General features: G+C 40.7%; 5 protein-coding genes, 2 long non-coding RNA genes and 1 pseudogene across 7 annotated transcripts; 2 read left to right on the top strand and 6 right to left on the bottom strand.

Moving 5' to 3' along the window:
* Nucleotides 1–483: 483 nt before the first annotated feature.
* LOC122644737 (ankyrin-3-like) lies at nt 484–5,815 on the bottom strand. The gene is made up of 3 exons (XM_043838129.1): nt 5,393–5,815; nt 1,652–1,823; nt 484–733 (listed from the first exon to the last, which is right to left on the bottom strand). Exons 1-3 carry the CDS (start codon nt 5,813–5,815, stop codon nt 516–518), a joined length of 813 nt encoding a protein of 270 aa, XP_043694064.1. The 3' UTR covers nt 484–515.
* Nucleotides 5,816–21,297: 15,482 nt separating this feature from the next.
* LOC122644736 (serpin-ZX-like) lies at nt 21,298–22,324 on the bottom strand. The gene is made up of 2 exons (XM_043838128.1): nt 22,013–22,324; nt 21,298–21,919 (listed from the first exon to the last, which is right to left on the bottom strand). Exons 1-2 carry the CDS (start codon nt 22,322–22,324, stop codon nt 21,332–21,334), a joined length of 900 nt encoding a protein of 299 aa, XP_043694063.1. The 3' UTR covers nt 21,298–21,331.
* A 2,067-nt stretch (nt 22,325–24,391) lies between these two features.
* LOC122646608 lies at nt 24,392–39,662 on the bottom strand. Its single transcript, XR_006330657.1, has 3 exons — nt 39,650–39,662; nt 31,142–31,146; nt 24,392–25,133 (listed from the first exon to the last, which is right to left on the bottom strand). It is a non-coding gene; the product is annotated as an uncharacterized LOC122646608 (long non-coding RNA).
* Nucleotides 39,663–44,838: 5,176 nt separating this feature from the next.
* LOC122646298 (trihelix transcription factor GT-3b-like) lies at nt 44,839–46,076 on the top strand. The gene is made up of 2 exons (XM_043839832.1): nt 44,839–45,273; nt 45,417–46,076. Exons 1-2 carry the CDS (start codon nt 44,956–44,958, stop codon nt 46,011–46,013), a joined length of 915 nt encoding a protein of 304 aa, XP_043695767.1. The 5' UTR covers nt 44,839–44,955; the 3' UTR covers nt 46,014–46,076.
* A 3,445-nt stretch (nt 46,077–49,521) lies between these two features.
* LOC122646301 lies at nt 49,522–60,681 on the bottom strand. Its single transcript, XR_006330587.1, has 2 exons — nt 60,405–60,681; nt 49,522–49,765 (listed from the first exon to the last, which is right to left on the bottom strand). It is a non-coding gene; the product is annotated as an uncharacterized LOC122646301 (long non-coding RNA).
* On the bottom strand, nt 57,999–60,246 carry LOC122646297 (pentatricopeptide repeat-containing protein At4g02750-like). The gene has a single exon (XM_043839831.1). The coding sequence runs from the start codon at nt 60,120–60,122 to the stop codon at nt 58,014–58,016; it is 2,109 nt and encodes a 702-aa protein (XP_043695766.1). The 5' UTR covers nt 60,123–60,246; the 3' UTR covers nt 57,999–58,013.
* Nucleotides 60,682–61,240: 559 nt separating the features above from the next.
* Nucleotides 61,241–61,900, top strand: LOC122644735. Its single transcript, XM_043838126.1, has one exon. It carries the CDS (start codon nt 61,241–61,243, stop codon nt 61,898–61,900), a length of 660 nt encoding a protein of 219 aa, XP_043694061.1.
* A 4,312-nt stretch (nt 61,901–66,212) lies between these two features.
* Nucleotides 66,213–66,776, bottom strand: LOC122644734 (annotated as a pseudogene).
* Nucleotides 66,777–71,889: the final 5,113 nt, after the last annotated feature.

Genomic DNA, 71,889 nt, shown 5'->3' with positions numbered 1-71,889 from the left:
AAAAAAGGTGAGAGAACTCGTGTCGTGTGATGGTATGTCTCCCCATGAGAAGAGAAAGTTCCAAAAAGGCTTTAATAATCCAACCCATTTTGGGCAAATATTAATAATCTTTTCACGCTTTAAAAGCAGGTACAGTGATTGGATTGTGTAGGTTTTGGATTGACCCAAAGGGAAAGATGATGAGTCTCTTTTGTGGCTGTGAGGGGGTGGAGGGCTAATGGCCGTGTGAAAGACAACAATGGTGGCGTGAACATAGAAAGTAGTAACTCAGATAATACTAATACAGAGTCTTTCTTAGCTATTAATAAAACATAAGTTTTGAGTAGCCAAGATGAGTTGAGCTATAACAGAAATAATAGTATACTGTACAAAGACCCAAAGAGACCCAACAAATTACAAATTATAAAGTACAGAGCCCAAAAGGAAGAAGTTTGAGATATACAGTTGAAATGGATGGAAGGAAAGTGTGATGGATCTTTTTGTTTTGGTGGGCATTGGATGGATACTTTAGAAGTTTAGCTTTCAGAGCTGTCCGTAATCTCGCCAGTAGATGAGAGATTTCCTTCTTGAAGCCGTTTCAGCTCCTCATATGCCCATTCGAGACCAGGGCAGTAATGGGCAGGGGGATTAAACCTGTTGTCATTGATGTCTGGTGGCAGAAATGCTCCATTCTCGACTAAAAATCTGATTGCCTCCCTCTTTCGCTCCTTAGCAGCATTGTGCAGAGGCGTCCCTGGTTTTCACAGAAACACGATAGCATAGTATATAATTAATAAGAAAGCAACATTAAGAATAATAGCAAAGAACTATAGAATGGCTTCCGAAATACTTTACTTTTGGTTAACCCGAAAGGAAAGATCATTTTCAAACGGGCACTTTGGTCATGGAAATAAATAAAATACAGCATTCCTGCTATAAACCAAAATGAATTTGGAGGGAAGAATCTTTCCTTGGAATCCAAAATAACTAAAGAATGGCTTTGGAAATACTTTTGGAAAACAAAGGAAAGATCAACTTCAAATGGGGCACTTTAGTCATTGAAATAAGTAAAATACTGGGGAAGCAAGACTAATATAAACGATCGATCGAAACACCAATCTTTATCGGAACAAATAAGAGAGAATCTTTTTATTATGCACCCTAAAGCTGTTTTGGAAATTTACACCTGGGTAAGGTAGGACAAGTCGGGGAAAAAAAATTTGTGGACGAGTGTATACCCCACAACATAGGGACCACTTTTGGTCCTTTGGACAGGTTTGGCCATATGGGTTTATATAGGTATGTCATCCATGTACGGACCATTCTGACACCAGCAACCATGATAGGTAGGTAATTTAGTCAACCTTCCAACAAAGCATACACCATTGAAGTTCAACTGTGCCCACAGCAGGGAGCTGGATGATGATACGAGTCCAATGCATATGTAAGACAATCAAAAATACTGTTAAACCGTCCAAATAACATGAAGATTAGTAAAATCTACAATATCAGATCAAATGGTCCTTTGCCAGCATACGTAGAACCACTTGTGCATCTCGTTGATATTTTTAGTTACTGAAGATGTGTTTTAAATCACAAGACAACCACTGAATAAAAGACCAGAACAATAAAGCCTATTAGGAGCTAGAACTACCATATCTGTGATACTTACAACCACATGCACCCTTCGTTCTTGCATCAATGTTTGCTCCGCGTTCAAGCAACTCATCCATCACTTTGAGGTGGCCACCGTGAGCGGCAAGGTGGAGAGGGGTAACCCCCTGTGATTTCGGGCCACATGCAGCCACATTAACATCCATGCCTTCATCCAGAAGTCGCTTCACCTGCGAAAGGAAAACCATGCTTTTAGAGACCAATCAATCATTGGACAATTATATAATGGGTGCCAATCAATATAATATATTAACAATTAGCAGGTAGCATGCAACAAAAGAAGAAAAAAAAAGGGCAAGGAGAAAAACACAATGCAACATCGGGCAATTGGACGCCTTAGAGCACAATACTGGACGAGTGAAAACAAGAACCTAATGCATGCATCCACAAATGCAAACTTCTATGTAACTCCTGTAGTGGAAAGTCTCAGGTCTTGGTATAAGATCTATGCACACACAGGTCCAGGGCACTTGTAATGTGCTACATGTCACACGTTGAAATGATCAGTTCCTACAACTTAGTTGAACCCACCTTGGAGATTATAAAATAAAAAACCCTTTAGAACATTCTCAAACCTTATTTTAAGTTTTAAAGTTTATTAACCATCGAAATTAATATATTACTGTACCTTTTCTAATCATTCACTCATGCTGAATCCCAAACCCCACCCCCAATTCTAATCTCCCAAATTAATATATTACTGTACCTTTTCTAATCATTCATTCATGCTGAATTCCTCCCCCTCCCCTCAAAATTCTAATCTCCTATACATTTGATAGGAAATCTTGAACTGGTTGGCCTTGTTTCCACATCTTGCTAGACATCAGGGCTCTAAGATCATGCTTCTCAGAACACTCATTCTTTTATGATCAGTGAACTCTGGTAGTCTGGTGAAAGCTTATCTGGTTTGCCCAATTGGTATTTATTTCTCTCTTTCTCAAAATATGGCGGCAGCATCCACCTCTTAATTTTATCTCCATTACAAGCTTCACCTGTTTGTGCTGAGCCCTTACAAAAATTAACAAATATATCACATTTTTGTTTCCAGAAAAACAAAATCTCCTAAATGGAACTTCACCTATAGTTTGGCCCCTGCTATATATATATATGGCCAAGTCAAAAAACATTTCTAAGATGTATAACTTGCATTCGTGACTACTGTTTGGAATATGCATCCATTCATTAGCATTTATGTTCATAAATAGTCTTTTGAGTTTTTCTTTTGACGTGCAGAACTATCAGAAGATGAACCCACCAAAGGCAGATATGGCATGCTGTGATCATTAGTGATCCTTGCTCTCTGCATAGCTGTCACCACTAAATACCTAATTATCTTTTAGTGGCTTCCACTGATACTTTTCGGCCATGCCAAGTTGCCAACAGGCTATGCTTCTTTCATTGCACTTGCAATCGGCTCTAGTAGAAATGCATAGCTTAATGGCGACATGGATAAATTTTCTAAAACAATTTTGAGAAAATTACTTGTACACCCCATATACTATGATTGTTTAATACCCCCAACTTTTCAAAATCTTACTTGAACACCCCCTGCATTTTACAATTTCCTACAAGTAGGCCCTGTCCGATAGTCAGTCACTGTTTAGTGATGATGTCATGGGTTACAAATTTTATAAATGCCTAAACTACCCTTTTAGGGTAGTGAAGTGACCCATTTACACTTTGGCCATAGTAAATGCCTAATTCTTTTCATCCTTGAGAAGCCCTCTGCCCTCTAGTCTGCTGCAGCCGCTGTGGCGATTTGCAATCGCCGGAGAAGACGAAGGACCCCTTGAATGGAACAAGCCGTCAACCCTTGTGATCATACCGCCGGCCATTAATTAACCCCCAACCTTTCCCACAAATCCTAGTTGAAACCTCTCTCTCCTATTTGAAACCCTCCACCGCAAGCATTACCGCCGCCCACCACCCCGCAACAGAAATCAGTGGTGCCCCAACTCTGCTAGCACATGCGACCTCCCCTTACCTCCGGCGACCAGTGTATAACAACCACACTCCAATCCGGCATTAATAGCCAAAATCTCGCAAATCCAATAGAAGCTTAAGTGATTCTTGGGTCCATTTGCATCGTGAAGGTAAGTTTTCCTTCCCTCTTGGATGGATCAATTTCAAGCTGATCCCATGCAATCTCATGGCTCACCCATATATGGATTAAGCTCTGTCCTTCCCCTTCTTCTTCCTCTTCACATGGGAATTGCTGGCACTGGATTTACATAGAAAGCAGAACACCTCCTTGTTTATGAGGTCAACAGACTCACCACGGCATGGATATCATGCTTGATGTTCCAACATCACTAATCGACTGAATCAGTCACAGATTTAATACAAATATATTTCTATGTAAATAATTGTTGTTCTCAAGGCTTGAATATGGCATGTGAATGGATGGATGGATTTACAAATTTCAGTATTATATGTATTTATGAATTGTATTATATGTATGAAAATGATGAGTATGCTTTTGAATCCTTGTTTAGTATCTCATTGAACTATATTATATGTAATGTGATGATTTTGAAAGGTGCTGAATATTTTTTTTTTTTTTGGTGAATAAATATATTACCAACCCCAAGGGGGGGAATATACAAGAGAAAGGGGAAAGAGGGAGGGGGGAACAAGAACCAACAACCCAACCTATGCAGAGGTGGTAGACTGTAAAAGAGACAAATCAAGACCCCAGGAGACAACAATATGCTTGTTCCTTGGAGAATCCAAAAGGTGACTGTAGCGAGTAATACTGAGCTTGGAAAAGACATTAAAGGAGATGGCTTTTCAAATCATATCAAAAGATCGAAAGTTGGAAGTCCATCTCTTAAGGTTCCGCTCTATCCAAATATGATAAATAGCAGCGCCAAAAACCAGCTTTCCAATAGTGTCACAAATAGATGTCCCGGAAAAGGTCATGTCCAACCAGAGCCATTCTCGATCAAAGGCCAGTGGCCTCCTACAGCGAGGCCAGATCGTGGAGAGGGCTTTTTTCCAGATGGGGGAGGTAAAAGGGCAAGCAAAGAAAAGGTGGGGTATGTCTTCAAGGCCATCCCAACAAAGGGCGCAAGAAGGGCAGACCAGGATGTTGCGATGGAGAAGGCAGGCTTGGGTAGGAAGGCAAAGTCTAAGAGTTCTCCAGGCTGTGAAGCTGTGGTGGGGGATATGACCTTTGAACCAGATTAATTTGTGCCAGAGGACGGTGAGGCAAGGGGCTCGAACAAATTCCAAGTAGAGATGGATAAAAATGCCAGTGGGGGAAGGGGGCTAGAGAACCTTATCCGCATGAGGGGGGGAGGGGTGAAGGGGGAAGGGACGGCCATATGTGGGAGAGAATAGAGGGATTAAGGAAGGGGTACAGGGTCCAAGAGCCAAGGGAAATGAGGGAAGAGAGAGGGGTATCTTTGGGAAGGCCAGAAGAATAAATCATTCTGGGCCCAAAGACATTGAAAAGAACCCCAAGCGGATGCCAACCAAGGATCAAGCCAAAGGGAAGTAGAGGAGGCATCAACAATGAAGGATGAGATAGCACAGAGGGCGAGAGGACGGAGAAGAAGTATCTTACGCCAAATCCATGAGGAGTCAAAAGGAACAGGGGCAGTCCAAATGGAATCCTTCTTGAGAAGATGGGAATAGACCCAATTGTTCCAGATGGAATCCTGACAGGAGGAGATTTTCCAAATGAGCTTAAGGATGCCAGCGATATTGGAGTCGCGAATGCAACGAATAGCAAGACCTCCTTCAGATTTGGGGAGGCAGATGGACTTCCAGCAAGTAAGGCGGAGGAATTTGGAAGAATCATTCTCTTTCTAGAGGAAAGCACAGAAAAGGCATTCCAACCCTCGCACAATTTCCGAGCAAAGGATAATGTTGTCCGCAATACTTCTTTTAGAAATAAAGGCAGATTGATTAGGGCTGACGAGAGAGGGATAACAGCCTTAATTATATTGGCAAGGATCTTGGCAATGAACTTGTAAAGAAGATTGCAAAGGGAGATAAGTCTAAAAATAGACAGGGAGGTAGCTCCATCTTTTTTAAGGATGAGGCAAATGATAGTCTGATTGACCTGAGCAAGCTGGCTGGGCTTGAAGAAGAAGCTGCGAATGGCTTTGAATACATCACTTTTAATCGTATCCCAACAGCTGAGAAAAAAACCCATGCTGAAACCGTCAAGACCAGGGGCTTTATTGGATTTGTGGGAGAGAATTGCCTTGGAGATCTCCTCATTAGAGGGGATGGCAAGAAGAGAATCAGATAAGAGAGGGGGAACAAGCTTGTCAATAAGGCTTGGAGGAAGGGGGGAGGGGGAAAAGGGGGGGGGGGTTTAATAGGGTAGAGAAGAAGGAAATGGTTGCCGACTTGATATCATAGACCGAGGAGAGGGGAGTCCCATCGGGAGACTGCAGTAAGGTGATGGAATTGCGAAGGTGAATATTTTCAATTAATATATTATGGGTTTTTCTGAATTATCTAGCAATGATTGTGGAGTATCTTATTGAATTCCACTGGAATGAGAGAATGAAAAGAAAATGGTTTGGCCATATAGATATGGACACTTGGACATAGTCTTTGACATCTATAATTTTGTCACTGAACATGTCTCTGTAGGACATAATGTCGTATTCAATGTCAAAAGTGTACCCCCGAGTCAATGTGATGTGAAAGTGACAGATGATAACAGTCGCTATGATTTGTTTGGTTGTCATGATATGGATGACATCAAATTGTATGTGTTTATGATCTTGAATCAAGGACCAAGAGTAGTACTGAACCAAGTGGAAGACCTACTAGTACAAGCATTGCAACAACTAGTCGATTAAGAAATACTGCTGGCATTTGTAGGAAAGCTACTAAGAGTGCTACCAGGAGTCTTACCAGGAGTGCTACCAGGTTAGATAATTCTTTGCATTCAGCTAACTCATCAAGTGATGACTTAGATTGGAAACATCTCCCTAATAAGGGTAGTGATGAGGAAAGTGAAGAAAATAAAAGGCAAGATAATGACATTGATGTTCCAAGTGAGAGGGATGTGAATAGATAGTGATGGGACCATGATTGAGACACCATGTGAATTATGGACTATGACTCCGAAGAGTTCATGGGTCTCAACAAGGTATTGGTGAAAGATAAAGTTTGTTGTTTGGTTATGTCTATAGTGATGTGTATGCATTTAAGAATGCCCTCAAAGAGTATGCAATACAAAAGGGTATTGAGGTTATGAAAAGGAAGAATGAGAAACATAGATTGTTTGCTTTGTGTAAAAGTCTTCGGTGCTCTTGGAGAAAATTATAACTCTGCTTAAGTTTGACCCGGAAATGAAAGTGAAACCTTTGATGGATTATTTAAATAGGCAATACAATCTTGAAATTTCATACATGAAGCTATGGAGGGCAAAAAAGATTGACCAAGCAATCAATGAAGGTAACCATGCAAAGTCTTATGCATGGTTACCACAATTTGGTCATATGCTTTTAGAGAAGAATCTTGAGAGCATGTTCATCCTCCGATTCGAGGAGAGGCAAGACATGTCCGAAAATCCACAGTTTAAGAGACTTTTTGTTTGTTGCTAAGCATGCAAGGAAGGGTTTCTGAGGTGATGTAGACCATTTATAGGACTTTATGTCTGTCACCTCAAGGGCAGATTTGGTGGGGTTCTATAGTCAGCAATTTCTGTTGATGGGAACAATGAGTTGCATATGAAATAGTAAAGGTTGAATGTAAATATAGCTAGTTGTTTTTTTTAGAGAATTTATCAGAGACTCTCTACAATGCTATAGATGATTTAACTTTTATGACAGATAGACAGAATGTAAATATATAAGTTAATATTAATGATTTAATCATTTTTTTGTCAAATTAATACTCTTAGATGATTGACTTTAAGTGGTGTATTTATATGTTGTAGGGACTATTTGATGTCATACTGCAACCTTCCCACATGCACAACAAAGGTGTTGCAGTAGGCATTTATACCAAAATTTCAAAAAAAATATCGTCGTTTGTTATTAAAGAATCCTTTCTAGTCAGCCTTAAGATCCTATACTCCTCCTGTGTTTGAAAAGGAAATGCATGCAATCAAGGAACTTGATAATGATACCTACCTATAGTTTATGAAAAACCACCCAAGCACGTGAGCTAGGCTTACTTTTGATAAGAGAGCAAGAAGTGATCCTATTACAAATAATATGAGTCCGTCCTTTAACAATTGGATTGCAAACTTGAGGAGCAAACTCATTCTCACATTGGTTGATCAATTAAGGAGCAAACTAATGGACAGATTTTACAAAATATATCCAAAGGTGTGCACCTATCAGGATACAGTTATCTTTGGCATATTCGAAGCCAAATCAACAAGATTCCTCCCCAAATGCTAGGCACTGAAGGGTCACTTCAAAGACGAAGGCTGAAATACAATGCTTTTGTGCTAAAGGTTATAATCACTTTTTGCTCAATGTCCTAACCGTTTGGTGGCATTTGTTGTTAAGAACACCCTCACAGTTAATACTACAGAAGAGAAACGGAAGAATGAGTAGGTCTATCTAAGAGCATAGCATGTGGTTAGTGAAGATGAAGGTGTCTAGGATAGCCATGGAGAAAGACAACCTTGCTACATTCCTCATCCTCTTTTAGCTACACAGAAGATCTCTGAAGATGATGATTGGCTCCACAATAGCATTTTCCAAACAACGATGAGGAGCAATGACCGATTAATGCACAATTGAGATTGGCAGTACTAGTTATACAAATGTGGTTTCCAAAGATGTCATTTGTAATCTCAGGTTGAAGACTAATATCCAATAATCAATAATCATCTGTTACAAAATATCTTAATTGCTCACAGGCCCAGAGAATAAAATTATATACGATGGCTCCAAAAAAAAAAAAGCTTAATAGAAATATATTTATGATGCAGATCCAAGCAACCGCAAGCTACCCTAACCATAGGGCTATAGTTGGAGCCTTATTTTAGTTTTATACTTAGTTTATTTTAGCTTTAGTTCATTCTATACTTAGTTTTTTTTTAGCTCTTAAATTGAACCGACCAATGGTCCAATTTAAGTGACTCTTTTCTATTGGCTAGTTTTGTTTTAATTCTATTGGCTCTTAGAGCATCTTTTAAGTAATTGTTTTAAAGCTATGTTTTGTCCCCCCCTCCACGATTTTTAGAGGGAGAGGTTTTAGATTTGTAATAGGGCCTTAGGCCATATTATTTATTAATGAAAACGTGGGAGGCTCCCCAACAATTTAGACTTTGAAAATTTCGATCTCTTTGCTGCTGCCATTGTTGCTGCTGGTTATCTCTTTTGAGAGTGAGTCTTGGGAGTCATATCAAGACAACTTTGTGAGTCATATCAAGGTGGAAAGATAGGTGGATCTCCTATGACTCCTTGCATTTCAGCATTCCCCTTTTATTTCTTAATCCTCTACACCCTACTCTACATCCTCCTTTCTATTTATTTGAATTCCCTAAACCCTAGTTTAACTACAGCCTTAACCAACCATCAAAACTCATCCATAATTCAACCACAGCCCCTTTACAACATTCCCTACACTCGACCTTAGCCTCTGCCCCATCCCAAAAGCTAAACTCTAGTTTCCCTCATCTCTGTAAAACCCCAAAATCCTAAACTTTCCATCCTGCCCTAACCAGCCACCCAAACCTCATCAAACTACAACCGAATCTCTCTCTCCCTACCATTAACACTTGACCAAAACCCCCTGCCGGAATTCCCATCCCAAACCCTAATTCCACCTATTTTATTCTTTCCCAAAACCCGAAATTCTAACCCTAAATTTTTTAATTTTAAATTTTCAGTTAAACATCATTCAAATTCACATAGTTAGCTTCCCCTAAACCTGCCTATTAATACCATATAAGACCCATCTCCATATTCATAAACCTAACCCTAGAATTGACCTAAAATACCCCAATCTGCCCCAATCGGCTAGCAGTTTCAGAACTTCTGTTCACCTGGCTCCTAGTAGGTCTCCTACCTATCTAGGACTACATTAATTTATGCTAAGCAATCAGAATAGAAACTATACCAGAAAGGAATAAATCTGAAATATGGAACAGAATATAGAACTGATTTTATTTTCAGATCTAGAAAATAGAGGAATTAATGTAAGAAAACAAGATAGTTGAGTAGTAGGATTATAACAAATCAGATGCTTGATTAACTATTAACAGAAAATAAATAACCAGGCTGATCTGCTATAGAGAAGACAAGTCTGCGGAAACGGATTTGCTTCAGCCCTTGCAACAGCCAACAGAGTAAGGGAAAACAGAAAATCGCAGGGAGAGAGAAAAAGAGAGAAATAAGGGGAATGAAGCAATTGAGTTGCTACCAAGGGGGGAAATTCAGATCGGATGTGGATTTCAAGCAGAAAGAGGAAGATGTTTTTTTTAAACCAAATGCATAGTTCAAAAACTCGTTATGAAACTTCATACGAAATATCAAACCTACATTGTTCTGATTGAGATTTCGATACTATTTGTATCATCTCGCCAAAATGATACAAACCCCTATATAAAAAGACCAGAACTCGAGCTTAAGTTCGCAATTTCGAACTCATTTCGTCTGTTTCGTGGGTTACGACCTGGAGAAGGGGGGAAACATGGAATCTTATTTTTTTGCCACATCACTACGAAGAGATCAATTGCTGCTTACCGGGGAAGGTTTGGCTACATTCAACTATTTCAGGTACACTTATTATTCCCAAAAACTATTTTTGGAAAAAAAATGACAAATACTCGTACATCTAACCATGAGTGAACTCGATATCATAGTTCGTATCAGTAGGCAGTCACAAACTCATAGAATTGTATTGTTGAGACATGGGAGACTAGGGTGTCTATGACATATGTTTGGTTCACTGTACTTGGGTTGGGTGTCAATGTAGTATGCATTGTTCACTGTACTTTGTAGTTTCTACTTTAAGTCTTTAACTATTTTTTAGATAATTATTCAATATTATGCGTCTTCATCCATTATTGCATAATTTACTTGTTTACTTGTCAATTATGTCTCATAGCACTCAAACAATGTAATTTAAGAATAGAACCAGAATAGGTCTAATCCCAGGCAAGATCAAATAAAAAATTTCCAAAGAACAAGAAAGAGAGCAATGGGATCTAAGGCGTCTGGCGTCTAGGCTCCTTAGACGCCTAGGCCGACGCCTTGCCGCCATGTCAGTGTTGCCTTTCTTTTTCACCCTCTAAAACGCCATGGTCGCCTTCCCGCCTTGATAACTATGGAACCAAGAAAACAATGGGAACTCAGATGAAGGATCTTTGATTGGAGTAACAAATAAAAACCTACAAATTTGTAACCTGTTGACACAGCAATGATCTTGATGTGGTAATCTTCAAGAAATCGATGTGACAATCAGTTGAAAGAAATCCCAGCAGCTTGTAGCACTCTTGGGATTGATTTGAACAAAATTAGGGTTCAGATTCAAGAACCGATGGAAGGGGATGGGGGAATGGAATGGGCATCTCACGCTAGGCCTCTCACCTATCCTATCTTAGGATTTCAACACTGCATAAGAAACTTTTCTATTGATTCAAATTCGTGTACAATGCTGGCCTCCCTTACAAACTCATATAGAAGACTGAAATATAGACTTGGATATTAAAAAGGAAAGGCCTAACCCTATCCTTAACTAATAAGGTAACCTAAATTGACTAGGAAAGTGAAATAATAAAGAAAACATATTGAAAGTAGGACTCTAACTAAACTAATGAAGTAAATCCTGTTTTCCTACTTTCTACACAAATTTTAGGCACATTAAATTGGTCAATTACAAAGTAAACCCATGGGATCAAAGTCCCAATACACATATGACCCAACCCAAAGCTTATTTTCAATAAAATAAACCCTTTAGGTGACTTATCTACATCACAACTTATCCAATTGATGGTTGTACATGCAAACAGAAACAAGAAGTCTCTTTGACTTCAAACTCCTAAAAGAGTCTAATACAAATAAGAAACCTAAAGACAGTCAACCACTAATACAAGAACACTTAATCTAATGACTACGAGTCTACGAGTAGTAATGGACCCATAATGGGCCCCACACATCTTAACAACTAGCATTTAATATTATTTATAACAAAGAATTACAAGAATACAATGGAGATTAAATAAACCTCCAACTAATAAAAAGCTAAATAACTACCAACTATGGGCCTTATTTGGAGCCAAACCTAAGCCCGAAGGATTAGAAAATTGACTACACATTTGGAACCAAAGCTTATAATGCTTATCCAACCATTCTAAGGCCATTGCATCAATTCTTCCCTTCTGAAAAGAACTCGATTATGTAGAGTTTGGATGAGGGCCAAGTATGCCACCAATACAACACCCTGGAGGACAAAAGACCTTGTTGTCCTCTTGAGTTTAAGAGTAATGAGGTCCTTGGAGGGAAAAGGTTTTAGTTCCAGCCCTTAGTTTAAAAAAAAAAAAATGTATACTCGTAACGACAATGTTGCACCTTGTCAAATAACCATGGCCGCCCAAGGATGATGTGACAAACCTTCAAAGGAAGCACATCACACTGAACTGTCTACCACCAACCCACCAATAGAGTTTGTGAGTGAACACCTCCGATGAATAGATCTACTTTTCTTCTTCCCTGATTCTTCTTTTTTCTTTCACTGCTGCTATAGGTTCTATGATGTAGGACAAAACATGAAGAAAAAGAGGCCAAAACACTGTTCACGTAGACAGTGCTACAGCCCCTTATTTTGGCTTGGTGAGAATATTCCTAGAAGAATCAAGGGGTGGATCAGTCTCTAATTATTAGCTACTTCAAGCCTTCAAATGAAGGGTATAAATATCAAATTTCAATTGACAAATTTTGAATTGCAAATGCTGGCCGAATGGCATCTTTGGTGGGGAGTGGGGACGACATGAAGATTTTGGCTGTGGACCTTTTGGAGAGTGAAGATTTTATTTTGTTGCAATTTCTTTCAATCCTAATTATTTTTAGTTTTTCTATTTTTCATGTTGCAAGCCTATTATGTTAAGGTTCTATTTTCTTTTCACTTGAGGTGCAAGCATAGCCCTCTCTATATATTTGTAATGGCTTTTAGAAGCCACCCCCATGATTTTTACAATTCAATGAAATTGCTTGCTGCAAGTATGATTCCTATCTCAAGTTTTGTGTGCAACTTGAAGGCAGGGAGGGTGATGCAGATTTATCACCAAATTGCGCTTCTATTATTAGGAATAAGTCTAGGGTTAGGTTATATACATGTTGGGCCTTTGTTCCCAAGGGTTTTCAATGTATTAGGCCACTTTAATGAGCCTAAACTAGGGGTACATAGGTTGCATACGGGATTAGCCCAATACTTAGTTTATTTTTATGTTTTTTTAATTGAACCGGTTCAAATTGGTTGCATCCAATTGGTTCAATTTAAGTGATCATGTGACTTGGTTAAGTGGTCATGTGACAACTTAAATGGCCATGTGATGTAAGTTGGGCTGGATTAGGACTCTACAAGTCCAGCCATGTTTTGAGTCTATTTCTTTTAGTATTTTAGTTTCCTAGTTAGTTTAAGTTGCCTAATAGGTTAAGAATTGGGTTAGGCCTTTCCTTTTTAGTGTAGGAGTCTAATTTTGAGTCTTTTATATAAAGTTGTAAGGGGGCCAAGTATGAGATACGAATTTTGATTAATAAAAACTCAGTTTTATGCTTGCTGCCTTTGTTGCTGCTATTGCTCCCTTGTGTGAGTGTTGCCTTGTGAATCTCAAGGTGCTAGGGTGAGTGGACTCTCATGACTCCTTGCGTCTGTCCAATACCGGGAGGTTCTTCTTCTTCTTCAATCGAGCTTCTTCAAGCTGCTGCTGCTGCCTTTGAAGGAGATCAAACCAGTAAGTAATTTTAGTTTCCTGCATATATCCTTCCCCTCTTCATCCTCTAACCTAATCCATCCTTTCCCATCGACCCAATCAGATCACTACAGCCAGCCTTCCATCCCCTCCATTAAACCTGCAACTATTCCTTCGAATTTTAGCTTGATCCCCGAGCATTCACCTTCCAACCATCAGATCTGTGCCAAACTTCCAGCAAACATCCCTCCCTCTCCCTCCTACACTCGATTCCAATTTGAGTCCCATCTGACCATCTAAACCCTAGTTTTCAGCCTAGATCCTTAAACCTAAAACCCAAAACCCTAACCCTAATTCTGCAGATTGGCTGGTGTTGTTATGGTGAACTGTTGTTTCACCATAAGAAGGATGCTGTTATATTTGCCTTCATTTCAGTTTGCTTTTTTCTCACCATCAGTGGCTGGTGTTGTTATGCTATTTCCAGCAACACATCAATGGCTGGTGTTGTTATGGTGAACTGTTGTTTCATCATAAGAAGGATGTTGTTGTATTTGCCTTCATTTCAAATTGTTTTTTCCCCACCATCAGTGGCTGGTGCTGTTATGCTATGTCCAACAACACTATCAAAATTTGGTTTGGCCCTGTTTTTGTTGGTTTAAGTAATTATACTACTACACTTCACAGACTCATGGAATGATGCATAGGTAGAGAAAGATGAACAAAAGTGGTTGATACAAGTCCCTTCATGTTATTCCTTGTTCTCATGGTATTTTTTCTGATCCTAACAGTATTAATGATACGACAAGTATGTGACCCTATTTTTCCTTGTATTTATGAATTATGATGCTCTAGAGCTATAGGCTTAAGAACTTGAATGGGATGTTGGAGAGCTGTGGACTTAAGAACTTAAAAGGTGATTAGGGGCTTTAAAACAAGTGAATGACAATATATTTCCTGCTTATGTAATTACTGTATATTGTGCATATGTGTGCTACACTTGCCTCTCAAGTGAGCCTAGAGATTATGTCTGCAATGGCCTACACAAAAACTCTAAAGCAATGCCTACGGGTACCCTCATTTTTTGGGTTCTTACAACAGTACTCTCAATCCTACACTCTATTGCTCTTGCTGGATCATCTACGACCTTTCTGTACCAACCATCCTCACCCAAATTAGGTATATGAATTGCATATGATACTTTTATCTATTTTAAATCCTATAGCTGACACAATAGCAGTTGCGACTTACTGAAAATAAAAGGTAAAAATTAAAGCTTCTTGAGAGAGACAGCTTACTTATGTTATTACCTATTCTTGTCATCCTATATTCTTGATTTACTGGAGAAATAAAATCATAGATCATGTTAAAATCTCCTAGAATGTGCATGTTTTCCCTCAATAGAGGACATCCAAAACACTAACTTATCATTTTATTAAATTATTATCCTATAAATCAATGTCCAAAGGAAAGCCCATACAACTTCACACTTATGAATTTTGGTCTGCTAGATAATGGACCACTTTTGGGACTACTTAAAACCTGAGTTTGACTCACCATCATAAAATCTACTTCTCATGGGACTTTCTAATTCTTACCATCCAGAAAATGTGATTTATAAAATAATTAAGGTCTATCTAATTAGTAGACAATCACTAACCAATATTTCACATACATGATCAAGACCAATATTTCACTTCCACTTGGAGGGCTACTAAAAAACCAATATTTCACTTACACTTGGAGGCCCATTGCTTAGTAGATAGTTCAACCGAGGCTTTAAGAAGAATAAAAATGCTTTCAGACTACTTGTATCTATCCCAATATGCATTGTATATCTTCATTCTTTTTTACAAGCATTCTCCAAACTACTGTCTGTTCGACTGGATACAGGTTATTGTGAAATTTGGGGGTGTTTTTTTTTTTGCTTTATTCAACAGACCTTATAATGATGAGTTGCCCACAAAAGAAGCGGCAACATTCATAAAGATATCCTCTTCAAGGATGGCAACAAAGTCAGAATGCCTTGATTAAGAATTTCCTAAATGGCTAGGAGTCCACATTACACAAGTTCTGTCTTACACTTCAGCAGTTTTTTGCTACCTCCACCATATAGGCGTAAGGGTCTAATCTATTCCTAAAACAATTCAATGTACTACTGCAGGCAAGACTCATTCATAATTCTAGCTCAAAATTTAAGCGGATCAAGGATGCAACAGAAAAAAGCAAGGGATCTGGCATTATCAGAGAGGGACAAAGTTGGTCAAGTAACATGTTCAGAGTTGTTGGAAGCTCTTGAATTGAGCCAACCTTCTTCTGATGAAATGCAAACAAATCCTAATCTTATAGTGGTCAAGGTTTTATTTGATAAGCAGCAGGATACAAATTTGTGCTTCCTTCCCCATCTACCTCTCATTGAGAAGATATACATGGAGGGTGGACAGATCACTCAATCAGCTGGAACCCACTTAGATTAGTCACCTAACTTGGTTTAGATTTGACCTTTTGGATGAGAGATCTTCAAGGTGAAAAAAATGATTGAACAGTTTAGCCCTCTATGAGTACATTAAGCTCAATATTGTTAAAATTGTCAAGTAGGCTAATTTTAGGGAAAAGCTTATCCCAGACATGGCGCATTGCCCATTAAGATCTATATGCCAGATGAATGGCATATGGGTAGAGAGCATGTAACCAAAAACCTTATTCTAAATGATTGTACCTACATTGGGCTTCAGTTTTTACTTAATGGCAATTACTATGATTTCTGTAAAATTCTACCTTTTTTTTTAATGAAATTGTAAAGTTTTATTTTGTAGAAACTTTAACACATGCGCATGAGTTAGAAGTTAAAGCTTGCTTCACTATGCAAGTGAGGAATGGCAAACTTGGTATTAATGAAAAAATTAATTGAGTTAGATGTTACAGATTCTTTCTCTCTCTAGCGTCCACTATGTCTATCTCTTTCTTTCCCCTTTGAAATGACCCCTTGCCCCTCTTGTATGATGCCCCATCCCATGCCCCAATTGGTATCGTCAGCTAGCTTACTGATGGGGGTGGTGTTCCTATCCCTCTCCCTATACACATATATATCAGTTCTAAGTTTTCTTATAATAAAAACTAAAATAAAATAAAACGATGGTGAATAACGAAAGCACTATAATGTTTGATCCAAATAAAATTTTGGGAAAATATTATCACTCAAGTAGCTGATAATTGACACCTAGTAGTTGATGCATCTACTTTTAGGATGACATTAGTAATTTTGACTGTTGGATAGACAAGTCAATATCCAGATTTGTCACATATGAAAAATTTTTCGTAGATTCAATCATTGGCATATCCTCATATGTCCAAGCACCCTCTCATGGTCCTCCTGTACACCATTTTTCGTTAGTCCTAAATTTTTTTTTTTATGGTTTGTTTGTTACCTAAACTATTCTAATTGGTCTGAAATTTGACATGTAAGTATGTTAAGGTCAACATATTCACAAAAATTGGGTTTCATTAGAGTTGTCATATGATAAATGTTTGATGTCAACTATGATTACATGTGATTATATAAATTCACCTAAGTGGGTTTCTTATAACAAGACTCTAATTTTTTTTTATTTAAGTTCAAAATATCAGGTCAAGTCAAAATCTCAAAACTCCAAACAAACTGTCCACAAGCCCCGTTTGTTTAGAGGGGATGGTGGGGATGGAGGACCGTAATGAAAAGGAAGGGAAAACTAATTTCCCATTTGTGTGTTTGGCCCACCTCATTATCTTCTCGCAATTGGATTAGCATGATTGTATGAAGAATGTAATCATGGCCAACGAAGGGGAGCAACTCGTGCTTCCTCTAGAGGCACATCTCAGCCACGTGTTGTTCCATCGACAACTACTACCACCACCCCAATAAAAAAAATGACACTAGAGGAGTGGGACGAGAGAAGAAAAAAGGGGTTGTGTTTCCGATGCAATGAAAAATTCAACCTTGGGCACCACTGTAAAAAGTTATTTCTTATCCAAGCATGTTCAGAAGACAACGACAAAGATGTCGAAATGGAGATTGAAGGAGGATTAGAAGAACAAGGTTTTGAGACACCTAAGATCTCTTATCACACCATTGCTGGGGCTCGCACTCCAGAAACCATGCGAGTGAATGGGAAAGTGGGAGCTGCAAGTATAATTGTGTTGGTGGACTCAGGCAGTATACACAACTTTGTAAACAAAAAGCTAGCAGCAAAGATGGGGTTGAAACCTACCTCAAGTGGATAATTTGAGGTAATAATAGCTTCAGGATAAAAACTAGCCAGTTCAGGTAAATGCACACAGGTTCCAATCCAACTTCAAAGGGTTCCCTCACATGTGGATGTTTATTTGTTACCTTTGCATGGCTATGATTTGGTTTTGGGAACTCAGTGGTAGAGAACACTGGGTCCCATTGTCTGGGATTTTTCTAAATTACAAATGAAGTTCACTGCAAGAGGGAGAGAGGTCACATTGAAGGGACTATCTATTCCTGAAAATAAGGTGATATCTAGCCATCAGATGGAACACGAGTTAAGAAAGAGAAATGAAGGAGTCTTGTTACAGTTTTTCTCCTTGGAAGTTCCACAAGCGCAATTAGTCTATTCACAAACTCCTCTTCCTATGTGTCATCTACTGGAGAAGTTCAAGGAGGTGATGAGTGAACCCAAGGGGGTTCCTCCTATCCGAAAGCAAGACCACCGGATTCCTTATTGCTAGCACAGGGACCCATCTCGGTCAAGCCATAGTGATACCCATTTTACCAAAAGTCAAAAATTGAAAGGTTAGTAGTAGAGATGCTGGCTTCAGGGGTGATCCGACCAAGTAACAACCCCTATTCGTCAATTGTTCTTTTGGTAAAGAAACATGACAGCTTATGGTGCATGTATGTAGATTACAGAGCTTTGAATCAAATCACTCTCAAAGACAAATTTCCTATCCCTGTGATTGACGAACTTCTTGATGAGTTGAATGGTGCAAATTTTTTTTCAAAGCTCGACCTGCACTCTGGATACCATCAAATACGGGTACATTCCGCTGATGTTGAAAAGACCACATTCAGGACACATCAAGGCCACAATGAATTCTTGGTGATGCCCTTTGGACTCACCAATGCTCCATCAACTTTTCAGTCCCTCGTGAACAAGATATTTCAAGCTACTTTGAGAAAATTTGTGCTTTTTTTTTTAATGATATATTAATTTATAGCATTAATTGAGAAGATCATATAAGGCATTTGGAGTTTGTATTTTCAATTTTAAGGACTCACCAATTGTATGTGAAGGTTGAAAAATGTCAGTTTGGCCAAAGTAAGGTTAAATATCAGTATCGGTTGAGACCAATGTCGTTTTCTGGCCGATCCCATCTGGGTGGACCAGTACAAATAAGGGTGAAAATTTAAATTAAAAAATTTAATTTTTTTGAAGGAAGTTGGGGTAAACCTAACCGACCTAAATCGGTAGAGACCAAAATCAATTACTAAAAGCCATGGTTTTAATGCATGGTATTGGATCAGGTATCGGTCACTTGCAAAACCAATATGATACTGCTATGGTATCGACAAGGATCGATCGTATCTGACAAAATTGCCCCTAATTTCCCTTTAAAAGAGGATATTTGACTATTTCATCCCTTGTCCGTACCGTGGCATCGACATGATATCAGCACAAGATTGGGATCGGCCACAACCGAAACCGTTGCATATCGCCCCAATAAGAGCGATATGATATCGATACCTCAAACCATGGCGATACCGATACATATCACGGACGATGTGATAATACCTCAAACCATGTTAAACAATCCAAAGCTTTCAAATTAAACTTTAACGATTTGTAGTTCAAGTTTTAAAGCGGTTGGACATGATTTAAAGATTCCTATCTTAATTACCTATTTTTTCAGTAATCTTAATTACCTATTTGAAGTTTGAACTCAATTACGTTTTATGGATTCCTAAAAAAAAGAGGGAGAGAGGAAAAAGAAAAATAGAAAAAAGAACAAAAAATAAGGAAAACGGAGTTAAGTCTCTATGAATTGATATGAAACATGGTCTTAGGAGAAGGTCGTTGGAGAGGATCCAAACTCCTATAACTCGTAACCATGGAGCGAAATTGGGCCAAAGAAATCTTGACCAAGGAGTCAGAGTCAGCCACACTGTTAATCTCCATTGGAATATAAGTAAAGTTACAAGAAATGAAGAAGGATGATAGATATTGAATATCCTCAATGATAGGTCTAATGAGCAATGGAGAAAGAAGGTGTCCATCATGCAAATAAGAAACCAAAGAAACCAAGTTCCTATTATTCGATTCTAGTTGTACCTTCTCAAATCCAAGAGATTTTAATTCTAGCAAGGCCATTTGAATTGCTAAAGCTTCACCTTCCAATATATCTTTAAAAGCAGCAAGAATTGAAATAGCAAAGAGAGAGTTACCATGAACATCACAATAAATACATGCTCAACTAGAGTAGGAGGTAAAGATTAGCACCGTGTTGATGCCACTAAAAGTCTTGTACCTATAGTGTTTATAGACCATATTGCTCATATGGGATTGTATAGATCATTTAAGTGTAATGAAAATGTTTAAGTTGTGTGATGTATACATTTATGATTCTCGAGATCATTCTTATGACTTGTAGTTCACAGTTTATGATTCCGGGATTTTAAAAAAATATTCTATCATTTTTAGTAATGTCATTACTCATGTATTTGTGTACACTTTAAATTATGTAATGATAGATGCCCATTAGGTTTATTCATAAATCTACCAAATTAAGATTTGATTTGAGAATAACAATTCATTGTGATACATGGAATGAAGTGTTCTTCGTATGGACATATACCGCTATGATTCATGGGTTGAAGTTTTCATTTTGAACATGATGATACTTCCTAAGATAAAGTTAAGGATGACCATGCGTTCACTTAGAAATTATATCATTTACTTGGCACGTGACAGTATAGGCCAAGTGGGAGAATGAAGCTGACATATAATAAGTGGATGATGTGTACTCTCCTTAATAGCTACCTTGATGGGAAGTAGTTATCCATAGGAGACATTAAAGGGGAAGGGTCCCTACTTTCTGGGTACACTCGCCTAATTGAGTACAGAGTTTTCTAACCAATTGCGAAGACTTATGAAAGACTAAATCAAGAAAGCAAAAGCACCACTTCCTGTGCTTGGAGCTACCGCCGGCGCACTTCGTGGGAGAACTTCAAGTCAAAGAATGATTCGATAGAGATGACAAGCCTCAGTCCAAATGGGGGAGGTAAGTTCCGCCTTCCCCACCTCTACTTCAATGTTTTCACTTTTAAGCCAAAAATCATAAAGAAGAATTTTGAACTCTGAAATATACTAATATATGTTATGGCTTAAGCAGCCTGCAAGGGATTCCTGCCACATTTGGTATGATTTTTACTTCAATTTCAGATTGATTAACCATGTGCTCATTAAAGAGCGAGAGTGATATCAATTTCAATTACAAAATTGAAACAGCTCCTCTCAGTTATTCTAGAATTTGTATTTCAATTGATTTATTTTTCACTGAAATAAGTTACAAAAAATCAAACCAAACAATTTCTGAAATAAAAATCACCCCATGAAATTGAAATTGAAATTGAAAATCATACAAAATCAGGGTTCAGCCTTCAGGACATGCCCGATGAACAGCACAATTCCAGTCGTGTCTTCCCTAATCAGGTACATGAATGGGTGGTCGGCCACAAAATCAATAAAATTATTTGGTTGCTCTGTCCGGAAGCACTATAAAATCATCACAGAAGCAGAAGCAGAAGCATCAGCAACTTCAGTACCTTCCTCGTTGACATTAATAAAGGACTTCTGGTATATTTTTGGAGACAGAGAGCTCCGAGGCTCGTGGTGAATCCACCATCTTTGTGAAACCACCAGACAAGAAGGGCAACACCAGTCCTAAATATTTTAGAACTTTGGATGATTCAAACTCAAATGAAATCTCGAATCTTGGAATCCTAAAAACTCCCACTTGGACTGCTTCAGATGGGAGATATCGATCTAAGAACCCAAGTTCCGAACCAACTTTCTCTACCAAAGCTGGAAGCCCATCTTTTGTGTTTGGTAGAAATAAGTACATGGAGAAACACCTGTTATCTTCCCCTTTGTTATAAGGAAGCCTGAGGACTTTGAAACCATCATAAGCCTCAACATATTGCTTTTTCTCGCTGGTCATGAAGAGGGCAGGAACTGAACTTCCATCTAAAAGGTAGAAGCTATAGTTAGTGGTTTTCCATGAATCAAACTTCTCATTCCAGGTTCCCTTAAAATAGAGTGCATTTGCAAATATTAGTCTGGTCAACCACTCAACTGACCCTGGAGGAAGAACCTCTTTGATAAGACCATTTGTCTCCTTTTCAGCCCATGAATTCACTTCATCGGCCTTTAATTCTCACCATCAGAAGCACGATAAACATCAGTGATAGAGAAATAGATAGATAAATAACAATTATAAAAGCTAACAGGGGAGTCTAACCTTTGTCTCAAAATCAACTTCCATCGACTCTGCCTTGTAAACATTATCTACAATCTGTTTGAAAGAAGGCTTCAAAGGGAAAGACTTGTCCACCCAGACACCATTTACAAAGCACAAACGGGGTCCCCCACTCTGGCTACCATCGGTCAAGACCAGAATAATGATCTCAGAAGCAAACGAATTGAGCTGTCCATTTCCCTTCGACCTCAGAAAAGAAAGCATCTGGTCAAGGGTTGGACCATTAGAACCTGCAGCAATTAAGCTCAGAACGACATAGATCGATGAGGGGGAGAACACAATGTTGGAGTCCATCGCTTCCTTCAACAAGACGTTCTTTGCAATTTCTAAGGAAAAATTGGTTTGGTTGATGATTGATTGTCGGAGATCCATTTTGAAGCTTCTGCAGTTGATTAAGTTAGGAAGATGGCGATCGATAATAGATGATGGAGAGTCCAACCTCAAAGCCCAGTGACGATTGACAGCGGAGGAGTTTCAATTAAAACGCAGAAACTGAAAGTCCCACGTGAGTAGCTGATCCAGATTCTTTTTAATTGCCGGTGCAAGCTTCAGAGGTCGGGGGTTGACTCTCCTGGCTTCACCTTGTGTCGCAAGGCAGAATTTTTATCACCTCAGGTTCTGACACTCTCAAGTTCATCCGGTTCCCTCTCTCGATGGTTGACACGTGGATTTTATTTATTCAACGGTTCATTTTGAAAATGATATCCTGCTTCCAAAAAATGCATCATTAACCCCTCTCTCTCTCTCTACCTACTCCTCCCAAAATCGGTGAAATCCTTCTCTCTCTCACAGCAACCTCCGACGAAAGCGGTTGATGGTCTACAACCTCTGGTGAAGGCGGTTGATGGTCTGTAACCTCCGCGAAGGTGATCGGTTCTCTCGCACACGAACCACGGTTACTCTCACACCTCTGCAACCTATCGCCATCGGAGCTCTTCGCCGGGAGAAATACTTGTTCCACCCTCCAGCATCTCCACTCCTTCCCAGCCTCTCATCCACTGCAGAGGACCTCTGCAACAGATCTGCTCCCACTCTCGGGTTCGATTTTTTCTCTCACTCCTCTCTCTCCATGTAACCGTTGTTCAATCCTCTTATTATTTCTTTCAATAATTTCTCTTTTGATACATAGAAATTTTTTATTTAGGGTTTTTTTTTTTTTTTTGAGTAAACATCTTGTACACCCCCTGAGGTTTGTTGACCTGTAATGTTAATGTAGCCCCCAAGATTTTTAAAACCTTACTTAGGGACTGACACAATCATGGTTTGAGGTATCAGGTCGGATCGATCGATATTGGCTTGATTGGATCGGTATCTATCAAGCCCGATCCCGAGATTTGACCAATACAGCAAGGTTTGATTGGATTGTTGATTGGATAGCCCAACTCGGTTGGATCGATCGATTCGATCCGATCCTTGACCGATCCAACTGAATATTTTTTTTTTCAAAGTTTTAAAGTTTTTTTTAAAAGTTTTTTATATTATCTTGACCAATACCGACTGATACTGACCGATACCAATCGATTTTGACCGATCCGATCCAGATAATATCGGCCGATCCGATCCTAAGATCACAACACCCACCAACTCTGGCCGATACACGACCCAATCCATAATAAACGATTTGGGGGGGGTTTGATCGATCCCAAATCCGATACCTGGATTTTGAAGTCTTTGATTTCCCTCAAACAAGCAGATATTCTCGAAAGCCTCACGCAAGCCTAGAAGCTTGAAAGCCAATTCCTTGTTGTTCAAACTCGAAAGTTGAAGAGACCTAAAAGCCTATCTCGAAACCTGCGAGTGGCCTATTAAGCCCACGAGCCTTGTCTGAAGTTCTCTGTAACCTAGGAAAAAGCAAATCATAATGATTTTCACCTCCATTCCCAAGCATATTTTCATGTCTTGCAATGGATGCATCAAAATCATTCTTATCAACATATCTTTTTTCTCGCCAGCACCACCATAAGCAAAGCGCGCATCTGGAGAACTACTACGCCAAAAGACAATGGATCCTGCAAGGAAAGAAGTGCACATTCACAGAGAGGGCATAGAGGGTTTGGAGTACTTCACGATCGGACATGATAGCTATCCGATCTCCTTCCTTGCTTTAGTATTGCTTAGAAGTAATATTGGATCTATAATCCATCGATGTGATGGTCCCATTTGTTTCTCTTTGTGATGATAAATAACCTACTTAACTCAGTGGTTAGAGTATTGCTTTCATACGGCGGGAGTCATTGGTTCAAATCCAATAGTAGGTATAACTTATTAGATATCGGAGTCAGCGATATCTAAAAAGTTTTTCTACCCAACCTTTTTATTGATTTTTTATCTTTTCCATCCTCCTACCCTTCGTATTCCATTTAATTCTTTTTTTTTTTTTGTTGTTGCGCTAGAATCACTTGATTTTATTTAATCGACAAAATATAGGTATATAAACAGAACTTCTTTTAATTATTCGAACGCACCAAGTAGTTACGAAATTATATTGATAGCCTCTACTCACGTCCTAGCCCGTCTGAGAGCTAAATTCGTCTCAATTGCTTGTCTCTTTCCTTCAGCTCTACTCAAGTTAGCTTCAACCATTTCAAGAGTTCGCTGAGCTTTTTGCGGATCAATCTCACGACCTCTTTTTGCATCATTTACTAAAATGGTGATCTCATTATTGCCTATTCTAGCAAAACCACCCATCAGAGCCATCATTAACCATTGATCCTTAAGGCGTATTCGGAAAACACCTATATCTACTGCTGTGGCAATGGGGGCATGATTGGGTAATACGCCAATTTGGTCACTATTAGTAGATAAAATAATTTCTTTCACTTCTGAATCCCACACAATTCGATTAGGAGTCAGTACACAAAGATTTAAGGTCATTTCTTCAAATTGCTCTCCACTTCTAAGTTTATAGCCTTCGCGGTAGCTTCATCGATGTTACCAACCAAATAAAAGGCCTGCTCAGGAAGACCATCTAATTCGCCAAAAAGGATCAGTTGAAAACCTATAATTGTTTCTGCTAGACCAACATATTTCCATGGAGAACCGGTAAATACTTCTGCTACGAAGAAGGGTTGTGATAAGAAACGTTCAATTTTTTGAGCTCTTGCTACGGTTAAATGATCTTCTTCAGATAATTCGTCCAACCCAAGGATAACTATAATGTCTTGAAGCTCTTTGTAACGTCTCTCTCAGCGGCCAATCCTCTTTGCTTGCACCATCAACAGCAAGAAGGCGACTCCCATCAAGCCTATCCATAAGCCTGTTCCTAAGAAATAGGGGATCCGTTACAGTGAACAGGTTAATTGAGCATGTCAAATTGTCAACATGCCATAAACAAATAAAGGACCAAAGTACCCTCATCTCCTTTTTGACCTTTTAAAACCACAATAAAGAGTGACCCACTACTGCTTAGAAAAATGAACATTTTACATTTTCTTTTTTTTTTTTACAATTTTTTGTTCTCTGCTTCTTCATCTTCTTCATCTTTCTCCAGCACACACCCTTGCCCCACCGCCCTCCCCCCGCCCACCCACCCCTTTTCCATCCCTGCAATCCCACTCAACCATTTAAAATTATGTTAGCAGCTATTTAAAATTAAGTTTTAATATTTTTTATCGCTGAACCGGATTCAGGGTTTTCTTCATGATTTTCAATTTCTGGCGTCCGATGTCGGGTTCATGTCTGAAGGAACGTGTTTCGGTCTTTCTTTCAGCTTTGCAAGAAAAAAAAAAAAGGGTTTCTGAACTCTTTATTTTTTTTATAGAGTTACTATTTTTCTTTTATAAAAGATATAATGTCGTTTCTGTTCTGATTCATGGTAGGGTTGAAAGTGAATGGAGAACATTTGGAACGAATCAAAAGCTTAAATGAGTCAAGGGCATAGGGTTAGGGAGTGGAGGAAAATGTTTTGAGGCTGATTGGATTCTTGTAATGTCGTTTCTGAAATGATCAACCCAGTAACCAACTTTCCATGAACCGCTATAGGGTTTTCACGATTCCTGTTTCTGACGCCAGAATCATGGTCGCCGGATCATGGTTATCACTCGCCGGGATAGGGTGTAGACGAAGAAGATGAAGAAACAGAGAATACAAATTTGAAAAAAAAAAAATAAAAAAATGTAAAATGTTCATTTTTTCTAAGCATTAGTGGGTCTCACTCTATTGTGATTTGAAAAGGAAAAACACAAAAAACAGAGATAAGGGTATTTTAATACTTTACAGATTTATGATCTACTGACATCATCTGTTAATCTGTTCGCTTTATCAAAATGGGTATTCTATCAGTCTCAGGGGTTATGTACGTAAGATTTTAAAAATCTTAAGGGCAGCATGACAGGTCAACAAACTTCAGAGGATGTACAAGATGTTTACTCTTCTGTTTTGGTTTTTTATGAGTGTAAATTGATTTTCAGACTAGGGTTCCTATACAAGTGAGATTCTTCTTTCTCTGTCACATGTACTCTCAAATGCAGGAGTCGCTGTTGATCCGGATAAAATTCAAACCATGATAAGTTGGCCAAAACCCCAATCTATTAAAGCATTGCGTGGATTTTTGGGGCTTACAGGCTACTACAAAAATTCATACAGAATTTTGGGAAGATCATTGCACCAAGCTGAAAAATGATTCTTTCAAATGGAGTCCTTTGGCTGAAGACGCATTACCAATTCCCTAGTCAAGTTTGGGAAGATACAAGCATGGATTTTATTGATGGGTTATCTTAGAAAATTATCACCTCAATTTACCTGTCCGTCAATTTTCTCAATTCCATCTAATAGAGGGAGGTGGATCCCACCTGGGCAATGTGTTCGAGCAGGGGGTAGGGTGGTCATTTCCACCTCCTATTAGATTGAATTGAGGAAATTGACGGACAGGTAAATTGAGGGGTTGATAATGTTTTTCGTCTACATGGTATGCCCAAATCCATCGTATGCGACAGGGATCTGGGTTTTACTAGTTTGTTTTGGAAGGAATTATTTCGACTAAATGGTACAAATTTCAATTTTAATTAGTTCTGCCTACCATCCTCAAATGGATGGACAAACTGAAATCGTCAATCAGACCTTGGAGATGTATCTTCGGTGTTTCACTAGTGAGCAACCCAAAAAATGGGTCAAGTGGCTGGCTTGGGCCGAGTATTGTTACAACACCAGTTGGCATTCCACGATTGGGAAGACACTCTTTGAGGTGATATATGGCCGACAACCTCCATCTCTCTTATCTTACATTCCTGGTACTGCAAAGGTTGTTGTTGTTGAGGAAGAATTGATTGAAAGGGATATTGTTTTTAAGGTAGTTTGTGAGAAGATTAAAGAGGCACAAGGGAGAATGAAGCGGGAAGAGCTGAAGTTTATCTTGTTATTAGTTTGAATAAGTTCACCGTGTTGTTATCAGTTGGAATGACTTCCTATTATTTAGGAGTATTGATAGAAGTTGTTATTTACCTTTCACATGTTCAACAACTAGAATGGGTCAAAAAGTATTGTTGAGATAAGATCTTTTGTTTGGGTTTATCTTCCTATTTTATAGTTTGTACCGCTACAATATTTAGTATTTAATAAACAAATGTAGCAGGGAACAGGGCACGTTGAATTTTACCCAAACACTTGCTGTTATTTGGAGGTTGGGATTGCCTCGAAAATCCTGTTTTGTTTCAGTTACTTCCTACTCTCTGTACTCTTCGTCTCTCTAAATCAAATCGCAACGGCAAAGATAGGGAAACGTTTGGTGAGTATACCATCCACACTTTCATCTTTTCTTGTCAAATCGAATTTTTAGGTCTCAACTTATAGAGAGAAGAAGAGAATCAGAACAATCGTTAGCACTAAAGTTTTAAAACTCTGGAATCAATCAAAGAAGATTTAGATCCGAATTGGTTTAGGAATTGAGAATCTAAGCTATTTTATGATGAAAATTGAATCGATATAGGAATCGAAAATTTAAGTTGGATTATAAAGACAAGGGAAAATATCATCCTCTCCCCTCTAAGTTTTCGTAATATCAATCTAATTCCCAAGTTTTAAAAAATGATAATGCCCACCCTATTTTTTAAAGATTCTATCAACCGTGCCCTACGTGACTACCGGTGTTAAAACAGCATTCAAAAGACGATATTACCCTTATCTCTTCTTTCTATTTCTTTCTTCTTTCGTCTTCTTCTTCTTCCGCCAGCACCACCATCATCGCCACCATTGCCGCCTCCAATCCTCTTCCACCGCCAGCACCACTGCCAGCACCACCACCGAATGCAAATCCTACACGGTTACAGGCCTCAGTGGCTCACTCTTCTCCCTCTGTAAGAGGCTAACTATCGAATCTCTATGTAAATATTGTGTATAAAAATGCTGTACAGAGAGACACGGCCCCCTTGTTTGTTGTTCGCCCTTTATTCTTCTTGAATCGAATCAGAAGCCCAGAGACATCCATAGATTCGCTAGCTAGCTCATTACAGGTGAAAGAGGAAGGGAGAAAGAGAGAAAAAAAGACGAAGCATGGAAACCCATCTCCTGGAGATCAACTTGATCTCTGCTCAGGGCCTCAAGCCATGAGATCGTTTCAGAAGGGGAGAAAGAAGAAGTCAATCTCAGATTTCTAGTGTCGATGGTGTCTGGTTTCAAGGCCTTCACTGCTCCACCTCACGTGGAGGTGGAACACCTATCACTTTTCACACAAATACAGCTTAAAATCCTAATAAAATGCTTTCTCTTTCCTGAAACAATACGATTAATAAAGAATAGAGAGAGAGAGTGAGTGTTGACAACAAGGAGACCAAAATGGCAACCACCTTCGCCTCCAAGCCCTAAAATCCTCCACTTGCCCAGAAGAGAACCTCTGAGACTATTAGTTGGAGATGGAGATGGGGTTGTGGTTAGAATTCCCCTTTTGAGACTCCCTGCGCTCGTAAACGGCGTTCCGATTGAACCAATCGAGTTCTTCTTCTTTGAGTATCTGAAAGGATTCCGTCGGAAAGTCAGGTGGAGCCTCCTCCGGAGGATTTGGTTTATCCGGCGGCGAATGATGATCAACGACTAAACTTTCGCATGTGATTTTCTGGTCACCACCGCAAACAAACGTTTCGAGATCAACCTGCGGCATCCGACATACACAAAAAAAAAAAAAACAGAGAAATGGGTATTGAGAATTAAGACTAGAGTGGAAGAGAAGCAGATATTTAAAAGGACAGAGAAGGAAAAAAACAAAGAGAAGGAAAAAAACAATCTTCTGCTACTGCTTCTTCTGTCGCACCTTCTCTTTCTTCTTCATCTTCTTACTTTTACCCTCCGTTCGGGAGTTATCCGCAGATGGATTATTTCAACACCACCGGCACCACCGACGCCACCGACACCAAAACCGCAGGCGAGAGCAATCGAACAAGAGCAGGGAGGAACAGTCCAATTCTTGCGATAATTCGTGTGCAGACTCCGGTGATTATTCCGACGCTGAATCTATCTTCGGCTTTGTCTACGGTCGACCTCATCGACGGTTTTGCAAGAATGGAAATGGGGTTTTGGGATTGGAGGGGTAAAAATGAAATTAAAATAGATTAAGGGTAATTTGGGGTTTTAGGTAAATTGGACCTGTCCATGTTGATTTTTAACGATTAAGGTATAGTTGATAGAATCTTTATAAAGTAAGGGATGGAATTATCGTTTTTCAAAATTTAGGTACTAGATTGATATTAAGGAAACTTAAAGGAGAGGGGGATGATATTTTCCTTTAAGACAACGATTAAGAATCTAGCCGATCCGATTTCGATTCAAGAAACAACAAGTACGAGCTGTGGAAATTGGAATCGATGAGCCAATTTCAATCCGAATCGACCGATTCCAATTGCCGATTTTTAAAATAATGGTTGGCACTTGGCATTTTCCCTTACGTTTCCTCAAGAGTCCTACCAATTCGGTAGAAAAGACAACCCCGACATCTTCCACATTGTGTTTTCTTGTGAAACGTGAAAATCCCACCTCAATCTTTCTCTATTTCTCACCCTTTTATTCCCATCCTACTAGAACCCCGTTAAACAAGCATGGCCTTAGTGGTTCGGTTCAAAGCACTTCCTCAAACATTTGAATCAAGGATTGAATGCCCCTTCAATCTCAATCTGAGAACACGAATTCAAGGATTAAGAATGCGAGTCCCATCCATATGAGAAGGATTAGATGACAATGCTCAAATCCCCTCATCCCATGGAATCAAAATTTGGATTGGAATCAGAGGAATCAGTTCGAATTGAAATGAATAGGAGCTGATTCTGATTTTATACCAACTCCATACAACAAAAAATAGATTGATTAAAAAAAACGTAAGAAAATTCCACAAAAACACAGTAAAGTAAAGAAAACCCATTGTTTTGCTGCCAAAGTGCAAATTTCTTGGCACAAAAAACTCCAAACATCTAAGATTTGAAGAGATCTATCTTTCCATCTAGGGTGTCAAAAAAGTCCGGCCATCTTGACCTAGTCTTAAGGGTGTCAAAATGGAATCGAAACCGATTGTCGGAATAGGAACCGATCCTTTATGACCAAACTGAACCGCACCATATAACGAATGATGCGATTATGATTTCCTAGGTTCTATTACCGGTTTTGTTCGATTCAAAACCGAAAAACCGTTGATTAACCGAATAGAAACCAGGTAGAAAACCGAGATTAGGAATATTCTTATTTGTTTAAGGATGGGTTTAAGCACTCTAAAATATTAAGACTCCTAATTGTTGAGATTTTTTTGAATATCAGTTTGAGTGCCAAATTTATGAAGCAACGTGATGAACCCAAATTCACACCAACCAATTAGAGGTCGCCACATGGCATGGCCCAGAAAAGTGGGCCAAGAAAGAGCCAGTGAAGGACCAACTGCAGAAGCCGACCACCAACACCCACGGGCGCGAACCCCCTTGGGTATGCCACCCTTGGGCGCCAACCCCCCTTGGGGTGTGGACCTCCTTGGGCGCCAACCCCCTTGGGCGACAACTCCCTCGGGCATATCATCCCCGACCATAGTCTCCCTCGAACACGGCAGCAACCACCGCCATCAACAAGACACAAACCGCATCACCAAGGACTCTAGGCCACCGCCTATCAAGTCACGTAGTCTGAACGGACTCATGTACCAGGAACCTCATCTACCACGTAGATAAGTCAATCCACCAAGGATACCAAGTCTATCATGACACTACGTCTCTCAGGAAGACGATTGCCAAGTCTATCGTGACACCACGTCTCACGGGAAGACAACCAGTCAAGGACGAATCCTGCTAGTCAGGGACTCTATCGCCTACGAGGGACACTCTACATCAACTGGGACTCTCCATACCGCCATGCTCTACTATAAAAGGCAAGGTACACAGCCCCATCAGAGGACATGAAAACTCATCTTGAATACTACTATTCATCTGTTTGCTCAGAGAGATCTAACTTAGGCATCAGAGAGTCCTAGGTCGGAGCCACACCGGTTCTCCTTTGTCACCTAGGGTCTTTTGCAGGTTATGGCACTTGAAGGACCGCTAAGCGATTTCTTGACGCAACAGATTGGCACCGTCTGTGGGAACGACGCTAGCCATCACCTTTACTAGCCAGTTTCCATATCTGTTCAACCATGGCACCGCGAGGCAAGAAGACCGCTCTCCACCAACAATGCCCCAAGGGAGGGGAATGGATCACCTCCTCCAAAGAGCTCACGTCGCAGAGCCAATGACCAGGACCATGTCTATCTGGAGAGGGAGATCCCAGACGATGATCAAGTTGCGGTAGTCGAACCCAACAACGAAGTGATGGTGGAGGTAGTACCTGACCCCAATGCCCCAACAACTATGGGTTAGATCAATGACTTACAACGACAGATCCTCAAGGATCAACGACTCTTCCGTGACTACCTGAGACAGCGTGCAACATCACACCGTCCCAGGACGAACCCTCGACGGGAACAGAGCCCCAGGAGGTCCCCTCCCAGGGGTGACAGATCAGAGAGGCACACCAGGCAGCGGGGAGAGCCTTCCCAACCTAGGGGGAGATCGGCGGATCCTCCAGTGCGGTTGAATCAGGGGAGAACACCATCACACCGATCTGTAGTACCTAACCCAGAAGGGTCCATCCGGAGGTCGGTGTTTGATGGTCGACTAGGAGGAAGTCATGTACCAGGGCAAAGCCGGACTTATCGTGAAGCAAGCCCCTCGCGGTCAAGATAAGATTCGTCACGACGTGACCCTTCACCCTCTCACCAATAGTTGAGACGTGAAGGGACTTCCAGGAGAGGATGCGAACGAGCTCGCAGCGCACGACCAGTCAGACGTGAAGGACAAACACGGGATGAAGAGCTAGATAAGAGACTCCGAGAGTTGGACGAGAAGCTTGAAGGGTTGAAGAAGCAGACCAAGGGTGAGACACACTCAATCCCTGGACAACACCCCTTCTCAGAAGAGATCATGTCAGCCTCACTCCCATCCAGGTTCAGGCTACCCACCTTTGAACTCTACAGTGGTACCACCGACCTTAATGACCACATCAACTATTTCAATGGCATGATGACGCTATATGGTGGATCGGACGTGGTATCCTGTCGAGCATTCCCTACATCCCTCAAAGGTGCAGCGACCTCATGGTTTGCAGAGCTATGTGAACAATTTGTGACCCGCTTCCAGAGCAGCGTCAAGCAAAAGAAGACCACGGTCAATCTACTGAACGTGATACAAAACCCTGGGGAGTCCCTCAGGGAGTATGTTAGCAGGTTCACCAAGGAGTCCTTAGAAGTCAGAGACCTAGACGATCAGACCCAACATGCTGCCTTGGTGGGAGGCATCTGAGACATGGAGTTGATCAAGGACCTGGCACGTCATGAGGCCAGGACTATGAAGGAGCTCCTGGAACGATGCAACGAGTTCGCCAACATGGCCGAAATAGTACAAGCTCGGAAGAAGGCAATTGAAGCCAAGCCATAGGACAACAAGAGGTCAGCACCAGATGACTGTAAAGAGAGTACGAGGTCGAGGACTGAACGTCAACAAGAGAAGGGTAATCGCCCATTAGAAAGAGGTGACCGTCGCCCAGAGAGCAGTGAGAGAGTAGACAGTCCAGAGTTCACACGGTTGAACACCACCAGGTCCCAAATCCTTATGCAGATCCAAGATCGTGACCTAATTCGATGGCCACGACCCATGCTAGCAGGACCTGAGAAGCGCAATCCTAACAAGTACTGTCTCTTCCACAAGGACTACGGGCATGACACAAAGGAATGTTACCAACTGAAGAGGGAAATAGAAGGCCTTGTGAGAGCAGGGAGTTTGAACAAGTACGTGAAGGGGAGACGTGACGGCCTTTTGGGCCAAGGAGATCGAGGACGTGACCGAGAAAGAGAACCAAGGAGGGAAGAAAGAAGAGCAAACCAAGATAGGGAGAGAGACCACACTGACGAAAGAAGAGATGCGCTAGAGCCCAGCGGCACCAAGGGAGCCCTCATCCTCACCATACTTGGAGGATCGTGGCAAGAATCAACCACGAAGGCTAAACTCAATGCCAGGTTCGTGGGAGTAGTAGAGAAGCCAAGCAAGATGGCAAAGATCGAGACGGTGATCTCCTTCTCGGATGATGACTTGGAAGGTGTGAGCTTTCCAAATGAGGATGCCCTGGTAGTACAGGTGGAGATAGCCAATCGACCCATGCATAGGGTGCTGATAGATACAGGGGCGTCCGTGGATGTACTCTCACTGAAAGCCTACCACAAGTTCAGATTCAGAGACGATCAACTCAAGCCAGAGCCCACCTACCTCAATGGATTCTCAGGTGCCACAGCCTCCATCAGAGGTACCATAGAGCTGCCCGACACCTTTGGAGAGCACCCTCAACAAGTGACCATCATGGTAAACTTCATGGTCGTCAGGTCCGTGGTGTCGTTCAATGGCCTCCTAGGACGACCTTCCCTGATAGCCCTTAGAGGTGTGGTGTCTCCACTCCACCTGAAGATGAAGTTCCCCATTGACAACGGAGTGGAGGAAGTTTGAGGTGATAAGAAGAAGGCCAGAGACTGCAATGCCACCTTCGTGAAGAAGAACAATGGCAACACACAGGGGATGATACTATGCATAGAGAACCTAGTCAGTGACCAGAGAGATGAACTGATAGAAAAGAGAGGAAGATCGGTGGAGGACCTCATCCCCTGGCCACTCAGCAAAGACGACCCTTCCAAGGTCGTACAGGTTGGCTCATTATTGAGCGATGAGTAGAAAGAAGAACTGGGGTACCTCCTCCAGACTAACATAGATGTTTTTGCATGGTCAACTGCAGACATGCCAAGCATACCCAGATCCATAGCAGAGCACAGATTGCATGTAGACCCAACCAAGAAGCCTGTCTAGCAGAAGAGAAGAAATTTTACCCTTGATCGATAGACAGCCATCAAGGAAGAGGTCGAGAAGTTGAGCCGCGCAGGGTTCATCATAGAAGAGAAGTTCCCTACCTGGCTCGCGAACGTGGTCATGGTACCCTAGCCTAATTGGAAGTAGAGAATGTACGTTGACTACACTGACTTGAACAAGGTGTGCCCAAAAGATGAGTACCTACTACCCAGGATCGATCTACAGATTGACGCCACCGCCAGACATGAGATGCTGAGTTTCATGGATGCCTATTCTGGCTACAATTAGATCCTCATGCATGAGGATGACGAGTCTTACACCGCCTTCCGAACGAACAAGGAGAACTACTGTTATCATGTCATGCCGTTCGGATTGAAGAATGTAGGGGCCACCTACCAAAGGATGGTCAACAGGATGTTCAAGAAATAGATTGGGCGCAACATGGAGGTGTACGTAGATGACATGCTCGTGAAAGCATCCAAGCCCACCAACACCTGACCCACCTGGAAGAAGTGTTCGCCATGCTGAGAAGGAACCAGATGAAGCTAAACCCTGCGAAGTGCGCCTTCGAGGTAACGTCAGGAAAATTCTTGGGGTTCATGGTCTCAGTACAAGGAATAGAAGCCAACCCATCCAAGATCAACGCCATCCAAGATATGGCACCACCTCGGACAGTCAGAGAAATATAAAGATTGAATGGAAGGATCGCTGCCCTTTCAAGGTTCGTGTCACAGTCGGGAGACAAGTGTCTGCCATTCTTCAAGACGTTGAAGAACCTCCGAAGTCCCAAAGACTTTGCATGGACAGAGGAGTGCCAGAAGGCGTTTGAAGAATTGAAAGTATACCTCGAGAATCCACCATTGCTTGGGCGCCCAAAACCGAACGAAGAGTTGCAGATCTACTTGGCTGCGACACCAGTCGCAGTGAGCGCCGTGCTACTAAAAGAAGAGGGTAAGATACAGAGACCCATCTATTATGTTAGCCATGTCTTAATTGATGTAGAGACCAGGTACACAAGGATTGAGAAGGTAGCATACGCACTAGTGATCGCGACTAAGAAGCTCAGACCTTACTTCCAAGCCCATACCATTACAGTCCTTACCAACCCACCATTGAAGAAGGTACTGCACAAGCCAGACATCTCCGGATGGTTGATCGCCTGGGCTGTTGAACTGAGCGAGCACGACATCAGGTACCAACCTAGGATGGCCATTAAAGGCCAAGCCTTAGCGGACTTCGTCATCGAATGCACCCTACCTGAGACTGAGGTAGAAGCAGAGGAACCAGAGGACCAGGACTGAGAATCATGGGAGATGTTCGTGGATGGTTTGAGCAACGCCACAGGAAGCGGAGCTGGTTTCATACTCACCAGCCCTGAAGGATTTCAAATCCAGTATGCTCTATGATTCGCTTTTCTAGTGTCCAACAATGAAGCAGAGTACGAGGCACTACTCGTTGGACTCCAGGTCGCCAAAGCCATTCAAGTCACACACCTATCCATCCAGAGTGACTCCCAGCTGGTAGTGAATCAGGTGAATGGAGAATACGAAGCAAAAGTTGATCGAATGGCATCATACCTAGCACGTGCTCGAGAGCTGATTGGGGAGTTCATGAAGTTTGAGTTGGTCCGGGTTCCCAGGATTGAGAATGCCACTGCCGACACACTGTCCAGGCTAGCCAATGATGAACTCAGAAACCTGGCCAGTGCAGTGTATGTGGAAATATTGCATGAACCAACATACTAAGAGAAGCAAGTCAATGAAATCGAAGAAGGGCATAGCTGGATGGACCCTATACTCAACTACCTACAAAACGACGTCTTACCAGAAGACAAGGTCGAAGTAAGGAAGATAAGGATGAGAGCTGCAAAGTACACCATCCTGGACGGAGTACTGTACAAGAGGGGGGCCATAGCCCTGGCAGAGGTACATGAGGGGATCTATGGAAGCCACATGGGAGGATGAAATCTAGCCTACAAAATCCTCCGACAAGGACTCTACTGGCCGAGAATGCAAGAAGAAGCAGTGCAATACATCAAGGCTTACGAGCAATGTCAATTGTTCGCCCCAGTACCCCATTTACCCGCCACCAAACTGACATCGATCCTCAATCCTATTCCTTTTGCCATGTGGAGGGTAGACATCTTGGGGGACTTCATAGCAGCGTCAGGAAACCGCAAATACTTGGTGGTCGCCATAGACTACTTCACCAAGTGGGTAAAGGCCAAGCCATTGGCTAAAATCACAGAGAATGAAATGGAGAAGTTCATCCGTGATGACATCATCTACAGGTTCGGTGTGCCAAAGATCATAGTCTCAGACAATGGGAAGCAGTTCAATAACCCAAAGTTCAGAGCCCTCTGTCAGAGCTACAACATTGACTATCGGCCTGTTTCGGTAGCTTACCTACAGGCCAATGGTCAGGTAGAGGTCACCAACAGAACCCTACTGGATGGAATAAAGAAAAGACTGGAAGGAGCCAAAGGGGAGTGGGTTGATGAACTACTTAATGTCCTGTGGGCATACCGAACCACAGTAAGGACACCCACAGGAGAAAGCCCATTCCGCCTGGCATATGGCACAGAGGCACTGGCACCGGTAGAGGTCCTCGCCATGTCCCACAAAGTACTGCACTTCAATGAAAGGACATACACAGATGGACTGCGAGCAAACTTGGACTTCCTGGATGAGGTACAAGAGAAGGCACTACTGAGAAAGGTGGCATACCAACAGCGCACAGCCAAATACTACAATGCCAAGGTACGAGAACGACTATTCCACCAGGGGGACCTAGTCCTAAGGAGGGCAAGTGCATCGCAGCCACGGAAGGAAGGGAAGCTATCAGCAAACTGGGAAGGACCTTACATAGTTTCCAAGCAAATAAGTCCAGGGACATACCGCTTGAAAACTCTGGGGGGCAAGAAGGTAAACCGTATCTGGAACTCAGAACACCTGAAGAAGTACTACCAGTAGCAGCACCACCAACAGTAACAGTAAAGTAGTAGCGGTAGGGGTAACAGTAGTAGTAGCAGTAGCAGTAGTAGTAGAAGGCATCACTGTTTCAAGAATAATTTGAAATTTTATTGAAGTAAAAAGTTGGTTTCGAAAATACTAGTCTTCTACTACTTAATCGAATCACTGCAGCCGCACCAAGGCGTTATACCACTAAGGCTCGTTAGCCACCAAGGTCCGTTGACCACCAAGGCGTTACGCCACCAAGGAGTTATGCCACTAAGGCCCGTTGGCCACCAAGGTCTGTTGATCACTAAGGCGTTATGCCTCCAAGGCGTTATGCCACCAAGGTCCGTTGACCATCAAGGCGTTATGCCACCAAGGCCCATTGGCCACCAAGGTCCGTTGGCCACCCATAGACCGCCAAGATGTAACACCACTAGGGACTACAGACCATCGGGGGTTGCAAAAGCAAGAGAACTATCAAAGCAACAAGGATTACATGCACATCGAAGAAGGTAAAAAGTTAAGTACATACAATCCAAAAGAGATCACAATCCACAGTTCAAGATCCAAAAAGTTCAACATCCAAGAACACCTATAACTCAAGGGGCATCTGATGGAGGAGCGACATCCGACCCAGCGGGGGACATCATATCGGCCTAGATTGGACAGGCAACACTCCCCTCTGGCAAGACCTCACCCTCCTCCTTCGCCACAGCACCGTCCTCAGGAGAAGCACGAACCACAGCAGCAGTCATGGGCAAAAGCGTGGTGACCTCTGGGAACCCTAAGAAATCATAGTCGGGGGTCTTCTCTAGAACGCGGACCGCCAAGTCTCGAATGCCTGCATCATATATCTCCTGGTTGTACTTATAGAAGTACACAACGATCTCAGGAGACTACTGATAAGCTGCCACTGCTCGCTCCCCGGCCTCAGATACCTCAACCTCATAACTCCGCTCAAAGCGCGAAGCTCCTTCTCCAGGGAACGAACTCTAGATGAGCTCTCAGCTGCCACAGCAGACGCCACCCTGAGCTCCTCAGCCCTACTCCTCTCACGTGCCATGACCTCCTCCCAGGCGACCTTATGCCCCTGAATCTCCTTCTCCAAGCCCTGTAACTTGCAGTTCAGCTGGATCTCTTGGAAGGCATGACTCTCCAGGCAAAGCACTGTCTCCGTGACACGATGTTGGACCTGCAATCAACATAGCCACAAAGAATCATCCCAAGTATAGGAAAAGCAACAACATGAAAGGCAAAAGGGTGAGAAGCACAACTCACAAAAGCCATGTCTTGGTAAAGGGTCTGTGTCAGGAAGGCGTCGCTAAACCCCTGCAAGATTGAACGCTCGTTGGGAAGCCTCCCCATATCTAGCCACTCTCGGCATACACCGTAACTGGTCAACGTCGCTCCCTCCTGAAGATTCCAAGGTAGCACCAAAGGGGAGGAGGTTGGCAGATCAGCAACAGTGTCAGCAGAAGAAGAGACCACCCCTTTGCCTCTAGAAGGGGGTGGAGCAGAGGATCCAAGAGTAGCGACCGTAGGAGACGACCGTGGAAGGATAACCCGCGGTCTAGTCCTCACCGAACCAGGGGGTCAGGGCCTCCCTTCCGCTTGGTCCCAGCGACCCCGGAAGGAGAAGAAGTAGGAACTGGAGGATCAACAGCAGAGGAACCATCCCTAGGTGGAGCCGTCTGAGTACATCTCTTTTGCAGGTTAGAGCGAAAGACACTAAGATCCGGTCGTATGTCCACTGAACAACAACATCCAATCAAGAACACAAGACAAGTTAGACAGCGGGTACACAGAAGAAAAGTATATGAGCAAATATCAAAGAAGTCAAATATCTTACCAGGACTCAACTTCGAAATGCATAAGAAGGCCTCGGAATCCAACTGATGGACGTTGAATGGGTCGCATCCCTGACATCGCTGGAGGGAGTCGCACTTAAAGTCACTCAACTCAAGAGGGAGGTTCACCCCCCCTGACATCAATGACCTCCCAAGCAGATCGCAGTGCACATCAGGGGATCATGGCAAAAAAGAAGCGGTCTCTCCAATACTTCACCAAGGTTGTGATCCCCACCAAAGGATCGAACACGGTGAGTGACCCCCTAAGGAGACAATGGGCGAAGTGGTAACACCCCCCTTCCCCCTTCTTCAACACATAGAAGTAAGAGAATAGGGGGACGGTGGCAGCATGCCCCATCCGGGTGAAGAACACATAGAAACCCAGAATGACACGCCAAGAGTTGGGCAACACCTGCCCAGGAGTGAGACCCCAGTGCTCCAACACCAACTCCACAAAATGGGAGATAGGGAAACGAAGACCAAGGGCGAAGAAAATACGGTAAAGGTAGACCTCATCTGCTTGATGGGAGTAAGCACGGTCATTAGGACCAGGGACGCGAAGCACGACCTCAGAGGGTATATGATACTCCCGACAAAGTGATGCCAAGTCTGAAGAAGTCAAGATGCTAGGAATGTTAGCCAACTTGCTCCTACAGTCACCGACTGAAGTAGAGGCTCTAGAAGCCTTATGACCCCTATTAGGGGCGGAGCCTCCAGAAACCTCCTCCTCCCCATCACTGGCAGCAGGGGAAGGTAGAAAAGAAGAAGTATCTGCGGGGGATGACGACCCCGAAGAAGACTCCTCAGCAGATCCAACAACGACCGTAGTCGGATCAGAGTCGTCCGATGATGACATAGAAAAACAATGAAGCAAACTAACTACTTACTCAGAATGACGACCTCCCAAGATCAAACAACTGATGAGAAGAGAGGGATGACAACCTGCAACCACCAATGCAGAACCAATTAAAAAGAAAAAAAAAAAAAAAGAGAGAGAAGAAAAGAGAAGAAGAGAAAGAAATGAACATACCAGGCACGGTCGAACATGGGCGCGGATCAGGCGCGGCCGAGTAGGCGTCGACCAAAGCGTGAACATCGAACAAGCTCAGGCACTGATCGCTTGGGCGCGGATCGCTGGGTGCGGATCGCTTGGGAGCAGATCGTTGGGTGCCGACCCTTGGGTGCGGATTGCTAGGGTGCAGATCGCTTGGGCGCGAATCAAGCTAGGGCATCGATCGATGCTTAGGCGCAGACTGCTCGGGCGAGAATCAGGTGGACGTGGACTCGGGTGTGGATTGAAGCTCTGGCACAGCTGCGGATCCCCAACGTGGTGAAGCACAAGAGTGGTCGGGCACAGGCATGAACAAAGCTTGGCCGCGAACACAAAAGGGCTCAAGCCCAAGTCAACAACCAAGAGAATAGAAGCACAAGGCAAAAGCCAAGCGCCGAGCCATGCATGCCATGAAGCAAACCAAGTCCAGAGGCAAGACTAGAAGAGTCAAGCAAGAAAGTGGAAGACATTACTCTCCATGGTGACCCAAGAACAAACACATGGGGGGCACAATGAATAGTGACAAAACTCAAAGCTAAGCAAAAGTGGAAGATGTAAAAAGCAAAGAGTGCAAAAGTAAGAGAGAGAGGAAGAGAAATGGAAAAGGAAGAAGTGAAAAGGGAGAATGAGACAAGAGCATATATCTACAAAAAGAAGAAAAAATAAAATGGGAGAGGAGAGGTTTGAACCCACAACCTCTCCCTCACTAAGTAATTCATAGGCACATCCTCAGAGAAGAGATTATTTGCAGGGAACCCCCTAATTGGTACAAGTATGCAAATGATACTCTCTTGAGCACTCCATTCCAAGAGAGTGGGGGGCAAATGATGAATCCAAATTCACACCAACCAATCAGAGGTTGCCACGTGGCACGGCCAGAAAAGTAGGCCAAGACAGAGCTAGTGGAGGACCGACCATAGAAGCCGACCACCTAAGCAAAAGTGGAAGATGTAAAAAGCAAAGAGTGCAAAAGAGAGAGAGAGAGGAAGAGAAATGGAAAAGGAAGAAGTGAAAAGGGAGAGAGAGAGAAGAGAAATGGGAAGAGAATGGAAAAGGAGAGAAGGGAAGTGAAAAGGGAGAATGAGACAAGAGCATATATCTACAAAAAGAAGAAAAAATAAAATGGGAGAGGAGAGGTTTGAACCCACAACCTCTCCCTCACTAAGTAATTCATAGGCACATCCTCAGAGAAGAGATTATTTGTAGGGAACCCCCTAATTGGTACAAGTATGCAAATGATACTCTCTTGAGCACTCCATTCCAAGAGAGTGGGGGGCAAATGATGAATCCAAATTCACACCAACCAATCAGAGGTTGCCACATGGCACGGCCAGAAAAGTAGGCCAAGACAGAGCTAGTGGAGGACCGACCATAGAAGCCGACCACCAACACCCACGGGCGCGAACCCCCTTGGGTACGCCACCCCTGGGCTCCAAGCCCCCTTGGGGCATGGACCTCCTTGGGCGACAACTCCCTCTGGCATATCATCCCCGAGCACAGTCTCCCTCGAACACGGCAGCAACCACCGCCATCAACAAGACACAAACCTCATCACCAAGGACTCTAGGCCACCGCCTATCAAGTCACGTAGTCTGAACGGACTCATGTACCAGGGACCTCATCTACCACGTAGATAGGTCAATCCACCAAGGACACCAAGTCTATCATGACACTACGTCTCTCACGAAGACGATTGCCAAGTCTATCATGACACCACGTCTCACGGGAAGACAACCAGTCAAGGACGAGCCCTGCTACTCAGGGACTCTATCGCCTACGAGGGACACTCTACATCAACTGGGACTCTCCACACCGCCATGCTCTGCTATAAAAGGCAAGGTACACAGGCCCATCAGGGGACATGAAAACTCATATTGAATACTACTATTCATCTATTTGCTCAGAGAGATCTAACTTAGGCATTGGAGAGTCCTAGGCCGGAACCACACCGGTTCTCCTTTGTCACCCAGGGTCTTTTGCAGGTTACGACACTCAAAGGACAGCTGAGCGATTTCTTGATGCAACACGACGGAAGGGTTTAGTACTAGCATGTCTTAGTGGACTTTGTTAATGAATTGAGTGGGGTATGGATTGATGATGCATCCTCAGGTTGGTTTCCCTTGCAGTACTTTGTGGCCTTGAGCAATAACTTAAAATTATCATTGCAACTAACATGTCTAAGTGAACTTTGCCTAGAGTTAGATGTGTATGAAACAATATAATTTCTCCCACATAACAAGGATATGGAAAATAAAATTAAAGGGTACAAAGGTGATAGAAACCGCTAAAACCACACCGCATATAAAACGATTTTGATTTTGGGTGATTCTTATCTGGTGCGGTTTTGATTTCTACCTTGCAAAATGTGCACCGAACCCAAACCACACTGTATAATCAAAACTGCACCTTTTGACATCCTTACTTGGCCCTAACTTATATATATATATATATATATATATACATATAATATATTAATATAATACATTAATATATATTTTTTTGATGAAATAAAAAAAGGTGCAATAAAACATAACCGAAAGATTAAAATACCTATCATCAGATAAAAGTAGCGATATACTAGTATGGTTTGCCAGGTTGTGTGCTGGTTGTATCAAAGTTCTAGATTGCTTAATAATATTTACAAACTCAAAAGATTCCAACATAGTACTAATGTCTAACAAAATATGACATAGTTCCCACGACCAAGGATGGATTTCCTGACTTGTGACCAATTCTTCATGTCCTCACAATCCGTCCAGATATCTAGCTTCATGCAGCCCAGTGAAAGTGCCATTTGGACTCCCTCTTTGAGTCCTTGGAGCTCGGTTTCCTGTGGTGATCCTGCAGTACCATAATTCATAGATGAAGCATATAGTTCATGGTTGTAAAAAATAGCAAAACCCCAACCTCCAGCTTTTGTAGTATGGTTGTAACTTCCATCTGAAATCAGGAGAATGGGGTCTGTTGGGTTGCTGTGTAGGAAGAAGTCAAGTGGAAGTGGAACTTGGTTAGGTGGTCCTGAGTGTCCTGAGCCGTGTAAGTTGAGCCCTCCAAAGTACTAAGTAGATGAATTTTTGAGACCCATTTCATGATAATGTTGATGAGAGAAGTTGGATTGGATTTGTGATGTTCGAAGAGGACTCGGTTCCTGTTTTGCCATAGAAAATACAAAGTGATACTTGCAATACACAAAACTCGATCACCATCACTCTTGGTTATAGCAGGACTCCCAATTAGATTCGAAAGGGCTTCTTTAACCGAATTACCTTGTAGGATCTCAGTTCGAATGTCCAGTGGTCCTGCAAACCAAATTCTTTTTGCAATAGCACAAGAGAAGAAGATATGCCATGGAGATTCATTTGCTTCATTACAAATGGGGCAAGAAAAGGAATGGAGTTTCAAACAGTGAAGTTTATATCCCTTGTTGCTAACCCATCACGAAGGACTTTCCACAAGAAAAGTTTGAATTTAGGGTGGAGGTGTAATTTCCATAGTCTAGTCCAAAGTGGATCCATTTGCCTTGTTATAGATGAGGCATTGGCAAAGTAACCAGCAACATGTTTAGTGGTGAAACACCCAGATTTCGATAAGAGACAGATGAGGCGGTCTTCTAGTGGTGTTTGAGCAAGAGGGATTGAAAGGATAGACTGGCTGATGGGCCTAGGAAATAAGGATTGAATTAAGGGGGCATTCCAGGTACGATCAGTGAGAAGTTCACTCACGGTTGAAAAATGGATGTTTGGGGAGGGTAGGATTCTATTTTGGAGCTTATCAGGTATCCAAGGGTCTGTCCAAATGTTCACCTTTTGTCTAGTCCCGATGCTGCAACGGATAATTACATTAATATATTATAATATTATATAATACATCAAAAAAGTGGGCTGAGGCTTTGTTAAGTGGGTTGTGATGCCATAATGGACTTTGTTAATTTCACATTTCAATAGATCATCAGGGCCAATCAGGGCTGGGCCGGGCTTGGGAAAAATGTTCCAGGGTCGGGCTGGGTTGAGAGTATACTTGACTCTGATAGGGTCGGGCTGGGCTTGGGTTTAGGTTAAGGCTCCTAGGTTTGGGTTAGGGTAAAGGCCAAACCCGGCCCATTGACACCCCTATTTCCATCCAATTCCATCTTCGTTCATTTGACCGATTCGAGCCAATACTAATTAGAACTGATGGGGGTTGATTTGATGCCCGATTCCAAGTTACAAACCTTGCTCTTAGGTCTCCCCTCTCTCTTTTGCTTCTCTCCACACAAAGAACCACGTCACCGGTTAAAATCTCGAATACCAATTGATTGAACCGGTTAAATTGACTGGGACTGATTCTGATTAAAGGTAAACCGAGTTAAGATGTGTGTTGCCGATTTCCGTAGGTCCAACCGATCCATCGAGAAAACCTTGAACCACTTGGATTGGGTCTGCCAGGTGTCTTAGGTATAAGAAGTCCAAAAAGCCGCACAAAAAGTCAATGGCTTTATAGTAATAAAAAGCCAACTATAATGGTATTTATTCAATAAAATCCCCCATATTCCCACACTTTCCAACGGGATTAGAGAGATGAAAACCGAAACTTACTTTGTCTTCTCGAAGGCGGAAATATCCACGAAGTGGCCGAAAAGCAAGAAATCTCAGTCATTTGAAACAGTGACAGCTGAAGAAAGCTCAAACCGTTCAAGCTTTCTCAAAACCCTAACCCTAGAGAGAGAAAGAGACACAGAGAGAGAAGGAAGATGATGGGAAGCGGAGAGAACGAAGGCTTAGGTCGGATGAATATGATCTCATCTTTGCCGCTGCAAGTGCAACCATCCACCAGCGAGATGCAATCGACGAGCGTTTCACTCAAGAAGGACGATAGAGTTCCTCAGTGGAGCCATCAAGAGACGAAAGATTTCATCGCGATCAGAGCCGAATTAGAGAGGGATTTCACTGTTACGAAGCGAAACAAGACGCTGTGGGAGAGCGTTGCAGTAAAGATGAAGAAGAGAGGCTACAGAAGAAGCCCTGATCAGTGCAAGTGCAAGTGGAAGAATCTCGTTAATCGATACAAGGTGATTCCTAATCTGATCATTTCTTGAAAAACACAGATCGAAATTTGCCCCTTTTTTTTTTGGGCTTGATTTTTTGGGTTGAAAAAAATTGCCTTTTTCTTTTTTTTTTTGGCCTGATTGTTTGGGGTTAATTTTTTTTGCAGGGGAAAGAGACATCTGATCCAGAGAATGGACGGCAATGTCCGTTCTTTGAGGAGCTACATGCGGTTTTCATTGAAAGGGAGAAGAATATGCAGAGATTATTGTTGGAATCAGAGGTTGGGAATGTGCAGGCGAAGAAAAAGGTGAAGAAGCTGAGTGGGGGAGATCGATCTTCTGATGATTTCTCAGAGGATGATGAAGAGGATGAAGATGAAAGCGAAGAAGAGCGACTCACGAGGAGTGGAAACCGCCGGAAGAGGAAAGCTGATAAGGAGAAGCATCAGCAGCAGCCGAGGACGGAGAGATCAGTGAGGATTAATGGTGGGAGCATTCAGGAGATGTTGCAAGAATTCTTTAATCAGCAGCAGAGGATGGAGATGCAGTGGAGGGAGACAATGGAGAGGAGGGCTCAAGAGAGGAGGTTGTTAGAGCAAGAGTGGAGGAATTCTATGGAGAAGCTTGAGAGAGAGAGGTTGATGATGGAGCAGGCTTGGAGAGAGAGGGAGGAACAGAGGAGGATGAGGGAAGAGAGAAGAGTAGAGGAGAAAGATGCCCTTTTAACCTCTCTGTTGAACAAGCTTCTTAATGAAAATCTCTGAGAGATTAGAGAGAGGGTCAGTCAGAAAGTTCTGCTTCAGCTTTGGTACTGTAATTGTATGAATATAAAAATGTATTCATTTGGGTTGATAGGTAAAGGTACACAGAAAAGAAGAAGAGATGAAAATATTGCATCTTTAGGAAAGGAGGAGACAAGAGAAAAGCAGAGGAGAAATGGCCTTTGAACCTCTTTGTTGAACAACCTCCTTAATAAAGCTATCATCACTGAGATATGGGTTGTATACATTGAACAATGTATTATATAGGTATAGATATACAGAAAACAGATTAGAATTTTTTTTATTAATTAGGAAGATGAAAAGGATTTGTTTGCTCTGATAGAAACTGATGTAAATTGGAAGTTTTTGTGGGTTAGTGCTTTGCAAGTATAACTTTAAGGCCTCTAGTTTTATGCAAAAAATTTGTCTCGGACTATTGGATTTGGATTAGATCCAGCTCTGGTATTTTCTTGATAAGATGTGTAAATTCTTCTAAAATTGTTAGTCCAATGGAAAGACCATAGTTTATTAAGCTGTGGGGGTTGTTGTAATTTGAAAATCTAATTCTGTTGACTCATATATAAAGAATATTGGTCAGATGTTGAGCCACTATGGTTATCTGTTAATATTTCATAAATTTTGTGTGAACTCGTTTTTTAGGGGATGGCATAAGTTTCCATGAAGCCGTTGATGTTTGTTACCTTGAAATATAGAAGGATAAGGGAGGGGAGAAGAGCTCCAATTATTTTAGCTCGGGTACTCTATCCCCATTTTTTCTCATGTACTCTTCTGCTATGTCTTCTTAGGATTGCCACTCTCTTGTTGCACATATTAGAAAGCTAGAGTTTTGCATAGAGCTTAGGGAATCTCTAAGGCATGGTCTAAAGCTTTCTCTCTTTCAGTTATGCATAGCTTGTAGAAGCTAGATCAATGACAGTATTTGTAGAAAATTGTTTACTCTTTCTAGGAAAATTTTGTTTCAATTGCTGTCTACTTTTAGATAAAACTTGATAGAGTTTAAGATTTAAGATGGGACATACTTGAAAAGAAGTCATATAATAGCGTAGAGAGATGGACTAAAGGGTAGGCTGGAATTGTGTGTTGGGGTGGGGGGGGGGGGGGTGAGGAGGAGATGAAACAGATAGGGAGTGCTGGAATTTGAGGGTTATTGTAGAGAGAAAGGGAGGAAAAAATAGAGAAAATTAGACAGCTCTAATGCTGTGTTTGGTATGCATTCTAGGTTGATTTTGCATTTTAGGCGATAAAAAGAATTGGTAGTCCTGTATCCCTAGGAAGAAAAGATTTATGGGAAAAAGATTGGTACACTGCCTCTATACAGATTCTTTTATACCAAAAAGAAATAGAAGTCATGTATCTCCCATTATCTATTTATAAATTATGAAATCTCAGACTAAGTTTGGTATGTATTCCTATTACGAGAATGTGTATTTTCATTCTACGAACATAAAATGCATTCCTAATTGAGAATGAAATTTGTTTTTTGGATACATGTTTAGTCAAAATGAATTCTTGATTTTAGACTGCTCAGACATTTCATCGAACAGGAGTTGATCGTATTTAGACTTTAATCGTAGCCAACCAACGTTGAGGCCACAGACAAATGTAGCAAAATAAGAGCTTGAAGAACAATGACCTCTACTTTGACATTTCGGAAGTGGACTCTCAGGGTGAAAATGATTTTGATTCAACTAATAACATCGAATTGCCTAATGCAGAAACCACGGCCAAAAGCTTGGGTTGAGATGAAAAATTTTCTGGTCTTCACTTCAACTCGTGGTTGTGCAATACTATGATGACAAACTTAGAATACATTGGGTTAGGGTATCGGACTGTGGAATGGATTCAAAGCGCATGCCAGGATGGAGTTCATTCTTTGACACATTTCAGGAAGGGATGTAAATGGATCGGATTCGATTCTAATAGTGCTATATCCACATCCGCATCCGATTAGCTTTCGGATGGATTTGAATAGTGCTAAACAGATACGGACGCAAATATGGATCGAATGCTTTATCCTTTTACAAGTAAATATAGCTTTTCGGATAACTATAGCCCATCCGTATCTGCATCCGTTTAGCTTTCGGACGGAATCAGATATTGCTAAACGGATACGGACATGGATACGGAAACGGATTTCGGCTATTCATTTACTCCCCTAATTCCGGTTTTTGAAAACAAAAATGTATACTAAACAGTGTTTTTGACATTTCAGAACGTGTTTTAGATTCAGAATGCATTCCAAGAATGTATAGAAACACAGCCTTAAATTTCATGGTTGGCTAGTATACTGTTTTGATTCATTACTTTCTGTTACCCGTCATCAATCCATGCTTTATGTTTGATATAATCAGTAAAATGTGACTTTAAGGTAATGGTGCCATTTTCATCTTTCTTTGCCTCCCTCCCTCCCTCCCTCTCTCTCACATCTATTTGAGTTTCGAATGATGGTCTCACTAAGGCAATGTTTGGTATGCATTCCAGGTCGATTTCACATTATCAGATGATAGAAATAGTTGTTTTTATAATCTGAGTATGCAAAATTGACCTAGAATGCATAAGGGTTAGTCCAAGCTAGGGTCAACTTTAGAAAATTCTATTTCTAATTTTTTATCTCTTAGAAGTTATTAAAAAAAAAAAAAAGAAAAAAAAAAGAGAGAGGAGGTGGAGGGGGAGAGGGGGGCGCTTGGGGAATTTTAATATTTAGTTATTTACATCCCATTAGGATAGATATACTTAAATTCTACATTCCAAGCCTTGTATACATGCTGTCCATATCATCATATAACCATATCTTGATTTCAATCCAATCCAATAGTAAGAAATGTCAAATCAATGTTCTGAAATAAATTTAAAGCAATCAACTCTGTATGAAAAATTAGATAGACATTATGTTTCTATTGCTGCACACCAACTTGCTGGGTTAGCTCAAACATCCTCTTCACGAGGAGAAGCATTATCTGACATTGAAACTCTGTATAACTTTACTTTTTAATCTATCTATTTTTATGTTCCAACCAAAAAAAAAAAAAAAACTCTGTATGAAAAAGCACTGGGAAGCCCCATGCATGATCAGCCATAGGACTCAATAGATCAACTAAGTTCATCATGGACCTTATCCAAAGAACTCCCCATCTTTCCAAAGATTAAGAATAACCGATCATGACTTAACACAGGACACAAATAGGCCAAATGATGGAGAAAGAGGCTTCCAACTGAGTTAAAAGTATAATTTATCAAAAAACAGTGTCAAAGTGGGTACCGAGATTAGCCTAAATTAAATATACAATCAATCCTAACATCAAGTAGATACCTCTCCCCTCCCTCTCTCTATTCAAGACTGACCAAATCAATTCTGCACATGGCAGAACTAACCCTCCCGAAGGAAACCTTCTTACACCATCAGTGGAGGAAACAGCCTCTCCAAAGGACTTGCTACTGACAGGTGCCATTGCCATCTAACAGCATATATTTTGTTATAATTTTCTTATTCTTGGCCAAAGCTTAGTTATTCCTGCCAAACAAAACAAAGAGCAAGTGCGATACAAATGTAGGAAGAACAGAAGCAGTGGCTTTGATTAGATGATTAGTCAAATACATCCCAAGTTTTTGATACACACAAGTCTGCAGTTTTTTATTGATTTAATAGTAAATCAACCTGAGTCAGAAGGTGCCTTTTCCTTCGGATGTTTGGAAGCATAGTGGTCTCCAAGCTGGTTCTCATTTGCTAGCTGCACCTGAAAATTCAATATTCTATTGATTTAGTATTCATTCTAAGACAAACCAAAATTTGCACTTCTTAGTGACGAGCAAGGCTGAAGAATATGCATTGGTATGTCAAGGAAGAGATGTACAAGTATGTCATTATTCCTTTCTGTTTACAAGAAGGTAGCCAATATGAATGTAATCCTTGAATCATGTAACATTTGTGGATATAATCACTTGTAACAGCAGCGTTGATGTTAAATTAGTGAATTTGTTGGACATAGGAATGTAGTCTGGGAGATCTCCGTGCATGAAGACACATCAAATATAACAAGAACATGTACTTTAGAGTGCATGTGTAATACACATGTAAATAGTTAGGATATGACATCCAGATATCCTCTCAAAACTTAAAATGCAAAGAGAAAACACTTAAAAAACTAAGAAGTTGAAAGATCAGACAGGTTTTTCCTGTGTCTAACAATTGCACCTCTGTATCCAAATCAATGAAACAGTGAAAAGGAAAAAAATCTCTCGAGAACTGAATTAGGCAGTCAAAAAGTAGAAGAGTGGATTCGAAATGAAAGAAAACAGTAGACTTCCCTACAACTGGCAGCAGCTTTTTGAGAGTTTTGGTCTTTGTGGGGCTTAATTAGTACTATATGGATTGGAACATTTTATTAAGGTCTAATAGATTGGAAACTATTGCCAGTCAAAGCTAATTTTGTGTTGCAGTGGCTGACATGCAATCATCTAGATAGAGTTTGTCATGTAGACACAAGTTTATGTAGGGGATCTTTATTTATTTATTGTAGTTATTATAAATTAAACTTAAAAAAATTATAGTCGCTAAATTAGTAGACCTTATTAGTGGCAGTTGATTTAGGATAAAATTTTCTACTTTATTTTGACATTTATTTAGTAGGATATAAGTTGGTAAGTTGAGATAAAGAATAAGTCAGTCCTGGTTGGCAGAGGACTTGGCAACAACTGCAATCACACATGAATTTTTGGAATGAATATAGTTCTTCTCTCTCAAAGCTTTGAGCTACAGTTGTGTTCATTGACAGGCCCTCTTTGAAGTTTGAAGGTGGATTCCAAGGTATTATTTCTTTTCCTCTTTTTTTCACCTTCAAATTCTCTCTCCATTATAGCAACCAATTCCAACCATAGGACTAGCCATTTTCATAATTTTTTTGACAGATGCCATTCTCACAATTATTTGCATCATCAAATCAAACCTCTTCACACCAACAGCTTGCTTACAATTCCCTAGCTATCTCACTGTCATCGAACATCAACCCTATCCTCAGATTATTTTCTCCATGCTTTCTATTTTCTGTTCATTCATAACCAAACCTATCCTATTCATTCACCACCTCTTTCCTTAAACCCAGAACCTTAGTTTGTAGCACTCTTCAACCCAAAACCTTGGTTTTCAGCACACCTAATGCAGCTATGACTTCCCCCCCCCCCCCTTTTCTTTTTATGCTATCATGAGGTTCCCAACTACTTATGCAGCAAAGTTGACTCCACTTTTGTCTGGTACACATTGTGAGGAACCCTGATATGTCTATACAGCTTGTGGAAATGATGAATTCATTTGTAGTCTGACAAGTTATCGTGTGGAAAACTGATTACATATCAAGTAGGGGTACCATATGACATTTATACATCATTCATGGCAACAGCTGAGGATAGGTTGTCTTAATCAATGCTGATTAGGACATGTTATGCTGCTATATGATGAGATCAAGTCTCCAAATTTAACCATAGTGAAAATTCCATCAACAGAAATTTGGCTGCAACATTTCAAATAATGAAAAAATGGGAATATTGCTATCATCAAGGTTGGGCATCATGGAAAGTATCGTAAAGCTACTTTTAAGAGACTGTTATGTGTCGATTTTTATTTAGGTGTAGTTCTTTGTGATTATAGTTAGTTATTATTAATTTATTATTAATTATATGTATCTACGGGATGGTGGTTATTTATTATATGTAGTTATTAAAAGTGTGATAAGTTTAGGGAGATATTTTAGGAGTTGAGAGAAATTGTAGGAGTGGGGAAGTGGGTAGTTAATATTAGTCGTGTATTTATTGATGTATAAAGAAGTAGAAAAGAAGGAGAAAAATATTAATTAATTCTTAAGAGTTTATCTTGAGAGAGGATTGGCGACCTCCCAATTGCGCTAGGACGCCATTGCTTCGTCTGTAAAGCAAATTCTATCCCAAATTTATCTCTCTTCTTCTCTTTCTATCCCTACTATTTCTCTTTTATTTTATTTTATTTTCAGATTATCTTGCTCGTAATAGAGACATCTCGGATACGTACTGGAGAGACTAGATGTGTTTAAGATATGCTTTGATATGCTTATGATATATGCAAAAGTAGTGTTTTCAAGCATTATGCACAATAAATAAGCAATAAATAATGATATCCAATCACTATCAGGTTATCTAGGTTTTTGCGGCATCTATGTGATTCAACTGTTCATTGACAAGAACAACATCAAACCTATTAATAAGTAATAAGAAGCAGTCAAGCAAGAATGTTCGAAAAAGAAAAATCTTTATGTGCATAAGGATACTAGCCTAAAGTAAATAAAGGACCAAACTAAGCAAACAAGATGCAAGTATAAACATACTACTAAGTATTAACATACATTAAACATTTACACATAAACAATGCTACTACTCTACCAGTAGCATATTAAACAAATCTGAAATAATATATAACTATTAATAATAAGTACTTAACAACAAAACAAATTATACAGGGTAAATTACACGTCACCCCCTGGTTTTTGAAAATAATCATCCGTACCTCTCTACAGTAACGGTGTTAGTCTGCTGTTAGTTATTGGTGTGAAAGGACTAGTTTACCCTTGTACTAAAACATTAGAATTAAATTTACAATATTACCCTTTCTACATCTTCAACCTAAAATACCCCACCCTTTTCTTGTAACTCCGCTGGCAGCACCGCCACCGCTTCCTCTGCTTTGCCCTGGCCCTGTGGTCCATTCGTATCACGCCCATGCTGAAGAGCATGATCGACATGGTCAAACAGTGTTAGCGAAAAACCCACTTCGAATTCTCTTTAGCATGAATGGAATTGAGTGATTTCAATTAACTCACAAACTAAAACGAATTTTAAAAAATTTTGGATTGAGAGAGGGAGATAGACATGCTACCTTGAAGATGAGGACTGATGAAAGAAACCAGCACGAAACGTATAACGATCTGCTCTTCCGTTTTGGTTTCAGTATTAGTTGATGGTGGAGCTCTGGGGAAGGTAATAGTACATCTGCAAATTAGTTGTCCTGAGCTAGGGGAAGCAGTCCGCACATGCTCTTCTGTTTCTTCCTCCATTGACCCTAACCGAAACCCTCTTCTATTTCCCATCTTATCTCGATTCCTTGAACAGCAGAACTCATCTTCTTCCATTTTTTCTATTCCTATTTCCTACTTTCAAACCCCTTTTTCTATTTTCCTAACATTTGCCTCCCACTAACCTAGAATCCCATTATCCATCTCTCTTCCCATCCATTTCTTTTTGTTTTCTTCTTATCCCACCTCCACCGAGATACCAGCCACCATCTAATCCACCGAAAATCCCACTATTCTTCTTCCCTCCATTAACCTGAAACCATCTGCACCTCATCTTTTCATTCTGCTTCTGAAATTCCAGCTACAGATTTCACTCATAGGAATATTTGGAGAGATCAGTAATGTTTGTTGTGTCAAGCGTCTACGGTTTGGGATCGAGTTTGATGTTTGGATTCAACAATTGAAGCGTCTGGGGACGAATCAATCGGGTGATTACTGGAGCTGTTGTAATCCTCTGTTCTCCCATCTTCTTATTTCATTTTGTTTTTTATTTACCTAGTTTTATTAGGTCGGTAATAATTTTATCTTCTGGTCTACCATTATCGTCTACCCAAACCCTAGATCTCAAACAATAATCTTCCATTGACAACACCAAGAGAGGAAAACTAATGAAATCAGGCTAAAGAGCAGACTTGAACGAACAAAACAACTGAAACATAAAGCCTTTCTAGATCTTAGAAGTTAAAGCTCTTCTCCTTTTTCTTTTCTCCGGTGAACTTCTGCTTGAGATTGAGTTGCAGGTGTGAGGAAGAGGATGAGTTTGGGGTTTTTAGTAACAAGGGTAAAATCGTAAATCAACAATGGTCAAGGGTAGTTTAGGGATTTAAATTTATTTAACTGGCTGACATCATCACTTAACAGCATAAAACTAATGATAGTGATTAATTTGTTATATTGGGATCTAATCCAGGGGGTGATTTGAGTATTTTCAAAAATCAAGGGGTGATTTGAGTTTCGTTTGAAGATCAGGAGGTGATGTGTAATTTACCCAATTATATATTATAGATCACAAATCATTCAAGATGATCCAAATCTACCTAATTATGCAATGTTTTCAATTTTAAATCATTTGAAGAGGGGAGAAAACAATATATGCAATCTTTTTTATTTTCAAAGAATTAGAAAAAAAAATACATGGATTGGGAAGAGTTGAATATTCCCAAATCATTCAAGAATAAAAAAAGGGAGAAAACACTGAAGGCTGTGTAGCGTAAGCTAGTGCCTCCCTGTGTTTATACCTCTCCTCCCTCCTATGAAATGACATATCTGCCCCCTACTGTGGGAGGAGAGAGATAGACATAGGAGACGCTAGCGTACGCTACACAGCTGGACAGCGTTCTTTCTCCCATAAAAAAAATATCTATTGACATGCTTATAAAAAAAACAGATCATTTTGAAAACCAGATTAAGAGGGAAAAAAAAAACACCAAAATTTCACTATTTTCAGCTTTGAAATTTTTTTTCTAAAAATAGAGTATAAACCCATAGTTATTTCAAAAACAAATGCATAGATCTAGGTCAATTTTTCAATTTAAATGTAATACTCAGCAAAAACAAACAAGAAAAACAAGATTGGATGCAAGCTCTCTCTCTATTGCTATTAGGGTTTCATGTTACCTTAGGTTTGCATCAACTACTCAGTATTTTCCCGAGAACAGTTTGATAAGATTATCATTCATTTAAAATTAGTAAATATTTTCTGACCAGCTCTGCATAACAATCATATTAAATTTTTATAGACATCCCAAGTCCCAACAGAATGTCATAAGTATCCATTGGAGTGCTTGCCATCACACGATACCTTATCTTGATAATTTTTTCAATTAAAAATTCTACCAAACACTTGTAAACTACAGTTGAACACTTATCTCGAAATGGCTTATCAATGTATGCAATTCTCAATGCTAAAATAGCAATAAGATATTGAGACACAAAATTCTCCTCACTTCTAGAATCCAGAATAATTGCAAAGGGCATTCCTTTCATTTCCCCTTGAGTCTCAAATAATTTTCCTACATTGTTCAAAGATTGAATGTTCAATTTATTCAAAAGCATTACCTTTTTGCATGATTCACCACCAGCACATTTAGCAACGCCAAATTTTGGTTCAAATATCTTGGGTAACTTTAGGTATAAAAACAAGAATTACCAATGAAAGGAGGCTACAAGTTACACGTCTGCTTTTGATAGAGAAACTTTTATGCTTTATTGATCATTGGCAAAAATGAATAGTATGGGCTTTGAATTAAAAAATCTTAAAAAGGGTTAAGAGAAGGAAATAGAAGATGGAACTTGTGATTTAAATGACTTATTGAAATGTTTCGCATTGAACTATTGAAAAGCATCTTTGATATGATTGGATAGGTTTGGGATCGATTTAATAGGACACCAGTGAAATTTGACCACCTATCCCCACCTTATGGCTCACCATATATGGAATTTTTCGTTGATTTTCCAACAACAGTTCCTATTAAGAGTTTGATTCTTCAAATTTTAAAACTCCTTTAAAAGGTCCACAAATAAACATCGGGATCTCAAATTGGTCCAAAATTTGGCCATGAAAAATGATACTGCAAACATCATAGTCCAAATTTGAGCCTAAATGCATGGAAGTTATTCATGAAATGAGAAAGGGTGTTCCAGAGCTTGGTGTGATGGAATCTGGCCCCCAGAAATAGTAAACCCGTAAAAGCCAAAGCCAATTAACCATGGCCCAGATACCCAACTATAACTAATTCAATACTGCCACTGCTACACCCAAAACAACTTCGACTAGACATAACTTTTCTAATGCAACCAACTTATAACAATACTGCTTTATCACCACATACTAATCAATCCCTAACTATTGACATAAATGTCAAACCTTAAGGCATCCTCCACGGCCTCACAGACAAAAATCTCAAAAAACAGCTGTTGAAAACCTATAATAATGTTTTGCCACACATTAAATCCCTAGATGATATTTATGTATAGCAGGGCCAAGCCATCATAGGTTCAATAAAAAAATCCAACCCTTAACTTAAAACCCCATTAGACTCTAGATAAAGCTGCCCCTACAAAAGGGACAGGTTCATGTTATTCCCTTTAAGCCACCCGTTAGCGTCCCTATTTACAACAACAACCATAACCTTATCCCAACTAAATGGGGTCGGCTACATGAATCCGATAGAGGCTATGACAGTAATGAAAGTAAGAGAAAAAAGAAGTAAAAAGGAGTAAAAGGAAGTAAAAAGAAAATAAGTAAAGGTAGAAGTCGAAGCAGTAGTCAAAGCAGCATCCTAGGAACATCCCCCTACAAGGGGTCGGCTACACGGTTCATTGTCCTCCAAACAACTCTATCCACAGTCATACAAGGATCGAGACCTACCACATACATATCCTTTCTTACCACTTTTTCAATAATCATTTTAGGTCTGTCCCTACTTTTTTTTAGCTCCGTCAAGCTGAAGCTGGTCACTCTTCCTTACTAGTACATCCATGGGTCTCCGTTGGACATGACCATACCATTGCAAGCGGCTCTCACGGAGCTTGTCTTCGATTGGAGCAACTCCCAAATCAGTTCAAATACAATCATTCCTTACTTTATCTCTCCTCGACTTGCCACACATCCACCTTAACATCCTCATCTCCATTACACTCATATTATCTATATTACTCTTCTTAACTGCCCAATATTCCACCCCCTATGTCATAGCTTGTCTTATTACTGTCTTGTTGAATTTTCCCCTAAGCTTAACAGGCATACGTTTGTCACATAACACTCTCGATGCACCTCTCCACTTCATCCATCCTACCTTAATTCTGTGGGAAACATCATTCTCTATATCACCCTCTTTGTTAGTGATTGACCCCAGGTATCAAAAGCATTCACTTTGTGGTAGCTCTTGCTCCTCAGGTTTCACCACTTCGTCACCTCTCTTGGTTTGACTGAAGTTACACATTATATATTCTGTCTTTATTTTGCTTAACTTAAAACCTCTTGATTCCAAGCTTGATCTCCATAACTCCAGCTTCACATTAATCCCTTCCACTATCTCATCTATCAAAACAATATCATCAGTGAATAGCATAATCCAAGGAACCTCATCTTGGATGTGCCTAGTTAAATCATCCATGATGAATGCAAACAAATTAGGGTTTAGAGCTGATCCTTGGTGTAACCAAATTGTAATTGAGAATTCACTACTTTGGCCCTTTGCAGTGCTGACACTCATCACCACGCCCTCATACATGACCTTAATTATACCCACATAGTTACTTGAACTCCTTATCTTGCTTAGGACATGCCAAATGAGCTCTCTAGGGACTCTGTCATAGACCTTTTCTAGGTCAATAAAGATCATATGGAGGTTCCGTAAGCTCTAAAAATTTCCATAAGCCCCCTTAGAAGGTAAATCCTTAGTGTCCCTAATTATGAGATGCAATTGACAATACCTATAACATGAAGTGCAATACTCAAAGATATGACAAATATCTTTACAAAATTGACCATGGAAGACTACATACAATCAATACTTCATTTCCCAAAACACTGATAAACAATTGTCTACATAAGACATCCTCCTATCACTAAAAATTGCGAGACAAACACTATATAATTCATATGAAAAACTTAAACTGATAACAAAACAAATCTCTGTACAATTTTTTTTTTTTTAAACTATAAATCTATTGCATTATCAATGCAAATCCAACCAATGTCCCCTATAATTTGGGGAGAGGGGTTGTGGAAGTCCCCAAATGTTTGTATATTTCCTCCATTTGCTGATGAGATCAACATTCTATGGAAACACAGATATCTTCAACTTCGTCTCAGTATAACTATTCTGGCTCTTTCTGTGTGGCAAAGTGTTACATTTGTCTAATGAAAAAAAAAACACTCAATCTACAAAAGTTTCAATGTAGATTTACTTCCTCGCCAATGCGATGACCAACTAGAATCATCAATGACAACAGAGAGACTCTCCAATTGTTTGTATATTTCATGCATTTGAGGATGAGATCTATCATCACAGACAAATGAACATGTCTTCCCCTTAACCTCAACCCAACTACATGCTGGTTCTTTCTTCACTCCTCGGTGTTTCATTAATGCTCTTACGCTTGCTGCATCTTCCCACATCCCTCTTTCAGCATATATATTAGAAAGAAGTACATATACTCCTTCATTTGAAGGTTGAATACTCAAAACCTTTTCTGCAACAAGTTCACCTAGCTCTAAATTTCCTTGGACTCTACAAGCACTTAATAGGGTTTCCCATGTATGCATTGGGAGAGCCTCATGTATTTGTTTGAGGAAGTCATAAGCATCAGTTAGTAATCCTTGTCGTCCAAGGAGATCAACCATGCATCCATAATGTTCAAAGTTTGGGATCAAATTCCAATCTGTTTCCATAGATTTAAGGAACTCCCAACCCTTATCAACCAGACCTCTATGTGCACAAGCAGTCAAGAGACCCAAAAAAGTCACATGGTCTGGTTTAAATCCAGCTTGAATCATAGGAAGGAATAGGTCAATGGCTTCAGCAGCAAATCCATGATAAGCCTGTGCCACAATCATGGCATTCCATGCTACCGTATCCCGTTTAACCATCCTCTCAAATACCAAAGTAGCATCATTTAGGAAGCCACATTTTGAATACATGGTGATTAGTGAACTTATGACCACTGTATCATTTTCAAAACAAGTTTTAATCACAGTGAGATGCATAGCTCTTCCCCAACTAAGTCTAGCAAGAGCACTACATACTGAAATCACACTGGTGAATGTCGCTTGATCAGGCTTAAATCCATCATGCAACATTCTACAATACAAAACCAAAGCTTCCTCACTTTGGTATGCAGCAATTATTGTATTCCATGATATTTCATCTCTGTGCTGCATCTTCTCAAAGAAACACCGTGCATTAACAATATCATCTTGTAGCACGTATCCCTGTAGAACTGAATTCCATGAAATGATATCCCTCCTAGGCATCTGCATAAACAGTTGTAAAGCATCTTCCAACATTCCATTTTGTACATAACCACCAATCATTGAATTCCATGCAACAATATCCCGATGAGGCATTTCTTCGAATAATTTATGAGCATATCCAATCTCTCCATTGCACATATAACCCCTAATAATGGCTGTCCAAGCCGCTGTATCCCTCTCTGGCATCTCGTCAAATAAGCGCTTAGCATTCTCCATCTGACCAGCTCGTGAGTAACAAGTAATCATAATTGTACATGAAGCAACATCTCTTTGAGGCATTCTGTTGAATAATTGACATGCACCCTCAAAGTATCCCATTTCAACATACCAAGACAACAAAGTATTGTAAAGTGGGGTAGTTTTTTCAGGTACTTGATCAAATAATGCCAAGGCTTCTTTTACGATATTATGCTGGAAGTACCCTTCAATCATTGTTACCCAAGATATAGAGTTCCTAACTGGCATTCTATCAAACAATTTCCGTGCCTGTTGTATTCTTCCATTATTCACATAACCAGAGATCATCGAATTCCAACAAGCGACATTTCTTTCAGGCATTCTATCAAACAAATTCTGAGCTTCTTCCAACTTTCCATACCTTGCATATCCAGTTAATAATGCTGTCCATGAAACCACATTTTTACTAGGCATGACATCAAAGATCTTGCGTGCTTCAACAATTTTCCAATTCTGAACATACCCAGATATCATACAGTTCCACGTCACCTGATTTTTATAGGGCATGTCATTGAATAACCGGCACGCATTTTTGACATCACCACGCCTAAAGCAACTAGTAATATTTGAATTCCACCAATATATATCATGATAGGCCGTAGATGGGTTCCTTTGTGAACTAATGAACCGAACCAATGAGTTTGTCTCCATAAAAAGCGAAACCCGGATTCGAAGAACGAACTTGTTCCCATGATATCGAACCCGTGTAAACATGTCAAATGACTTTCTTCCTCTCCAGTCCCACAATCTACTTTGAACAACAAGATCATCTATCCTCATCAACCTATATTATGAAATTCATAAAATTACAAACACAATAGACAACTTCTCAACCATAACCCATCAAAATCTGTGAGAAATTTCTACAAAGAATTCTATTAATCAAGTAGAGATACAGCTATAATCAGTTTGATATGGCTAGTCTTACAATTGAGCGTATGAGTTATTCACAATCAATCGGAAAAGATTCAATTAATAACAACAAAAACATGTGCCAAAAAAAAAACATAACAGTGGATGTGATTTCATTCTAGGGTTTTAAGATTGTTTATAGGAGGTTACCTTGCAGACGGGGCAGCTGACTTTGAGAGCTACAGCTCTTGCTTCAAACTGGGACCCCTTTTGTTTCTGGTTTTTCTCAGCGTTTCGTTTCTGGGCTTCGATCTTCTGCTTTCCTCTCGTCATCTTCGCTGCTTCGTCCTTTTACTCTTCTCCGAAATCCAAGACAAATCACGGCGAGCTTCTCGTCTTGTTCTTATTTTCCTTGGGAAATACCTCCGACTTTGGAGTTTGGATGGATACTAGATCCACGGCCACAACTGTGAACCATTTGATTGGTACTTTGGAATCTCATTTTGGTGTGGAGAGACTTTTAAGGTGTGCACTTTGTCAAAGCCGTTGGTTTAGAATCATTATTTCAAGTGATCTCCCAACTGTCTTTCCGACAAGAAAAGGCCATCGTTAATGGATCCGGATCCTCAACGGCTTGGCTATGGCAGCCATCTGGCCTGCCCAGTATCAGGAGCATGACATGTGTAAAATGCAAAATCCAACGAATTTTAATTTTTTTTGAAATCCAAGAGTTAAGTGGTTTAATTGTATAAAACCAAACCCATCTAGACCAAAACCGTTTTCATCAAATCGGATCGATCTAAACTAAACAAAACACTATTCATTAATCTTCCCATTTTCAAAATCAAAACCCTAACATCGTCTCTTCCCTCTCCGAACCAGATCCCCAAAATAAAAATCGCTGACGAAGAAAACGACAACAACATCATCGATGGCGAAGACCTCGAAACAGCAGCCGAAGACGATCTCAAGCCTCCTCCCTTCAAATTCCATTGCATATGGCCCGAATTCGACATTCCTCCAAGGCCTCCTCGAATGCACCGCAGATGGATTTGTCTTTCCTCGAGACCTCCCTCTCTTCTACGATCGCTTCTCACAGTCCATGCCTCAACCCATACTCCAAATCTCAGCTTTCTAAGAAGCTTCGTCGTCTTCGTAAGAAATTTCGCGTTATCTCTACCCGAATTTCACGTGGGCTTGATGCTTCGCTTCTTGCTCTGCACGATCGTGCGCTCTTCGATCTTTCCAATCAGTTATGGCATCGTTCATATGCCTCTTCATCTCCCTTTCAGTCTAACAAGCGGAAGCCCTCTAAGGTTAGTGTTAGGGTGAGTTTCTCTCCTACCCCTTCTCCTTGTCTTCCTCCCCCTCCTCCTCCACCACTAGTTCAACCTAGCATCAACGACGCTGATATTACCGAGGAAGATAATGAATTGAATTTAGAGAACAATCTCGGCAGTGGACTTGAAGAGGAGCCATATTTGCTAATCGGTGAAGATGGTTGTGGGCTTGGACGGTTCGCGACGAAAACCATTATGGCTGTCTTTGATAGATCCCTCAAGGAGGTGAGAATGACACTCATTCGCCAGGAACTTCTTTATCCGGACCAGACGTCTACGTCTTCGTCTACTCTAGCGGAATCGTTGAAACAAGGGAGGGCAATAGATTTTGAGAAGAGGTGGCGAGAGCAAAGAGCGCGGAACTAGATGTAATTGCTCGCCACTTGAGGCTGGTTCTTGAGAATGCTACAATCAACGATGAGAGCACTCGATCGATGTAAAAATCGAATGTATAAACATTATTTTTTTTCTCCTATTTATTTATTATCTTCTTTTATATAACCTTCAATCCTTTGGCTTTCTTTTTGTTTGGTTTTTTCTTGTGTGTTTGATCTTCTCTGTGATTTTTGTATATTCGATCATAAAAGGATTCATTTTTGTGCATTCAATGTCCAATTACAGTATAAGCTTGCTTGTTTTGCAAGTCCTATTTGAACACTGTCCAGATCAAATCAAGATCAATTGCAGAACCAGATGTTTAGATCTTGGGCTGAGGTTTTTGACCAAAAGGATTGGAGATGATTAATCAATAAATTTGCCTTATGCCGGATTTGAGATAAATGCCTTCTGAAAGCATCCACAAACTCTGTTGGACTCATCAATGGCCATGTCTTTCTAACCCCCAAATAATTCCAAGCTCAGAGGATCAGTCTTTGAAATGGGATCACAATTAACAATTGTTTTTCATCGTCTACAAGAATGACAGAGCATTTATGGGTGCCCCAGAGCATCTCAGGGCCTACTGGATCCTGTCAATGTGAATTGTTTGCTCTACTCTTTAGCTCAACTTCTATGTACTTTTATTTCTGTTCATGTCTACAGTAATGCATTTTGGATTGAGCTCCTTTCCCGCGTGGATTGAGCTCCTCAACTTCTATGTACTTTTATTTCTGTTCATGTCTACAGTAACGCACATTGTGTAGCTGGGGAGGCCTAGATCCACATGCCAGTGCACCGGGATGTGAGCGGCCGAGTGGATCGAAGCTCCCAAGATCGGAGCTCCCCAGCCACACGATGTGCGCTGGAGAGGAGCCGGATCCCCCAATTATCTAAAACCTGATCCAAATTTTAGGACCCTAAAATTGAAATAATAACCTACTAGCAGGAATCAGGAATTCCAGTTGGTTTACTAATTAATTGGAAGTGTAACTGTGTAGCAATGTGATAGTTCATCCAGAGAAAAGAACTCCAAGCCCTTCTGCCCAGTGAAATGAAGTGCATACTCTATTGGGACAAAATAAAAATTTGCAAGTGGTAAATAGAACGTTAGGGGTTGTCAATCTGAAACCAGAACAAAACCGGACCGATTAAAAACCAAAACATCTTACATTCCTACCCACTAATCTGTTGGGTTAGTTCTTAGTTCTGATTTACTTAATCTGGGCAGTTCTAGTCTGGACTCTAGAAAGATGAAACTGATTAAGAGCTATCATGATTAGGAGCTGTGATTTTACATATGACAAGTTTTCCAGGCTTGATGAGCATGACCTCTATCCCTAGTTTGAGAACTAGCAACCAAGCCTAACAGTCATGCAATCACCATGATGAAACAGCAGCCATGGCTGATGAAGCCACCATAAGGCTTGTTGAACTGATCATTGTAGGATTAAATTATTTTTTTTTATCATTAATACTAATAAGAAAATATTAGGAACTAGAACAGATCATTTCCATTATTGTTATTGGTATTGGTTCCAAAATTTGAAACCAACAAGTTAATTGGGACAGTTTGGCCTTGGACCAATTGAGGAATTGATTTAAGGCCCACCCTGATTAACTAGAACCGTCTCAATTAGCACCACTACTTGATCAAATATAAGTTTGGATTAGCCAATCTGAGTAATTGAAGTCATCATTTACATTAAGCTACTCATAAGAGTAAGAAGCTTTTCACTAGTTAGAACACAAGGAAAGTAGACTCGGTTAATTTTCTTAACCACCTGGTACTTCCTTTTCAGTTTATCATCGAAAAGGGAGTAGTGGTTATATACGCACAATATACAACCAAAATGTTACATTTTTACATATAGAAGTGTAACCTGGGTGCAACACTGCAACATCATAATCCATTTCAAAATATAAGATTGAACTACTGATATCCACTCAGTTTAGTACTATCCTAGTGCCGAATATTCTGAAGTGCCTACTTCCCCATATGTCTCTTTTATCAAGGTAATAAGATTATATGCAGCACTGTACCCATGGAGGATTTCTAAGAGCCATCTCGACTTCCTTCCCATCGTCTCTCTCAGTTATTCCAAGCAATTTAGCTATTTCGCTTCCTCTTCAGTACGCCAAAAGAGGGGAAGCCATCAAAAAATGTCTCCTATCATGGATCAAGACAGAATTATAAGGTAATGCAGTCAGGGAAGTAGTTTATTAACCAACATAATCCAAAGCTGAAACTGAAATTTGAATGAATTTTTGCAAAATAAAATGAAATTTACAACAAAGCTGTGAGGACAAGCTTAGAGATCCCCTGACAAGTCTCCACTGACAATAATGAATAACCAAAGACCGGACTCGGTTCATAATTTATGTTCTCCCATCACCAAATAATGGGTATGTATCTAATCCGCAAAAACTCATATCACAAGCTGGGATCTAGCGTAGGGTTGAGGCATGGACTGTGAGAAGTGATCGTAGAAGAGAGGGAGATCTCGAGGAAAGACAAATCCATCTGCGGAGCATTCGAGGAGGCCTTGGAGGAATCAAATTTCGTCGGATTCAGGCCATATGCGATGGAATTTGAAGGGAGGAGGCTTGAGATCGTCTTCGGCTGCTGTTTCGAGGTCTTTGCCGTCGATGATGTTGTTGTTGTTTTCTTCGTCAGCGGTTTCGATTTTGGGGATCTGGTTCGGAGCGGGAGAGGGAACAGACAGGGTTAAGGTTTTGATTTTGAAAATGGGAAGATGAATGAATAGTGTTTCATTTTAGTTTTGTTTAGTTTAGATCGGTTCGGTTTGGTAAAAATGGTTTTGGTCTAGATGGATTTGGTTTTATACAATTAAACCACTTAACTCTTGGATTTCAAAAAGATTTAAAATCTGCCGTTGGATTTTGCACTTTACACATGTCATGCTCCTGTTACTGGGTAGGACAGGTGGCTGCTATACCCAAGCCGTAGAGGATCCGGATCCCCTTTGCACCAGTTTGTATGGTCATTTGTTGTTTTTTTGGCTCCACGTAATAACATTAATTTCGGTTTTTTCACGTACCCCCCCCCACCCCCACCCCCACCCCCACCCCCACCCGTAATTATGAAAAAATCCCTCAGTTTTGAAAAATTTTGCGTGCCCCCCGGAGGTTTTTAACAGTTAACAGATAGTCCCATTCCGTTAGTCTAGGTCTAACCGTGTTAAAATCAATGAGTGAATTGACAAAAATGCCCTCCACAAAAAATTAAAATAAAAAACCTGCAACTCATCTTCCCCAAATCGATTTGGGGAAGATAAGTTGTAGGTATCCTTGTATGGAACATCATTGTAGGGAACACCATTGATCTTTAGGAGGGCATGCAGAATTTTTCAAAACTGAGAGATTTTTTCATAATTACGTCAAACCTGGGGGGGGTGTTATATGAAAAAAACCCTTTTTTAAATGGTAATCACGTAATGTGGGCCTAACCCCCTCTCTCTCTCTTGGTCTGTCTTTGCTCTCTTTGTTTCTTTGTCAGTTAAATGCCACAAATGCTTTGACGCTAAGGCTCTGGGATGTTCTGTAAACGGATTGAATTTGATCGGATAGAGGCATTATCATATTCGTATGTGATTATATTCGGATGATATCCTATTAGTTTTTGGACGGATTCAGACAATTTCTGAATAGTGATTTTCGAATATGGATATGAACGCGGATCGAATACAAATTTTCATTTACATTTTTATTGTTTTGCTGATGAGGGTTAGGATTGAGACTTGAGAGTTTAGCAACTATCATTTCTTCTACTATTCTCAGTCTTTGATTTTCTTACGTTTTTTTACTTTGATTTTATATCGTATTTATATTAAGGGTTTTTTACAATTACCACCCTAAAATCTTTACTATCTACTATTACCCCCCCAAAACTTTCAAACAACTGTTACCCCCCTCTGATGCATATTAACCACTAATTGACCCCCACCGTTACATTTTCGTTACGTTGGGGGTTAATCGTGACAGTGTGCCGTTATCATGAATTTTCTAAGACCAAAATGCCCTTTTGGGGTGGTAATTGTAAAAAAAAAAAAAAAAAAAACCCATCACCGATTCACCGTCCTCCTCCTTCTCCTTCTTCTTCTTCCTCCTCTGCAACCCCAAACAGAGAGGTTAAAAGGGCATCTCTCTCCTCTACTCTTCTCTCTTCCCTCATCCTCCTCTGTTCCATTTCACTTCATTTCAAGTTTCAAACCTTCATAGTCTTTACTGATAAAACTAATCAAAATCGAGTCCAAAAACAAAATTGCTTAAAAAGGCATCTCTAATATATCCATTTCCAAGTTAGAATCAATGGGGACAGAGTGAGAGGAACTATAGCAAGAAGGAGCCTTTGTCACTCTTGCTCTAACAACCTCCTCTCTTGAGCCCTCCTCTCCATTTTCTCCCTCCACTGCATCTCCATCCTCTGCTGCTGATTAAAGAACTCTTGCAACATCTCCTGAATGCTCCCACCATTAATCCTCACTGATCTCTCCGAGGTCCTCGGCTGCTGCGGATGCTTCTCCTTATCAGCTTTCCTCTTCCGGCGGTTTCCACTCCTCGTGAGTCGCTCTTCTTCGCTTTCATCTTCATCCTCTTCATTGTCCTCTAAGAAATCATCAGAAGATCGATCTCCCCCACTCAGCTTCTTCACCTTCTTCTTCGCCTGCACATTCCCAACCTCTGATTCCAATAATAATCTCTGCATATTCTTCTCCCTTTCAACGAAAACCGCATGTAGCTCCTCAAAGAACGGACATTGCCATCCATTGTCTGGATCAGATGTCTCTTTCCCCTGCATAAAAAATTAACCCAAAAAAATCAGGCCAAAAAAATAAAAGGCAATTTTTTTCAACCCAAAAAATCAATCCCAAAAAAACGGTGGCAAATTTCGATCTATGTTTTTCAAGAAATGATCAGATTAGGAATCACCTTGTATCAATTAACGAGATTCTTCCACTTGCACTTGCACTGATTAGGGCTTCTTCTGTAGCATCTCTTCTTCATCTTTACTGCAACGCTCTCCCACAGCGTCTTGTTTCGCTTCGTAACAGTGAAATCCCTCTCTAATTCGGCTCTGATCGCGATAAAATCTTTCATCTCTTGATGGCTCCACTGAGGAACTCTATCGTCCTTCTTGAGTGAAACGCTCGTCGATTGCATCTCGCTGGTGGATGGTTGCACTTGCAGCGGCAAAGATGAGATCATGTTCAGTCGACCTACGCCTTCGCTCTCTCCGCTTCCCATCATCTTCTTTCTCTCTCTCAGGTTTGGGGTTGCAGAGGAGGAAGAAGGAGGAGGAGAAGGACGGTGATGGTTTTTTTTTTTTTTTTTTTTTTTACAATTACCACCCCAAAAGGGCATTTTGGTCCTAGAAAATTCGTGACAACGGCACACTGTCACGACTAACCCCCACCGTTACGGAAATGTAACGGTGGGGGTCAGTTAGTGGTTAGTATACATCAGAGGGGGGTAACAGTTGTTTGAAAGTTTTGGGGGGGGGGTAATAGTAGATAGTAAAGATTTTGGGGTGGTAATTATAAAAAACCCTTATTTTAATAGATATGTGATTCCATGTATCACAATGCATAAAACAATATATATAAACCGATAAAAAAATATAGAAACATAATTACATTATCTTAACTTATAAAATTATAAAAATATGAAAACAAAATCCAATAAGGTAACTTAATCGGATAGACGGACACAAAGATATATTATAGACATTTTATTACCATCGGATTACTAAACGAATCGGATAATAGTCGGTAGGATAGGGGGATTATCATATTCATATGCGATTACTTTTTGGACGGATTGGGATGCTCCTAAACAGATACGAACACTGATCGAATACGAATTTTCAAATATCCGTTGACATCCTTACTCTGTATGGCACCGTGCCAATTTTGGTTTTTTTTCAATTTTTGGAATAGTAACAGGGCAAAACAATGTATGGTAGCAACGGTCCTTTTTTCGCGCTTTTGAAATGAATCGGACTTTTGGTATGGGTTTGATGGCCATTTTCATCACACCAATACTTATGTCAAAAAAACAAAAACTGAAGTATAAAACAACAACTTCGTTGAAGAGAGAGAAAGAGAGATCATGTGCGACCTTAAAGGAGAGGGATGAACAAACATGAACCAAAGTTCTCTCTACCTCCCTCTGCAACGACCGACGACTCGTTGAAATGTCGGCCTCTGCTGCAACACCGAAGTTCTCTCTACCTCATGCTGCTTCCCTCGTCTCTCTTCTTCGCTCTTCCTCCCAACGACCGAATTGAACTCACAGTCCTAATCTATTCTTCGTTGAACTCTTTTCAGTGACTGAATTGAAGTCACAACCCTAATTTTTGGTTTGTTGAACTCTTTCCAGTGATCAAATTGAACTCACAACCCTAATATCTTCTTCATTGAACTCTTCCTAGTGACTAAAGTAAACTCTCTCTCTTTCACGCCTCAATTTGGGAGAAGCCGACGATTTGCCCTAAATATGCCCCTCTTTGAGGTAATTTTCCCAATTACTTGGTTTTATACTTTTATTAAACACCTCTATATACCTTATAACCTATGATATAGGGAAAAATCCTAATCTCAAATCGTGAATCTGGATTGCAGAGTCTATCTTCTTTGATGAATTCTTCTCTCCTTCTCGCCTCAACTCAAAATTAGTGTGATTTTTAGGGGAAATTGACGATTTGCCCTAAATCATGTGGCATGTGATTGTTTCTATTGCTATTATTTACCTTTTTTGCAATGTTTAAAAGATGTGTAATAACCTTTTCTCTTACGAGGAAGTTTGAAGATTGTGGGTGCTTATGTATATCATGAGAATTATTTAATTTTGGTAAAAATAGTAGAGAAAAATGTTTCTACTAATATGGCATTCCATTCATGTTTTTATTTTTCTGTGACAGCAGAAACAATTTTTTTCCAAGTTTATCATACAACCTTTGTTGTTACAAAATTACTCCAAAAGTCTAGAAACAGGAAACAAAAAACAAAAAACTATTTGACTCAATCCAGGAATTTTTATCGTATGCGGTTCCCTGACCGATGCGGTTCCCTAGTGCCTCTCACAAGAGGAGGGTGGATCCCACCCGGGCAGAGTGTTCGGTCAGGTGCCCCAGGTGGGTCCCACCCCCCTCTTGTGAGAGGCACTAGGGAACCGCACTGGTCAGGGAACCGTAGGCGATAACGATTCTGCCATACAGAGCCTTAAATGGCTTGGCTTGTTGGGTTAACGTTGGTATCTTTTTATTTAGACTGGTCTATGGGTTTGGTTCAACAGTCCAATTGGATTGTTCATTAGGTTCTTTTGATGGGGAGGGTGGAGAGACATCAAAATAGAGAGAGTAGAAGAGGTAGAGTCTTCGAAGGCGATTGAAGTCTTAATGTGGTAGAGTTTCCAAGAGTAGTCTTCTATTTAAGAGAGTGGAAGAGGGTGGAATCCTCCATGAGATAGTGAAGTCTTCAAGAAAATAGAGTCTTCCTGGAGATGAAGTCTCTAAGAGTGAAATCTTTCAAAGATGGAAGAAGAGTCATATAAAAGGAGAGAGAGGTGTCTATCATGATAGGTTTCTATAAGGATAAAAAAAAAACTACCATGATGGGTATTGAGAATCCAAATAATGAGAATCCAATGTAGATAGAATGAGAGGAGATATAAGGATGTATCGGGGTTTAGGTTTGGGTTTGGGTATTAAATCGTAAGGGTTGTGTTGTTTCCCTTCCCTTGATTATTAATTGATTATTGGACTCCCTCAGTAGACATAGGTAGCTTGTTGGACCACAGAAATCTTTTGTCTCTTGTTTATGTGTGTTGTACCAGAATTTCTGCCAGAGAGAATCCTTGTTACAAACAGAATTCTTTGTCCCGTTAGGAAAATTGAAAAGAAATCGGAAATGGGAGAAAAAGACGAAGAGAAAGGGAAAGATCCAAAATACTCTATTCCTCTTGATGAATGTTAATACAATCTGCCCTTTTAGGTGGGACTTGCCCTGTATTTATACAGATGGAGGGGGGGGGGAAACCTGTCGTAATCCATTCTTTGTTGGCCACAGCTCTCCTTCGTAGCACGGTTTTTCTGGTACCTCCATTCTTGATGTGGTCCCCTCTTTATCTCCGGGATTCTCAGTCCACGTGGGAGTTTTTCACTAGGGGGTCTCTAACTGCCATAGTAATGTAACTATTGGGCACATGGGATTTCGCAAGTGTGCTCTCCAAGTCTTATCTTTGGGTGAGTCCATGTGTATGGACATGATTTAAAGTGGAGATTTATGGTATAACATTTGCCCCCCACTCCCTTCACCTCGGTCGAGGCATCTCGGTTGAGGTTTAAGGTGTATTTTAACGAAATTTAAAGATTGTCTAGATACATTCCCTCCTAGAAGATATTTGCAATTACGCCGTCTATGACCATTCTTAGGCACGTGGAAACGAAATATCTGCCGTCTTTTCGCGCCTTTTGAGGGGGAACTGATGGAGAGTTAAAATTTAACTTTTAAACTTTTAATCCTTTTTATTTCTCCCTGTGTTCTAATGATAGCTCTCTAATTCCTAGGTATAGGTCCTTTCATCTCCCCCATTATCTGGTCCGTTCAAAAATATTTAAATAACAGGATCTTAATCGAGGGTTTTTCATTGTCGTAAGTGTATAAAACATTCTAACCTTCTCGAGTTTTCCATTTTCTGATATTCAAGTTCTCTCTGTGAAGGTTCAAGCTCTGCCATTGTGTTATTCTGTCCCTCCATATCTTCTTCAACCGTATCCTTCTTCTTTCCAAGTAAGTGCTTTTTCTTTCTCATCTTTTATCTGTAGTTCTTTTTCCTTCCCTTTATTTTTAGTTTTAGCGGAAATGGAAAAAACAAAGAAAAATCACTCATCTAGGGAAGAGGCCGAAGTAGAATCTTTGCTAGAAGAAGGTGATAGATTATATCATGGAGTTACCCAAGGAAAGGGTACAGGAGTTTCTCCCCAACCATTCTCTGTGAGTGATACAAATTCTAGGGTTTCAGCGTTCGTTCCCAGGAATTCTACTGGAGTGCTGGCTAGTTCTGCTAGTCTCAATTCCATGAAAGAACTTGGGAAAAAAGTTTATCTAGTTCGCCAACCACAATTAGGTCCTACAATCGGAAAGGGGGTTGATGAGATTTGCTCTGTTCTATCTGAGTATAATCTTCTAGAAATAAAAAATGTGTACGCAATCCCAAATGAGATTGTTTTGAGAGTTTCTTCATCCGAGGGCAGATTGAACCAACCCTGACCTGGAGAAGTGGGACTTATCCTTGATGCTTTTGAGGCCGGTCTCCAATACCCTCTTTCTCCTTTCGTGGGTCGACTTCTTAGGCATTATCAAATTGCCCCCAGTCAATTGGTTCCCAATGGGTGGAGGTGCATTGGTGCCTTTTTGATAAAGTGCTTCCGTTTGAAAAGGCGTGTCTCCCCAACACTGTTCATCAAGTATTTCACTTTAAATCAGAACAGTGGTCATCCCGGGTGGTATTATTTTCGTCAACGAGCTGGTATTCCTATAGTAGAGTCTCTCCCGACTTCTTACCACGGTTGGATACAAAGATTTTTCTAGGTAGTTCTGGTGGGGCCTAATTGTCCTACCACATGGGGTTACCCCGCTACCAAGGCCGGTAACAAGACTCCTCGGTTAGATTCTACAGATCAAGTAACTTTGAAGACATTGATAGCAGACGGGAATCACATCAGGGGAGAGGCCGTTGATGTGCAGAATATTGGCGAATTGGAACAGGGTGAGTATCTCGGGAGTTATCCCCTAATGTAGAAAGTTTTCTTTGTCACACATATTGCTTTTGTTGATTGTAGTGGACTTCGATTTGGATTCTGTGGCGTCGTTCATAGAGGAGGAGGACCTCCAAATTACTGGGGATACAATCGTAGCTTCTTCTGAGTCAAGCAAGAAGAGAAAAATGTCACCCAC

Source organism: Telopea speciosissima, chromosome 11 (genome assembly GCF_018873765.1).
Source record: "Telopea speciosissima isolate NSW1024214 ecotype Mountain lineage chromosome 11, Tspe_v1, whole genome shotgun sequence".
Taxonomy (NCBI): Eukaryota; Viridiplantae; Streptophyta; class Magnoliopsida; order Proteales; family Proteaceae; genus Telopea; species Telopea speciosissima.
The sequence above is the reverse complement of the archived record's forward strand: the minus strand, read 5'-3'. Positions and strand labels throughout refer to the sequence as shown.

Excerpts from the sequence above, each read along its gene's own strand:
- LOC122644735 (XM_043838126.1), top strand. The coding sequence starts at position 61,241 with ATGGATTTGTCTTTCCTCGAGACCTCCCTCTCTTCTACGATCGCTTCT.
- LOC122644737 (XM_043838129.1), bottom strand. The coding sequence starts at position 5,815 with ATGGGTTTTTTTCTCAGCTGTTGGGATACGATTAAAAGTGATGTATTC. Across the intron at positions 1,824-5,392 it reads CCTCCCCAAATCTGAAGGAG|GTGAAGCGACTTCTGGATGA; the intron begins GTCTTGCTATTC and ends TTCCTTTCGCAG. Across the intron at positions 734-1,651 it reads AACGAAGGGTGCATGTGGTT|GGACGCCTCTGCACAATGCT; the intron begins GTAAGTATCACA and ends TGTGAAAACCAG.
- LOC122644736 (XM_043838128.1), bottom strand. The coding sequence starts at position 22,324 with ATGGACTCCAACATTGTGTTCTCCCCCTCATCGATCTATGTCGTTCTG. Across the intron at positions 21,920-22,012 it reads AAGTTGATTTTGAGACAAAG|GCCGATGAAGTGAATTCATG; the intron begins GTTAGACTCCCC and ends TGAGAATTAAAG.
- LOC122646298 (XM_043839832.1), top strand. The coding sequence starts at position 44,956 with ATGATGGGAAGCGGAGAGAACGAAGGCTTAGGTCGGATGAATATGATC. Across the intron at positions 45,274-45,416 it reads ATCTCGTTAATCGATACAAG|GGGAAAGAGACATCTGATCC; the intron begins GTGATTCCTAAT and ends TTTTTTTTGCAG.
- LOC122646297 (XM_043839831.1), bottom strand. The coding sequence starts at position 60,122 with ATGAGGATAGATGATCTTGTTGTTCAAAGTAGATTGTGGGACTGGAGA.